The sequence below is a fragment of the Harpia harpyja genome, chromosome 2, assembly GCF_026419915.1.
Source record: "Harpia harpyja isolate bHarHar1 chromosome 2, bHarHar1 primary haplotype, whole genome shotgun sequence".
Lineage (NCBI taxonomy): Eukaryota > Metazoa > Chordata > Aves > Accipitriformes > Accipitridae > Harpia > Harpia harpyja.
In genome coordinates, this window is record NC_068941.1 from 59,508,731 (window position 1) to 59,580,560 (window position 71,830).

Below are 71,830 nucleotides of genomic sequence, written 5' to 3' on the forward strand. Positions count from 1 at the left end.
TCTGATGCTTCCATCTTGTGGCCAACTCGGAAAAGAAAAGGTTGGCTTTTTATTTCAGTAAAAGTATTAACAAATGTAAGGAAACATTGGAATTTTTAAAAGTGTCCCAAATCCTTACTTGCAGTTATATGGATGGGGATGAATTGGGGTTGGAAGTTAGATGAGTTTTCCCTTTGAAAGGCATTGAACATCAATGCTGGCAGAGGAAGGGGCTGTTGCCCCCTCTGCCGCCTGCTATTTTGGTCTCCTGTGGGCTGGCTGTGCCAAGGGGTGCAGGACAGAGATGGGGCCAGGTAGACAAGCCCATGAGTGCTAAGCCCAACCCTTCACTTTGCTGTAGGCATTGGTTGTGGGATTCCCATGGTGTATGGACTTTGCTTCACCTGTCGGCTTCATGCGCCAGCCCAGGTCCATGAGGTGACTTTTTTTGGTTTTGAGCATATGAATGGCTTTCCTTTGCTCTCCTCTGATCTTTCCCGGGGATTATGCCAGCACACAGCTCCTGTACCACACAACCCCCCTCTAATGATGGGGATAAGGTGGTGGGACACAGCTGTCATCCTGACAGCTGCAAGGGCACCATATGCCTCAGGCTCCCAGAGCCACCAGGAGCATCTCGGGGTGGCTGACGAACCTGCTGCTCTCCTTTTGCACCACCCATAGCAATCCAGAAGCTTAGCCAAAGGTCTGTTTACATGCATAAACTGAAGTCTCTTGCATAGGGCCCATGTGGAAAGCCATTCCCTACCTTTGCCTTCCCATCCTGGCCAGGAACCCACCCCTCTCTGCTGCTCCGGGCACAGTGCGCTCTCCCCACAGCTCCTCTCTCCTGGGCAGACCGCCTCTGCCATGTGCCAGTGCGCTCCCTCAGCACAGTTCCAGCCAAACACTTGCACAGGCCTTGCAAGAGGGAGCAAGACAATGAGCAGGCCTGCTGCTGGACACCCGGACTGTGGTTAGCAGTGGAGTGAGGGGCTAGGCTTTTGCCCAAAATGGATCTAGTTTAGCAAGAGGGTGAGACATTCACCATCCATGCTCCCCAGTGTGGACACACGCTCACAGGCGCACACAGCCATACCCTACACATGGGAGATTGCACTCCTGCTCTGCAAAGGGGAAGAAGAGGATGGAGAACTGAATCTGAGCTCTGTACCCAGCTGCAGGTTCTTGCATAGAGAGGAATTTTAGTACCACCACCCTTTACCATGCACAGCAGGAATGATGAGTCCATCAGTCCTCCTGTCTTACACAGCTGCTGAACTTCCAGAAGAGCAGGTGCATGGCTGAGCAGGACAGATGTAAGGACACAAGCGCTGCCGTGACCCTTTTCCGAACCCCTGCGGTGATGGGAATTGTTGTGTGTCCGTGCAGTGTGGTAGAATAAAGACTCCTCTTCGGCAAGGATGCGAAGGAGAGGGAACCTGCTTTAACTCTTATCTAAGGCAAAGGCCCAGGCTGCTGCACCCTGTTTGAAGCAAGGAGGAGTTTTGCTTTGGAGGAAGTGGTGAAGGAGAGGGAGATGTTAGATGGAGAGTTCATCTCCAAGCATGTTTTAACAACAGTGACCACTCCATGGACAGAAGGTTGCTACCCTGCCGTTCACAGGGCTCTCCCACAGCCAGCCTTGCCTGGCTCCTGCTGGCAAACCAGGAGAGGCACCGGTGCAGCAAGTGCAGCTGACAAGTTTAGCTCTGTTTTCAGGTTGAAATCTTCTAATTCTTCTCAAATCCATGTTCAGTTACACTCACTGGGTAAAATTAGTTATTGTGGGAGCACAGAACCATAGGACAAAATCTGGTTTGATTCATAAAGGTGAGTTCAGCATAGGTTTAAAAAAACCCTGCAGCCAGAGGCAGAGAAACAATGGCCATTTCAAGGTGGGGCCATCTAATCCTCTGTAATCATCAAAAGCTTTAGGCTGAAGACTGACACAAGTCACTTTTAGTCCCTTGTTAAAAGCAACCTTTGCATAAAAGCCTTTATTGTACACCTGTGCTAGAAGCAGCCGAGAGTACATATCACAGACAGGCAGTGCAGCATGTCCGTTTGCATCCCGTGTCCCCCCTTTCCTCGGTGTGTGCAGAGCAGCAGGCATCAAACTCCCCCAACACACACGGTGCCCATGTCAAGAAGGGTTTCATCTCATGCGGGGAGCCCAGTGCCCACCTTGGGGCACATGCTCTGCTCCGGACAGCAGTTGCTGGAGCACCGCACCTGCTGTGTCTTGAAGGACAACATGGCTCCCCACAGATGTCATTTGCTGTCCAGGTCATTTGCTGCAGGTACTTCCCAACTATGCCCACTGGAAGGGCTGAGAGACCTGCTTGTCATTGCTGCCTGATGGATTTGCAGAGCACTCAACTAGCCAAAAACCTTTTGGGGGAAAAAAAACCAAGCAAGACTGATTCTATATAATCATCTTTCAATAAGTGAGTATAGACCCCTCACATATCCTTAAATTATATATCATTTATTGAAATATAGAGATCTTAATTTACAGGATTTTTTTCAAAGACAAAATATCAACAGGGGCATTTTTGAAATACATTTTGTGCCTACCATCACTCAGGCCAGTTTGCCCTTCTTCAAACATTTCACAACAGCCACCATTTTGGAAACACTTCCTTTTTTATTATTCTAAAATATAACTTTTGGACATTCAAAGTGCAACAGTTAACGTGCCTGTGGAATATATCACAGTAAAAAAAATATAAACAAAGGCAGTGATATAGCTGTCATAAATGTTTTGGCAGTATTCTAGAAGTCTATATAAAAATACTTATATACATATTGATGTATAACATCATCATATCTCACGTCCTTCATCATGTAATAGGACCATTTTGTACAAGTTGCAGACCACGCTGTAAGGAATTGGTTGGCCATTCCAAATCAAAAGCTGTGTTTCGTAGGCTAATGCTGATTGTCGTTACACAATTACTGTAGCAAAAGGTTTGGGAATATCTCTTCCAGTGGCTTCTCAAAAATTAAGCCATAAAAGAAAAAGTCTGTAATACTGATAATATTGTAAAACTAAACGAATCATCCTCTCGCACTTCTCCCTCTCTTGTAAATCCCCTCTCTTCCTCTGCTTCTCATTCCAGTTTCCAGGCCAGCTTATCTGATTCCAAGCCTGCAGTGAGCTGGGTTTGGCTAGACCCCTGCCATGGATGCAGTGCATCTACACAATACTCATGACAGGATGGAGAATCAACATTACCATGCATCAGAAAGTGAGCCAGCTCTGGTTCACATCCACCATCTGGGTCTAGCCCTGAGATGTGCTGCGAGGTACAGAATGAAACCAGTGAGGGGAAAGGGAGACCGCATGAAAATGTCCTTAGATTCCAGTAGCTGGTATAATAAAACATGCTGGGGCTGATTTTCAAACCCTGAAGAACACTAGGCCATGTGCAAAAATGCAGGTGAAATTGCTTGCCTAATTTGAATGTGTAGTTGTGATGACTACACATGCAAATTAAGGCACATGTGGTCTCAAGTGGCCATTCAGATATCCGGGATATCCAATAGACAATTTGTGTTTCCTCAATTCATAGTTCATAGCTGGAGGGAGACTTCACATCGTCTCATCTGTCCTGGCTTTATCGAGAGTCTTTATGTTTCACAGTTGTCCCCGTACAGAGCTCAGTGACATGTGTTTGGCTAAAGCATGGCTCCCAGGAAGACACTTGGTCTTGATCTGTTGACTGCAAGAAATGGAGGATGCGCCATCACTCACAGTTCCCTCTGATTGTCAGCATCCATCACGTCGAAAATGTGGGTGCCTTGCTGCCGGTCCTGTTTTCACATCTAAGTACGTTTTTACATGGCCTCAGCCAGGTGACATTTTGAAACCCAGACCCAGAATTATTTGCCTGTAACACTGACAACATTACATTTGCTTTCATTTGATTCACAACTGTCCACAACAAGTGAAGTCAAGGGGACTTGTGTAGCTTTTCTTAGGGCCATTTCAAGTTAAACTGTAGTTTAACATGGCTGCATGTTCTGTCGGTCACTGCTGGCCCGTCTTTCACACTTCCTAGGAAAAATACTGCAACACAGGGATGAGTTTGCACTGCATTTGCATTGGTTGTGTCGTGCTGGAGGCTGAGCACGTCCTGCAACGTGCTCATCGCACTGGATTAAGGTTTAGTTTGAAAGTTGAGCACCAGAAAGGATGGGGCCCTTCGCAGTGATGTACCTTTTTTCACATGTAAGTCTTCCAAAGCATCATATCTCAATAACACATTGTACAGTGATAGCAGTAATCGTAATACTTTGTTCACAAAAGTGGTGTCAAAAAACAACTATTGCAGGCTGAGAGCAGGTTCATTTTCATGCACCTTCTTCCAAAAAACACTCTTGGAAGCAATTACCAGTTGTAGTTACAGTCTGCAAAGATAATAGTCAGAGTTTTCTGTTCCTGTTGAAACCTGAAAACTAAGACAAGAAAATTTGATGCAGAATTATTTCTGCTAGTTTAAACTTGAGTTCCAGGCTGGGAGAGATGTCTTTGTTCCTTGAGCAGTTCAAATATCAAATCGATTCTTCACAGCTAACCCCAGGATAGGATTTCTTTTCAGTACCCGTGAAACACTAATAATGGGATATTGCTGGTGGTTTATCATAATCTTCCATTCTCCAGCATCTTGGAGATCTGGCATAACTTTTATTTTTTTTAATTTAAATTTTTAGAACCTCCCTTAATCAGAGGACAATCATTGCTTCTAGTATACCTGATTAGAAAAGCTACTCAGCTCGTGGTAGAAAACAAAATCTTAATTTTTTCTCCATGTTAAAGTAGTTTTAGCTAACCAGAGCAGTTACCATACTGCGTAGAGCCAAAAAAAAGAATTGTTTCATAAACATTTTCAGGTCATAAATTTTTTCCTTGTACTTAAAAAAGTTTCTTGAGACTGTGCTTTTACTGAAGGACAATGAATTGTAAAATATACATTTAGTGTTACTGAAAACAGTAGTAGTATTATCTTGAAAACAGCTATCTTCTATAGTTAATAAAGACTTACTAGGTTTCTAACACCTATCATAGACTGGTTTTTAATTATTATTATTATTATTATTCCCTGTTACTTGCATTAATGGTAAAAAGTAACATGTTTTGTAGTACCGGTCAGTCCCTTGTGGTTTTAGACCTTTTTGGTCCAAAAGTGGTTTTTGCATGTTCTTCAATTCACATGATAGTTCAACAGCAGCTGACATTGAGATTGAGGGAGGAAGTACACAAAATTCATGAGCGATCTCTTCTAAAATCCATGGCATATGTTCAATGTGCACCTCAAAAGATCCTTGAGTAGACAGTTATTTACATAATTACAATGGTGAAGTATTGCTGCAGTGGAAATTCGATCCATCAAAGTCATATGAATGCCCTTGAAACACAAAACTGGTCTGTTTGTGGCCTTTTCCTTCGTCCTCCTACCAGTTCAAATGGCAAACAACACTGAGATGCTACTGAAGTACTGCAAGAAGCAACACTAAAAAAATCCATCTTCAACATGTCTTTTTCATTCTGGGAGATTTTTTCATTCATCTCTGGGAGTTTCTCTGTACAAATCCACCTCCTCCTCACATCCTTGACATTGCAATAAAAAGTGGTTTTCTCTGGGGAGCAGAAGTCTGTAGATGACACGGCAAGCTTGCCCGTGTGCAGAGCTGGAAGCTGTCTGTGGGGTTACAGGAAGCTGTCCTCCACCAGGTCTGAGGAGTCGATCCCAATGTCATCCATCATGTCAATGTCCTCAATGGTCTCATCCTCTCTCTTGATGAAAGTAGAGCTACTGGAACCGGTTTCAATGGCACTTTCTTCAGATGTCTGGGAACTGGAAGATACAAACATCTCAGAGAGAAAATACATGGCAAATGTGGCTGGATGAGTACTCCAGTCTCTAGCAGAACTGAACCCTACCTCCCCACATGCTTTGTGACCCATGGTGCAATCTTAGGTGACTCTGACCGCCCATTTCTTAGGAAATGACACATCTTGTATCTCAAGAGTAATGAACCACCTTGGAATTCAAAGGAGCGGGTTGTTCATATGTTCCTCCAAGCACTTTCCACCGGAGACTCATTAGAGAAATAGCTTTATGACACTGCTGTGACAATAGGTCACTTACTTAGGTAAATCTAGGGAGGCCAGGTGAAAATAAGATAACAGTAACAGACGGTAAGATAAGAATAACAGAGAGAGGTAATAAATCTTACTCTGGATAGTGCTTCTTAGAGACTTCATTCACCCCCTTCTTGAAAATTGCGCAAAAATATCAAAAAAAAGAAGTATCTAGGTTGCTAATTCTATATACTATGAATTAAGTGCTGAATTAAGCCCCCACCTTTCACAGGAAGGGTTGCACAGTGTTGTGCTGTAGTGGAATCAGTCATGCAAACTGACCAGGGAGCAGTAAAAAGTCCTGGATACTCTGCTGTCAATGAAAAGAATACCATGGAAGATACTAAAAACAACTGCTCCCAAATTTTGGAGCTGGCCTTTCGCAGAACAAATCAATCCCTTGAGATCTCATATGCAGCTCCAAGGCATTGAGCTGTAGGCAAGACGTGTTGCAAAATGTGCCCACAGAGCCACCAGACAGCCACTGTGATGCAGCCAAGCTAGCAAGGGAGTTCCAGTGACACACAGGAGCACCCTACCAGAAGTCCCCTTCTGCTGGCCATCACAAAAAAGGCAAAATTAGTTTTTTCCCATTGAAAACACTGTGGCCAGTCATACTACCATATCTATATGGGACCTTCCCAATCAATAGTTTCAACAGAGCTAAGGAAACCATTTGTGGAGTAGGATGCTAAAAAGTGTTAATGCACAATGCCAAACGTGATCCCGAACAGTGACTATGGGCTATATGATCTGTAAACCACACCTACCTGTGCCTGTTCCTTTTGCCAAGCTCATCTTCAGAAACAGGGTCAATGTCAGGCAGGGGGATGATGTATCCACTGTCAGCACTGAGCCTCTGCTCATCAAATCCGCTCTCCCTGTCCTTTAGCTTGTCTTCATTCTTGTAGGTGACACCAATGTAAGCATTGTCACAGTCCCCTCTCATGCGTGTGACAGCTGGGTGATCACTTTTCAGGAAGTCCAGGTGAATCTTCTCGTAGCTCTGAAAATATTCATTTTAAACCCCTCATTAGATACTATTCACTAAGGCTGCCTTTCTTCAGATGGGGAGCTGTGATTCATTAACCCAGCAAATATTCTGCCCTATGAGCCAGCAACACTGGATAGAGAAGCCCAGCATCTTCAAATAATTCAAAGGGAGAAGTGACAGGTAAGTTTTAGATGATGCAGGAGTGAGTGTGGCAGCACAGAGCAGACAAACAGATGTGAAAGAAGGGTAGGGAGAGGGGGAAAGGAGTGAAGGTAGGTGGGAAAATGAAACACTGAATGATGGGGCAGGCAGAGCTTGTCCAGAGGTACCAGAAGTACAAGGGGAAAACTTGCTGGTGTCAGGGTCGAAAGGGATAGGGAGATCATACACATGGGCCAAGTAGTCCCTTGTCTTGAATTCTTTCACTGCCTAGAAAATCCCATGAAAATATACAAAACCCATTCTCCAGTAGAAGAACTGAGCTGGTAGGATTTCGTTAGAAATGGAGAGCCCTGCTTCCCAGCTAACACTGCAGAACTGCTTCTCTCAGTAAGCTTGCATGCAGAAACAGAACATGCAATGTCCCTGTCCAAATCACGTAATTCACGTAGGTTAGGATGTGCCAGTTCAGTGCTCATGGCTCTGATGGCTGGAACAACACTTATAATTACCTCTAAACAGTATCTAGAAAACACAGAGAAAATTTCAAAGAACAAACCTTTTTGTACTCCCCAGGCAACAAGCTCTCCACAATTTCACTCAAATGGTAAAAAGAAGGTCTTTTCTCTGGTTCACTGTTCCAGCACTTCACCATGATCTCATACCTGCAGATAAGATGGAAACCAATTTAACCAACTGGTAAAGGAAAATGACTAACCAAACAGAAACTAAAGCCAAAATTGTCTGGAGACTGGCCAGGTATGGAAAAGCCAAATGCACACATACACTTCATTGGTAGCATGATCGGGTTTGGCCATTCGGTATCCACTCTTGATCTTATTGTAGAAAGTAGAATCGACCATCATGCCAGGATATGGTGTACCACCTGCAGATAAAAGAGAAGAAAACATACTACTCTATACTCGACTATCCATGCAGAGTTCCCAAATACCGTCTTGCTGTTCATGTCAAAAGTGTTAATGCTATAATTTGACATGCCATCAGAATTAATCTTTCCTAGCCAGTGTTTCACATCAGAGCTATTGTCTTGACCACATTAAGCCCTGACGTGAAATGTTGGCTAGGAAAGATTGAAGTAGGTACTACTTAGAAAAAAATACCTTTACAGTATCTATAGAATGTATTGACTGGGCACAGAGGTTGGATGATACCTGGATCAGGTCATCAGCCTGCATTTGGCAGATCTGAGGTCATGGCTCTGATCTGCCACTGACTTTCTGTGTGACCTTAGGCAAGTCACTTGCTCTGTCTGGTTTTATTGCCTTTGGCACCTGCACGACAGCTAAGAGTCTTCCCACCTGGGCAGCTAGCTTTAGACAACAGCTAACATGTCGGGTGCATGGGTTGTCGAAAAGTTTGGACTTGGCCCCTGAGCTGACACAGTTAAGCGATCATTTGGGAGCACAGCATGCAAACATCATTGCACTCATGCTCAGTTGTCGCTGATGTGTAAAAGGATCATTCAAGCTGAAGTCAGTGTTGCAACAAGATGTTAAAGTTGACCTTCTTAACAGACACTGCTGAAGATATGTTTTGCTTCCCAAGAAAGATCATCTTTCTCAGGTGGAGGAGGCATACTATAATAATACTCCAGAAACCTCAGCCCTTTCAAAAGCAGGATTTTCACCTAAAACTGAGCTTCAGTGCCTTCCTTACAGGTAAGGCAATGAAGCACAGGCTTAGTTGTGCCTCTGTTCCTGAGCTATCCAATGGCACTCCCATGCCTCCCAGGGATGCTGGGGAATGGATTTTTACAGGATCCTATGATGCCCAGAGATTACAGTAATCACTACCCTAAATAGTGGTGCAACTGCTGTTTTCTGAGAAGCAGCTATATGACAACTTATTCTAGAAAATAACATTAGGCTTGGGGTTGCCGTGGGGCAGTAGTAGATACAATACAGGCATGATTAATTCTGCTGGAAGTAAATCTGGGCAATGTACGCTTACTGAAGCAGGCCAGCCACCCGCCTGGGAGGCTAATTAATGAGGCTGAGGAAAGAGCCAGGCTGTTCCCAGTTGGGAACTGTACATTGTCTGTAACTGCTATACATTGTCATAACCACTTTACGCTGCCATAAACCAACTGTGTGAACAGTGCTGACCTGGAAATGAGAAATCAGTGTCCCAGAAGATTGACATTTGTTTTCATTCTGTAATGGGAGTAAGACGGGCTCTTTGGAAACACGTATGAAGAGACCGTTTCAAACCAGCCACTGGGCTGGGCTGCAGCCCCAGGCACCCTGTTGCAAGGGGGAAGCATGTTCCTTCTCGTGTTAGCCAGAAAAACCATCCTGGCTCAGCACACCAATACTTTTCCACAAAAGCTTTTTAATCAGTGCTTTCAGTATTCTAGAAAAAAAAAGTATCTTGCAAAAAAAAAAAAAATCTAAAGAGAACTTTGGGAGAGTATGGATATTTCACTTCATGCCTAACGTTGGGATCTGAAACCCAGTATAGAAGAATAACCAACAGTTGATTTCACACATATATTTTTACTGCAGAATTTGAAATACTTTATGGAGAACAGCTTGAACTGACAAAGCTTAATCACTACACATAAGAAAGTGTTCACAGTACGTACCAAGAGAAAATATTTCCCACAGCAGAATGCCATAAGACCAGACATCACTTAAAGTTGTGTACAGATTGTCAAAAATGCTTTCAGGTGCCATCCATTTTACCGGGAGAAAAGTCTGTAGCAAAAAGAAAGAAACCCCAAACCACTCAGATGAGTCATTAAAGAAATGCTTCCCATTACAACTGGTGTTTGATAGCCAGGATTAAGTTCTCTCTAATAAGAAAAGTTGTGTTAACCTGGTTAGTGTTTATTTTTGATTCCATATAACACAGAGGTACCAGGACTATAAGCAATGCTGCTATTTGCTCCCCACAAAAACTAAGCCATAACTGCATTAATTTTATCACTAGAAAATGACCAGGCTGATTGAAGGTATGATACAAAGCTGGCGCTGCTGATCTAGATCTGATATGTCATTGATTGATGTGTCACTACTCTCCATATCATAGTGACAGTTCCTTAATAATTTATCCAGTCACAAAACTTGCCAGTTAAAATGTAAGCCTGTGAAGTACTAAGTGTGGCCAAGTACTTTTTGGCTTTAAAGCAGAATTAGGAAAGTTACAGGAATTAATGAACTGAAGAAAAATTGTTCTCAGGAGCGTTCATCCCAATGGTCAATTAATGTAACCAACACTGAATGGCAAGAACATTAAACAGTATCTAAAACTGACAGTTCTCATTTCAGTTAAAGCAGAGCTCAGGAGATTAAGAAGTACATACGCTGCCCTTGGAGACATAGTTGGAATCATGCATGATGTCTCTAGCCAGCCCAAAGTCACAGATCTTCACGATTTTTCCTTGAGCCAGGAGGACATTACGAGCTGCCAAGTCACGGTGCACACACTGTATAGAGAGAAATTAAGTTGTTCAAGGACATGTTAATTCCACGAGGGCCATTTCCCTTGCAAAGATCCCTGAAAAAGATCTGTTGACTTTCTGGACACAGTCTTAACAAGCCCTTCTACTGAACAGGCACCTGTATTGCCCGGTTAACAGGGGCAGGGAGGCATCAGTCCTCAGAAACAGCAAGGGCTCATGCGGATGCATTGCAGTGGGGGAGAGACAAAAGTGATGCCACCCTTTCCCCTTCTACCCATCATGTACTAATGATATGTCTATGCTTCTGACCATGCTGGTCTGCGGCTGTATGGACCCTCCACCCAGACCCTGCCTAGATCCACCACCATCTCTGGCACCCTGACTCCATGAACATCACAGGCTGCAACAGAAGAGGACTGACTGCTGCTTTGATTTTTCCAACCGTGGGGATCTCAGTTGCCAGGTAAGTGAGAAAGCTGTCTACAACCCCAAAAAGAATATTATATTGTGTCTTGTTTTCAGAATCTAAATTGAAACCCATAGTTGGCAATGAAGACGTTTTTACACTCTCTTCCATTTACTTACATTTTTAGAAGCCAAGAATTCCATTCCCCGTGCAACCTGGTAGGTGAAGCTCAGCAAATCCAGTAGGCTGAGGCCCTCCGAACTGTCATCTGAAAGAAGGTTTTTGACTTCTGATTCTATTGAAAAAGAGAGAAAAATGTGTTTGTGCTGTGGAGTATGAAAGCAGCATCCATTTCCCCCTACTTATCATGATTCTGAGCTGATGATTTTAACAGAGTACTATGACCAAACCAGTCTTTTCATAACAACTAACCACTTTTAATGTCTGCATCAGTCACTGACACATACTGCATTCTTAAAAACGTCCAGTATTAGATATAGGTTTTGGGTTTTGTCCTGTCTGTGTTTTTTCCCCAGAGAACTACAGGGAAAGGCAAAATTAAAAAGGATCACTGAAGTGTTATACAGGTTGTTTACAACACTCAGTGTGTGGTACAAAACCACTTATTTAGAGGTGGTGCCTTCATGAGGTTTTTGTGCACGCACGTACATTCTTATCCGTTTACTTTTGCTGAACGCTGTTATGTTTCCCAGCAAGTATTCACTGGGACTAATCCAATACCAGCAAAAAGGGTCAGGAATTCTATGGCAACAGTTCATATTTTTTTATGAAAGATGTCAGCAAAAAAACAGTCAAAATGCAGTGATTCATCTACCCTGACTGTCCTAGAGCACAATATGAGTACATTAGTCTGCCATGTAAATCTGGGACTGGATATGGTTCAGTTTCTGAGGCCTAAAGGCAGAAGTGATGGTGGCTATTTTTAAAGCAAAGAATATTTGGTTTCTGAGAACAGGGCCAGGGAATGGGATGCATTCATTATCTTCATTACATAATCCAGGAAAGTATTTGGGAGTGTTCTGCATTTGCTAAGTGTCAGTTAATGTGAAATGTAAGTGGAAACAGAGCAATATAAATTACTATTATTATTGTTCATTGCTATTGCTCAAAATCTCGCAAACTACAAGACTGATAAAATCACTGCCTCCGAAGAGTGCCTACAGCCCCGTTGCAGAGCACAGCTGCTCAGCGCTTCAGCATAGAAACAAATACACAACTGGACCCCTTCTGCTCCAGGAGCATGCACTCCTATCCCCAGAGCATAATGAAGAACACAAGCATAAACTTTTAGCTTATAGCTTATACTCACACGCTTGTCGAACACAGCTAAGTAGTTTACTAGGGCAAAAATAAGATACGCATTTATGCAAGAATTATTTGTATCAATGATGTATGCAGAAGGGACAATTCTACATTACCTGACATAGATTTCTTCTTATATGAAGCAGGACGATCATACACAGATCTCTGAATATCAGAGTACTTAGATCCCTCCTTCCTTTCCAGCATTGGCACGTACTGAGTGGTATCAGCTTGTTTCATGTCCATGTATTCTCCAGTGTTTTCAAATGATAATATCACATAACTGAAATTGGAAAAAAATACAGGTGTATCAGCTACTATTGCCCAGGTGATCTCCCTGCCACAGCATCCTGTAGATCTAACAGTTCTCTTATGGGGTACAACTGTATTGCTCTGAAATATAAGAGCTGGCTTCTTGATAGGGAATACATAAAGATCATGTATTATGACATAACCATGTATTATCACATATTAGTACATGTTACCATGTATCACTGTAGTCAAACACAAGTGCTTCAAACTTATCCTTTTGTCAATAGTCAGGTATGTAAACATATATTATCTGACTTCTCCAAATCCCACTGGATTCAAGTATTACTACCTAGGGCTTTTAGTTCAAGGTATTCTGAATGATAGATGTAATTTATTCACCCAGACAGTTTGCATCAAATCCAGTCCTGCTGAACAAACCCATGCTCAGATGAATAGTCCTGTCTGTACTCAGCTACTGAGTCAGTTGATGTATTTGCCTGAGTGATTTTTTGAAGGAATCTCTGTTCACCTTCTAAATCCTGGCTAATTTTATGACATTGCTTTATTGCTGAATATATGACAACAAGCTTCCTCCACCATCATCTGGAAAAAGCTATGGGATGAACCGTAAGGCAACTATTGAGAGTGGCTAAGCCCTTGGTAGATAAAGGAGAGTACTTGAGCTTGGAGAACAAACTCTGCCAGGTTGTCTGAAGGGGAGGTGTTTTGGACAGTGGAAATTCCCCAAGCAGGGAAACAAGGAAACCAGGTAGTTGCACTTTACTTTTAAAACTTAGGTTGGTATAGGCAAAAGGATGTTTTTACAGGAAAGCTTTATTAATGGAAATGTTCTTTGGGACCTCAGGATGTCTATGGAGAACCCACGGTGGTCCTGGGACTGCAGGCATCTCTACACAGGGGGAACATGGATCTAGGACACGTCAGGGACACTGAACAAAAAATGCTGAAACCTTCCCAGATCTATGAAACCTGATAAATAAAACTCTAATGAGAAGAATTAGGGAGGGCTCTAAATCAATGAATGAGAGGAATGGAGTAAGGGTTAATAATGACATTTCCTTAAGTTGCAGGTCATACGTCTTTTTTTCCTTTTTTCCCACCTTCTTGTGCTTTCATCAGCTGGGTTCATCCCAAAGATATCCAAATCTTTCTTTGGCTTCTCTGGGTGTCGGTTCAGGAAATTGTCCCTGTTCTTATGCAGATAGTTCACCAAATCACCATAAAAGCAGTATTCAGTAATGATGTAAATAGGACCTGATAAAGCAAAATCATGCATTGATGAGTGGGGTCTTTGAAAAAAAAAAAACCACCACACTCTAAAAATAGTAGGAAATAGAACATAAAACATAAAAAGTATTGTGGGTTAATATATTTTTATTTACTAAGTTATGCCTGCAACTACTACCAAATATCAAGCAGGTTTGTGAAACCTTTTATTTGTTTATATTTATTGTTAAATCCTTTACTTGAAATTTGTGTGCTTGTTAAATGGTGAGTGATGGCTCCACAGGAAACCTCCATTTTGCCAGCCAAACCCACCTGATTTTGTACAAGCTCCAAGCAGATTCACAATATTCAGGTGAGGGCCAAGATGAGTCATTATCTTCAGTTCAGACATGAGTGCCTGTTTTTCACTTGATCTAGCTGTAGCTGTTGAAAAAAAAAACCACCAGCCACTCAGTAAGAGCAATTGCCTTTTTCACAACAACAAAAAATTTCTCCTTGCTTGCCTCAGCTGAGCATTGCTACCGAGGTTTCTTGAAGAAGACTGTGTCCTTTACTTGATAAGGGGCTTTCTTAAGTCTTGGAGGGGAGTCACAAATCACTAATAAAGGACTTGCTTGATGCAGCTCAATAGCTAACCCAGTCTGTTTGTCCCTCTCCGGGGGTACAGTGGACTGCCCAGGTGGCACAGAGGCACTTTACAAGCTGCTTGTTTCAACACAAGCAAGTCCTTATGGTTCCTCCAGAATCGCTGCATCAGCTTCTCAGCTTTTATGAATGGGGAAATCTTCAGTGAGCTTAAGATTCTCACATGAGACCTGCCTATTTCTCCTTTGTTGTGTAGCTTTCACTTCTTCACAAACATTCATGGTTATTTATCTTTTTCTGATCTTGCTGAGTTATTGTGGCTACTACATTCCATACAGCTAAAACCAAACTTTGGATGTTTTCAGAAGCCTGGATACTTTCAGTCTTGAAATGCCATGAAGCAAGCTAAACTATAATTTTAAACTTCAGTCATTCCACAGCTCATTTTCAACTTCAGATACGGAGAATCTATTTATACATAAGCAGTGCTTAAGTAATCCTGTGGGAACATGCCCTACCTAGCTGGGGAAAGGGAACTGCGACAACTTACGTTTCAGCATTTTCACAGCTACTTTCATCACCGGTTGAGAGCGACTCAATCCATATGCAGTCCCTTCAACTACTTTTCCAAATGCACCAGAACCAAGGATTCGACCTGAACACAGAGGAGAGCATTATTTATTCAGAAAGTAACAGCAATTTGCCTCGTTTCCCGCTGCCATTCCTCTACAGGTTGTGATTCTTGCGCGGAAAGAGCACGCTCACTTAGCCAGACCAGTGGTATTATTGTTATTACTGTTGTTGTTAAGCAGAAAAGGCAAATATGAAATACCGTCATTAAGTACAATTCTTAAATAAAAACAAGCAAGAAAACATCAGGAGCACATCTGCACATGGGAGCTCAACTCATTCAAATTCGTCTTCTACTGTGCCCTGCCACCCTCACTTTATCCTTTCTAATCATTGATTCTCCTATGTTTAAGTTGACCTCTCTGCCTCAGTCAGCACTTGACTACAGTACAGTTGTGTCCTTTACTTAAAAATCTGAATTGGACTCCTTAGTTGTAGTTTCGGGCCATTGCATCAATGCTGGATACATCTAGCAGTAAGATAGACTGAAGCACATCAACAGCACATTTAGAAATAGACAAGCAGGGCCATTAGTGATCTGCAAGAAGCTGAAATACATGTTGGTCACACATGAGGGGAAACTTCTCTGAAGTTTAATGTACAAGTGTGTTTCATATGCTGGAATAAATTTTATTGCAAATTTCCAAGTGCTGGAATGAAACAGCTAATGTTTATACACACTTAACTCTTCCCACAAATCAATTTAGACAAAAATTTTGGATTATCATATCCTGCCTCCTGATATGGATACAGTGTGCAGAAGAATTGTGTGCAGATTGAGTGAGATTTTAGAGAAATATGAACTGCACAAACATACTCCAAAATACTATATTTCATAGTTTCCGTATTGAAGAGCAAGTTCATCAAGGCTACGCTTACTCAGTGAACAAACCTGTATATGAGCTCCAGATGCCAGGATATTTTCATATTCCTGACAAGCTCTCTATTTTATTTTATGTTACTTTTTGACTTCCCGCACAGAAAGAATAAATAGTGACTTTTACTATGGAGATATATGGCATTTTGTCTTTGACGTTCGTTTGCAGTTTGAACTTGCCGCCTTTTATGCTTCTGAAGGTGTTATCTGGCATGCAATGCCATATGTTTCTGTTATCCTCTAGCTACAGCCCCCATTTTTATTGTATACTTGCTTTTAAAAGAAAATTTCAACCAAACGATATCTACATCACTAACAAGCACAAGAAACGGTTAAAGAACGCTTAGCTGAGTTACAACTGAAGAACCTCTCCAAGAGTATGACAGCATAGTTTGTCACGCACACAAAAACTATGCGATTTCTTTTCAAGATTCCTGTGCCCCAAAGGTTATCCTTCCCAATCAGGATGTGAGAAAGCTTCCCACTAAATTTCAGACTAATTCAAACAACCTGAGACTGAAATTTGGCCCCTGAAACTTTTCAGACCGAAGGTCTGGGAGCCATATGGCAGGATGCAGCCCTTCAGAATGCGATGGCATTTGCTGATGCTCCTTGATCTTCTTGTCTTCACGAGCCAATTCCTCCCCAAACCATATTGTCGGCTGAGCACGAGGCGCACATCTCCCTCTCCATCACCTCTGCTGAGCCAGGGTGCATGTGGAGACAGTGAGAGCGCTTCCGGAGCGGCGGGGAGTGATCACTGCTATTTCCCCTTTTCACCCCTCTCCGCAGACGTAGCCCAAACCCCATGTGTTTTACACTTGAAATTTGGAGCCAGGTGGGAGCTGACTGCTCGAGAGCTGGAGGCATCTGTAATGCCATCACATTCTTGATGTCGAGGCCTTCAGTGGAGCCCAAAGTTATAGCGTGTGTGTGCTTTTCTTAGTATAAAGGCACGGCTGTGATCCGCTCACCGGAGGAGCAGCGCTGCTTCACCGCCGCAGAGGGACGGTGAGGACACAGCCACAGCTCAAGGCCCTTCAGACTAATGGAGGAACAGCGCCTGGGGTGAGAGCTATTTCAGCCTCTGTACCTATCCATAAAGCTTATCTGCTGAGCCTGTCGGAGAGGTGCTGTTTTTCTGCTCGGGGGGACACAAATACAAAGGTGAAGTCTGTGAGTTCGTTCCAGACACAGTCTTCTCAGCTGGGTGTTGCTTTGGCTAAAATTGAACTGGGATGATCAGCCCACCCCAAATTAAACCATAACTCTCTTGGTCTATATCAAAAGCCAAACAATCTACATCCAGTTTTTAGCCTCATGAGAAATTAGGTACCACATCCCTAATTGCCGTGCTACTTGAATCTTAACTTGCCTTTTGCAAATGGGGATGGGTCTGATTCCGTGTCAGACCAGCATTTCATTTTATTAAGATCACCAGCACAAATGGGTGGCTTGCTGGGAAGCGATAGGAGCAATTCTGCCCTCTCTTTACAGCCACCCCGAGATCCTGAGAAACAGTAGCATTTGGGCCCCGTTCCTCAAAAGGCCCTGCCCTCTGCCGTCCAGACAAAGGAGGAGGTCCAGGTCCTGCTGGGACCTTGCCACTTCCCAGAGCCAGGAAAAGGCAGTGGCATTCAAACAGCTCACTGCGTTACTGCATTTCTCATCCTGTTACCCATCTCCCAGTCTTGCGCTGGCTGCTGAGTGCTTTAAACAGCAGCACACTACATACATTGTGGAGGCGTGATAGCAAAGGGAAGTTTGCAGTGTAACCCAAATGTATCAATTGAAGCTCCATCCAGCCAACATTCAGAGTTGGCATGTAATGCAGCACTGCACTCCAGGCACTACTAGCTAGAAAAACAAATAAATGCCAGCTGGCTTACACAGCTAGGATGGGAAATGCTCATGTGGCTGAGCCAAAATGGGTTTGTATCCTGCTTCAGAGCCTCCCTGAGCTAAAGGTGTCATTGCTTTGCTGTTATCTCCCACTTCGATAAGAGAAAACCCCACACAAAACAGAATTACCAGCCTCAGAAACAAAAGAGGTCCCCACCAGCAAGCATTTCATATGGCAAAACTGCCAGCGGGTAAATGTTAACCGTGTCAAGAAGAATGCTTGTGCAATCCAGATCACTAAAAGGACATCTAGCATTAGTATTTAAAGCAATGACTGTCCTGAATATACTTGTAAACAGGAAAGCATTGAAGTAGGATGGTGCTCATGAGTCAGAGGGAGACAAAGTCACAGTGGTGGTCTGTTAACAGCTCAGATCTGACAAATCCTATTTAGGCATATAATTGAAGTCTGGGTTGTAATAAACTAATTCCATTAAATATCTACCCTCCTCTAGTTTTCAATTAGCAACATGAATTTAATTAAAGGATATCATTCCTGAACCAGAAATTTTTGTGCTGCTTCTTTCAAGAATTAACATCAATTCTTCCTCTGTGATGGGGAAGGAGAACTACACCAGGGGAGTATGTTTCTTAAAATATATCAAACAAAAAACATATTTCATCTTCTTCTCCTGTATTTTGTGATACAACTTGGTGCACAGATACCTCCAAGAGAGGGAAGCCTTGTATATTTAAAGCACTATCTGGATAGAGCATTAAAATTGTCTATAGTCATTACACTTTCAATTGATATAAGTGACAGATTGGGCCGGCCTTAAAGAAGTAATTACAACTGAATTCTGTATGAACTCCAATGCAGGAATAACAAAGCAAGAAAGCAGAAGGGGAAGAAGGAAGAACAGTAGCCACAAAAATAAGTTATGCAGTTATCAGCACTGATATGTGCACACCATGGATTAATAATTTTAAAAATATTTTTAATAAAACTACATAACTACTTGCAGATTTCCCTTGGCCTCTGCACTTAAGTATATAAATGTCTTGCAAATAAAAAATGCTGATGCACTTCTTACGGGTGCCTTAGCAGAAGTGAGTGTTGTAGAGGGCATTCAATGCTGGGAGCGGCCCCCTAAGCTACGTGGAGGTGGGCACTGCACGCGGGGCATGTGGAGGAGAGCTGGAACAGAGGTGTAATGCAAGGAGCTCAAGGCTGACACCACTGCAGGAGAAGAAGAGGATGCGGAAGGAGAACTGAGGCTCTGGACTTCATGGCCATAACTTACATTGCAAATCCTGGTAGCAGAGACCTCAGAGTTGTCCTTAATCATCCTTCTCCCCAGAGAAGAATGAGATTAGTCCCTTAGAGGAAACTTACCAAGCACTAACCCGTCTCGAGGAAACTCCCATCTGGAGTCATAAGGCAGTTGCATCGGGTCCACATAAATGTATTCGTGGCCATCAGGGCTGATAGACTCAATGACTCTCCATCTTATCTCATACCTCGGCTTCTGTAAAGCACATTGAATGCAAAACCAACCATTAGTCCTGTGCCTGACTTCAGACCAGATCAAAAACCAGCAGGGCTCAGCATCAAAACTGAAATACTTTTCTACATTACCTGTTTCCATATGATGACCAGGACAATCAGTGAAATTATCACAATCACTAACAGCACTAAGACTGCAGCAGCCACTGTTAGTTCTGATCGCAAGGCTGTGGAGTAAAAAGACAGACCACATTTTCCTCCTGAGCTACGAGGAACACGACGCACACATAAGACACCCACCTCCCCTACCATCGCAGTTCCCGTGTCCTGCAGATGCGGCAGGAGCAGATCCTGAGGCTGGTGACTGTGAAGTCTTTCCAAGCCCAGAGCTGCTCTGCCTTCCTGTTTCAAAACCAAATGCAGAGATTGTCTAGAAGAACACCCCATAGCCAGTGGCCATAAAATGATAAAATGAATCATGGAACCACATAGTAAGTGAAAAACAGATGCAACATAAAGACCCGTAGAATGCCTCATTCTCAGATGTTCCAGGGTGGAAAAAAATCCACTTTCATTTATTTTTATCTGCAGCAATTCATATTTTTATCTATTAAGACTGAACTGAGGTGTGTTGGAGAGGGGTCAAACTGGCTGCTGTAATTTCACGGAAATACAAAGCAAACTCACTGGGAGCCACAAGCTTCAGTTCCCGAGTAACAGCACCAAGGTCATTCCTTGCCACACATCGCACAGCCAGGGTTTCCTCTACCTTCTGGAAGGTCACCTGGCTTTCCACCATGTTTTTCTCATCCAGGTGGGCTTCCATGTGTATATCAGAGATATTGTTAGTCAAAAGTGTCCATGAGGTGTCATTGCTGCACCTGCAGAGGAGAATAACAGGGGGAATGGGCGTTGGGCATAGGTATGGATAAAGAAGAGTGAACAGAACAAGAATCACCTTTCCCTACAACTTTCTTCTGACAATGATCCTTTTAAAGACCAGAAATGCTTAAGACCACCTCTGTGAAAAGCCTGCATCTTTCTTCCCTCAGAATAATTTGCCTTCTGATCCTCATTACTGCTGCCACTTTGAGGGCCTGACAATGCAGCCCAGCAGGTCCAGCATAGATAGACCTTGGTGTCACTATATATCCCATAGAGCTACAGTACTGGATGGATCTCTATTTCTCCCTGAATCTTTAGTGCTGTACAAGGCTCGCTGGGGCAGTGCTAGGAGGACAATCATCCCACCAGGCAGTAAGAGGTTTTAGCACAATGAGAGCAGAACACAGCTGGGAGGTGCCCAGGGCTCCTAGCCTTCTTCCATGCATGGTCTCCCTCTCCCTGGTGGATAGATAACCTCTCAGGGAAAAACTAGCCTCCCAGTAGCCACAGAAAGAACCAGTCTAGAACTAGCAAAAATGGGAATAAATAATCCACGTGTCTAAAATACTTTGAAGGAAAAAATTATAATTAGGAGGGAAATAATTACAAATGAAAATTTAGAGGCACAAAAGAGTATTAATGAAGCAGACTGAGCTATCTGTGAAATGATAAGAACTCCCTGAATGGAGGGACAGTTGCTTCTCGAGATCCTGACTCAAACCGGGACTGTGAAATCTGCTGAGTTCACTTATTGAACACAAAGCTTTTATGAGAGAAACCTCCTGAATTGATGCATTGTGTCTTCTCCTGCAGGATGCAATAGGAAGGGTACTGACAACCTCCCTTGAAATATGAGCAACGTGCCTCTAAAAAGGAAAATATTATCTAGAGCTTACTGGCCCTTGATGAGGAAAATGCAGTATGGTAACTAATAGTGTTAAGCTAATCAAGGACTTGATAAGTCATAATTTAGGTAAGAAAGCGCCCGCTCCTCTTACTTTTTAATGTCCTTGCAAACCAGCCATTCCACATCAGGAAGCGGGGTCCCCTCCGCCAAGCACCTCACCGTCTGCCCACCCGCAGAGCCGTGGTGATCGTCCACGAGGTCTAAGATCAGGGCTGGAACTGGGAAGGAGTCAGGAGTTTGTTAAAGTATTCGTCAGGGTCTACAAAAAAACCAGCCTGAAATTTCAAATAAAGCAGGTGTTTTGTCGGTGGTGTTTGGCCAACAGCTTAGCAACAGCTAGAGACCCAGACTTGCCCAGGAGGTCCTTATCTCCCGTAGAATAGAGCGGATCCTAGGCTAGAGCCATGAAAAGGAAGTGCTGCGGTTATGCCACGTCCTCATGTCATACTAAATGAGCTATCGTCCCCGCTGTCAGCTGGAATAACTTAGGCGGGAGGATAAAGTTTCTTTTTGGCTCAAGGCCAGTGCAGAAGTGAAAGCCAGGATCAGGGTAGGAGAGCTCCAAGGACTCGGCAGGCATGCACTCCTCTGGACACCCTGGTTCACACCCTTCTTATCTCCGTACTCCAGGCAATCCAATGTCTAAGTGGATCAAATCTTTGCCATGTGCCATCAGTTCTGGTGGGCAAGGCTTTGGGGCTCCTTACCTTGTATTAGCAAGGAGAAGGTGTATCTTTTAATCTCATCTTCATTTTCAGCAACCAAAGTATAATATCCGCTGTCTTCTTCCTTGGCCCGGATCAATTTTAATATACTCTGAAACCTGCAGAAATGAGAGGTTTTGTTTGTATTTTTAAAGCAGGCATAAAAAAAATTCGCTTTGGTGCAACATGTAATCTGGGTATGTAGCAATTATAATGTAGTGACATTTAGCATTTCTAGCATGCTTTTAACCAAAGTCACTACTCGAGTGGTAAATAACTACCAACATACAGCTGAGAAACAAGTGGGCGTAGTTATATTCTGCAGGGATCTGACGAAGCCCTTAATATTACTGGAAATAGCCAGAAATTATTGGTATGGAGACATGTTGGAGGGACTGAAGAGGCTTAGTGCTCAGAAACCAAGATTTCTATGGTTTGGAGAGGTTGATGTTATGAAGAGAATAAGAAGAGGCAGATTAGGCATCGCCCTTTAGAGTAGAAAACAAAAAAAATGATTTTTAAATGCCACTGAGGAAGAAGCAACAAACTGAGGTGGAAAGAGAGAGAAGGAGCAGTGCCCAGGTTTCTGGGGGAGAAACTCAAGTCAACATGGCAGAGCAAGAGTCAGAAGAATATTTTTACCTTGTTTCCTGGACTCTGTTGGAACTAGTAACAATCTCAGTAAGATTTTCAATCAGAGTTACATTATCCTTCAACCAGTACATTTTTGGTGCTGGGTATGCCTGCACGTCGACGACAAAGTTTTTGACTTCGTGCAGATTGACAGCTTCCAGAGGGCTAAATTGAGGCTCCAGGTGAACAAAGCCTTTGTCTGTAAATGAAAAAGCCTTGTGTAAACAATGCTGTGCAGCACTTTTCCAGAATGGTGTTTTCCAACGTGTTAATAATTTTTGGACACTAAAATCAGACTATACCATGAACTGTAATGACTACTTTCTTATTTTCCTTAACCTCCTTGGTTGCATGCCGAGCAGTACATTCATAATCCCCTGTGTCTTTCACTGATGCCTCAGGAATGGTCAAGGTGTAAACCAGCTTCTGCGATGGGACTTTGATATCATCAAGTTTTATCAGACCTTTTTCTTTCTGTAGTTTGGAGAAGGAAAAAAAAACTTACTTAAGTAACTGAGCTGAAAGCACACCATTGAGGATCTATGATGCCACTGGAGTGAGAGCAACCATCTAAACCCTGTATGGGAGAAGACTTGTTTACTCAGTCAGGGACGTATTTTTCAGCCACAGGCACAAAAAGTGTCTATACAAATACACCCTTTTGGGGGCAGGCACAGAAGGATGAGGAGGTTGAGAGCTCATATTTTGTTCACTCAAAACAAATACCGTTCAAAATTTGGGTGACCAGCCTGAAAGAGCATTTTACTGCTTATGCGCTACCTTCTCCTCAGACACAAAAGCAACTTAACTTTTCCTTGTTCAGTTCCTACCCATGAAGTAGGGTGAATTTTTATCCCCTCCACCAGACAAAAAGTAACCAGTTGCTAGATTCTATGTTCTGCCTGTTCTCAAAACAAGAATAATTTATTGGCAAGGAGAAGACTCCTGCGAGTAGAAGGATGGTGAGAATGGTAGATCATGTTATCTTGAGAGGCTGGAACAAAAACTATGCTGGGGCTAGTTTTGACAGGTGGCATATAGCAGAGATTATGATGTGTAACATGGAAAATAGAACAAAACCTTCTCAAATAATTTTTCTTCTTGTGCTCTTAACTTACTTAAATAAAAAGTGGGATTTGGGGTCACAACTAGGTACACTTCAACTACCCCATTCCTGCAGTGACCAGACTTTTAACATGAGATACTGTGAAATTCTCCATTGACCGGGACTGGCTCTGATCAAGTTTCACTGAATAAAAATTTTCACTGCGGAAGGATGTTACGCCAGTTTGAAAATTTCCAAGGTTCTCCAAAAGTTTTAAGGTTTTCTTACTAGATGGTTCTCATTAGTGAGTAATTACACTGACTGTAAGAGTCATTTTAATTTACAACTGCATAAGGAAAAACAATTAAGACTATGGACTTGATTCTTCATCGTCCTTTATTATGACCAAGAACCCAGGGTTTAAGAAAGCCATTTTAGAAGTTCAGACCTTCAGCAGCAGAGCTCTATGTGTTCAACACATTCCTAGATCTTTCTATTTCCACAACATTTCTTTTTTTGAACCAGCACAAGACTTGAGAGACAGCATTCCTCCCTCAGAGGATGGACTCCCAGTCTACCCCTCCTTCCTCTCATGCTTTGCATACTTACTAACGCAAACTCTAACTTTTGGGACTGACTTTCTTTTGTGGTAACCTAAAAGTAAAAGAAATTACTTTGTTTTCTCTCCTCAGCTGTCCTTATTCAGAGAAGAGAAGAATATTTTACAACCCCACCTTCTTCCCCAATAAGTAACTACCAACATTCAAACAGAACAAAAGAAAATAAAACAACAAAAAAAGAGAGATATTTACCACTTTCCCAGGATAATTCCACTGTAGATTAACCACCTCATTGTCAAAGACCACACAAGTTACTACGATGGTCTCGCCTGTTTTGTAGACAGTTTTAAGAGCTTCAATTTCAACCGGCAGCTGTGAAGTAGCTAAGAGAAGAGAGACAGCAGATTTAGGTTTTAAAAGTATGCAATTTCACATGGTGCAATTTCAGGGGGAGATTTCCATTTCACTTCCTCTACTGAGGAATAACCTGGAAAAGTCAGGGAAAGTGCTGCTGATTTATACTGGTATAAACAATTTGTATTTAAAGCATGAAGTGTATGGGCATTGAGTTCAATCCCACAAAGAAATTATCCATGCATAAAATTTCAGTTAGAAGTTCCTATCTCAAATGCCCCTGTAAAAAGGCACTCGGTATAAAATCAATTTCCCGTTTTGCTAATCAGTGACTGTCTTTGAGAACCCCTCACTGGCCAATAAAAACCTTGCTTTCAAAATATTTGAATCATGCTGTTTTTCAGACTACCCAAAGTCCTGTGATTCAAAGCGACTGGGAAACACCAGTCTTTTAAGTTACATTTCAGCAAACAGGATGAAAATACATGGATTATGGAAGACTTTTCTTGCAACCATTTGGGAGAGGAGATAAAGTTAAGGACACTTTATTCTCATCAAAATTTTACACAACCGCTAAGTAAACTAGCAACTAAGTACCTGGCAATGCTGTCAGAGGAGCAAGGAGCTCATCGTTGGAGAAGTATCTGACATAACCCTGTGATGCTGTGCTAATATGGCTCTTACAGTGTGAGGGAAGAACGGGGCTGAACATTATTACTTTTTTTTTTTTTTTAAATGAACAAAACCAAATACCTCTCAAAATATAGATGAGGAATTCATCGGACTTGAACTCCACGCCTTTAACCATTGTTTTGCATGTATATGAGCCCGCAGGGAAATTCCCTATGAAGCCTTGTTTGCTGTCATAGAAAGCATAGACAGCCTTGTCTAAACTGTTAATTAAAGTCACTTGAGCATTTGGGTCACTTGTCCGACAAGGGATAACGGTGGGATCACCTTCTTCTACTAGGATGAACTGGTCTTCTGGTATAGAAGGAACAAAAGGCATGTCTGGGTCTGTAAAAAACAAGAGTTAATTTTACACTTTCTTGTACAAGAATTGGATATCAACGACCACTTCTAGTACAGTTCATTACCCCACTTTTTCAGAGATTGCAGGTAGGGCATGGTAATTGCATGCGGTATCTCAGTTTTGCTATTTGATCTGACATTGTAGTGAGACATTTGACCTAAGCACAAAATAGGAAAGGGCTTGGGCTCCTTTGTGACAATTCAGGATGCAGATTGAAATATACAAATGATCCCTCCCCCCAAAAAATGCTAAGTATTATTAATCCCCTTAGACCTGGTTCTGACATATCTTTTTGCCCCCACTGTAGGAATATCTAGTGACAAAAAGCAAGAAAATCACTTCTGGGTGTGAAAACATTCATGCAATTGCTGAGGACTAAAGTAAAGCTGAATTTACTTTATCATAGACAACTCTATCAAAATATATGTACAGCAAAGATCTCAGGGAAGAATTTGGACTTAAACATTCTATTTTTATGACACAAGATTTTGCACTTAGGTGCAACATTCACTGCATAAAAACATTATTAAAGATCCTGCCTTTTATTGGCACAAATCACTCGTCTTCTTCAGTTAGATAGTTTTTTTCCCTTTGGTAATAGTAGCTGTCTCCTAACCAATATATAAGCAGAGAATAAAAAAAAAATCCAAACACTTTCCATGTTAAAAAGTAGAAATCAGTTTCATGTTGTTTATGTTGAACACCATTAAAGCCACATTTCATCAAAAATAGTTCAAGGTACTTATCTTCATGCATTTCTAACATGTCCAACACTACAGTTATGAGACACAGTTAATTATGGTCACAGCATGTGGTTTTCAAAATATGGTATTCAACCAGAAAAAAAGCAAACAAACACCTGGTAGTTTTATTTCTTTTGAAGTCAACAAAATATATGCCAACTTTCCAATCCAAAGTCTGAGTTTAAAACACAATTGCATAATATAGCCAATTTAAAAAGCATAGCCCTCAAATTATCTCCATTTGGCCATTTGCAATAAACAAATAATCCCTGCTAGCCTGAAGCTTCTGTGCAAAGCTTTATAATAAAATTTAATAAATAGAAATCCAAATCCCTCCAACAATAGACTTTCTGCTGCACTGGCAGGCTCTTTGTAGCAATATTCCAAACACAGCGCTCCATCCCAAAGATGCTGCCAACTTCATGTATTCATTTTCCCACTGTAATTTAAAACAGAAACAGGATTCACCTAGTTTGGTTTTCTGTGTGCTGTTAGTGAAAATAGGATATTGTGTGAAGTCTCAATGTAATCCTCCTTGGCTAAAGTGGGTTGCTGCCACCCATTGCCCTCCTAATTCATTGCAGGAAAAACAATTGTAAAGACAAAGTTTATAGTGGAAACAGAAACACTCTCTATAATTTGGAGAAAAGGATATGTTTCTGCATTTATGACAGCTTGATGGTTAGTGAGTGGAAAAAATTACAGGGTGTCTCTGCCCTGCAAATCTGGTAGGCTGATGTCTAGAGGCTTTTAAAAACCAAACCAAAAAGCCCTCTTGAAGAAATCTTCCATCTCTTGCCTTTATATTCCTTCACTGAGTGAGTTACAAGACTGCTTAACACCAACAACATCTTCTGGTGATTTGGTTAGAGCTGTTTAGAAATTGAGATACACGTGCCAAAGCCTGCAGCCTCTGCTGAAACATCCTGCTTCAAGAATGAATGTAAACACTTTACATTTGTTGTGGGAAATGGAGAAAAAGCCTTGGAAGAATCACTGTCCTTGAATCACACATCGTGAAGTGCAGAAACTTAATGCCACTGCAAAACAGCCTTTAAAACAAGTCCTGTTATTGCTTCTTGACTTTTTTCCCCTTCCACAGTCTTCCTTGCAGTGGCAGACGTCATCTCCTTCACAACATACTGCAGTTTTGCAGGATGATTTGCAATCTCTTCTTCTCTCTTTTGTTTCCTGTTCAAAATATTTACTGCAAATCTACTGGCTTGATCTTTCCTGGCCCTGTAGTTGTGTCACTCATTCCCTGAGCCCCAGCCAATGCCAAGGAAACATCTAGACAGGGCTTTACAAAGGCAGTCGGTTGTCGCTCAGCTGCTGGTGCCTATCTCAGCTATGACAATAAAGATCTTCATCCCATGGATAGCGTGGAAAGCCTTTAAACAGACTTCCAGTTGGAACAAGGGGGTGGGAGGACAAAGCTGGGGATAGGTACTTCCAAAAAGAAGGGATGCCATTTCTTCTGGGTCCAACAAGTTTTCCACCACTAAAGAGAAAGGCAGCACAGGACCTGGGAAGGCTGTGTTTGCTTTGAAAATTACAGAGCACTGCATGGTAGCACCATATTTTTAATCTTGCATCAGACTGGCCAGCAACAACACTTCTCATTTCACTCTCCCTTGTGACAGCCACCTCCAAGACATCTCTGTTGCTTTATACTTCCCAGGCCCTATGCAAACACAAGCTTTTTCCAGTTCTCAGTTCAAGCCTAATCCTAGTTAAGAACGAGGTACGGCCTTCCTCATCTGGCAACTGCTTTAGTGTCAGACATGGCACTGGTTTGGTCAGTACACGTCCCAAACCACCCACGCAAGTCACCCCTGAAAGGACTGCCATTGACGTTAACGCCCACCTGGGGGCCAGGCAAACCCGAAGGCTGGACATGCTCCCACAGCCAAGCTGACCTGGCCACCAAGGACTACTACCTAGCCCCTGGTGGTCAGAAGACCTCAGCTCTGAAGTTGCAAATTCATCCCTCTTCTTGAGAACTAAAACTCTTACCAAAAAACTGAAAACCGATAGAAAGAAAGAGGAACATATCCGTAGACTCACAGGGGCTGGTCTTGATTTGCACGTTAGGAAATGGCCCTGGGGTCATTTATCTTCTTCTGACAGCAAATTGCCACCAGCAATACTCCTCTTCTGAACATTCAGAGTTCAGCTCTCCCATCCAAACCTCCAGGTACACTGTGGCATCCCCCACTTACCAGGCACATAGATGTAGATGTCCTTCCCTTCCACTTCCCCATCCTCCACTTGAGTGTGATTATAATAGCAAACATATGAGCCCGTATGAGCGGCTGAGGCATTTCCTACTTCGAGCACCGTCACGAAGAGGCCACTGTTGTTTTCTTCATGTCTAATGTCTATCCTGTGGCTTCCCTCGGTCACTGGGTACTGCCAGCTCACTTCGCTGTCTCCAGAGCATTTGAGCGTGAAATTGGAATTCAGCTGTACCACCATTTCATTCCTATTGGGAACAATAGTCGGCAGAGGAAGCTGGCAGAATGTTAGGAACGGTCCTGCAAAAAGACATGAATAAATAGCATGTGAACACACAGAACAGCCTTAGCATGGAGATGTGAAAGCAAGCAGAGTGGATCCAGAGCAGCTATTTTTCTGATCATTTCAGACATGCTGATGTCCCAGGAAATCTGCCCTTGTTAAAAGCCAGAGCTTTGCCCAATGGATGGCAAACGGCTTCCCTTTGAAATGCAAAGTGTTTGCTTGCCGACTTCTGTTTGTCAAATCAAGAGGTGAAAGACAGATGTGAAGTTAGAGATGGCTCCCAGCGCACACCTCAGCTTCCCAGCCCCAAATGTGGGCTCGGCTCTGCTGCAGACCAGTGGATCCCACACCCTGGCTGCTGGGTCATGGGCATCTTACAGCTCCTTCCAGCAATGGTCAGGAAACCAGCAGTTCTGTCAGCCTTCGAGTAAGCTCATAACCGAAAGTTAGAAACCACTTCCCAAAACCAACACCTGTGTTTTACATCTGGCTTCTATTTCTGCAAAAGGCCGGAGCAGGGGCTTACACCGAAAATTTGTGCATCTACCTCTAGCCAAAATGTACAGAAGGTTTATAGCCAAATAAAACTGTAATTCACTGAACTAGATGTTGTAGATGGCACTGGTTTTCAGATGCAATCTCCACTTACAGGCTCAGATTTGCAAGCCTAGGTAATTTGTAGGTGGGCTGGTGCAGGTCCAACTCCCAGAAGCAAAATTAGCGGAGCCACACCCTAAAAAAATAGGGAATTCACCAGGGAAACAGACATGTTGTTTCAGTCTATCGAATGACCCGTACAAAACAGATAGGGTAGTCCACGATAAACAAGCACTTAGGCCCACGGCGTGAAAGTGGGCTCTGTGCAATAAACCGGCAGCAGGAATCCAGACTCTCTTTGAAACCAGTTTCTCACTCCTGCACGTGTTATCTCAGTTTACAGGCCCTTTCTATATTTGGCGCCCTGTGGCAAACCCTGCCCTCCCCTCCCAGCACCATTCTCTCGGCAGATGTCGGGAGGCTCGGCAGGCAGCCCCGGCGAGGGCGGTTTGGTGGTGCGGCGTGGGAGGATGCGGGGAGCCCACACAGGCAGCCTCGCCTGCACCACACTGCTGGAGAAACCCCAGTGGGGCAGGGCTGGGACAGCTGGAGGTAGGCAGGCTCACTTTCCCTGCGCAAGGCAGAGAAACCGGGGAGGGGGGGGAGGTTATAGCAGCTGTAGGGGTGCCAAAGTGGCTGGCACAGGCTAGCAAAAGTACTGCCTTCTCCGTAGGTCTGGTCTTAGCCTACCGAAGGGAAGGGCAGAAAAATAGTCTGTAGCCAGCTGGCAACAATTTGGCATTTGTTATTGTGGGCACAATGAAAGCAAGATTAAATACAAATTTACAAAGGAATAGGGGCGGAGAGGCTTAGAGAACTGAGGAACATTACCTGTGAGAAAACATCCCAGGATCAGGAACGTCCGTGGGGAAGTACCCATAGCTACCAACAACTGAAACAGAAAGGAGAAGGCAAGAGAGAGCCAGTTAATGGACTGACAACAGTATGAGAGGTTGCAGGACCCCTCTCCTGCAGTGCCCTAGCTCAGCTTCCCAGCACTCTGCACGATGCCATGGAGAGAAACAGCCTGGGGACCCCGGCTCCCACCCGCAGCCCATTGAGGGTCAGGCCACTACCTCCCACAAGGTACGTGGGGCCACAGACACATCACCGGCATGGGGAATGCAGCTAAGGCACCATAACCCCTTCTCTCTACTGACAGCGTAAGGAGCCAAGTCCTGGCGCGTCGCCCTTGCAAACAGCCTGCAAGCAGCTCCGATGCCCACTGCAGCACCCAGGACTGAGCCCACAGGAACACCCCTGCACAGAGGCAGTACCCTCACAGGCATCCCTGAGGATGCAATGGCTTTATGCAGTAAGCTCTGACCTTATAGCTGCAAGCAGCTTTTATGGGAGAAAAAGCATATTTTGAAGCTACTTTTATTACAACTAGTACAATCCTGAGTGGTATTTTTGTTTTGCCATTGTACATATGTATATATATAGCTTAGTGAATACAATGTAATACAATAGTGTTTATTGCTTATTTAGCAAGAATTCCCTTGATCGAGAGGCATGCTATTTAAAACATATGCTGAAATCTTCTAATGGAGTAAATCCATGACAGACTGCAGGCCAGCACTGCCACTCGCAGAGCATCTCTTCTCCCCAACACTGTGGAGAATCATAGATCATATGCGATAATTTCCGCTTTCAAACACATAATCCTAAGGCATCAGTCCTGAAGAGGCAACAATAGCAATAAGCATCTATGTAATTTTTGTGCCATCTAACGACATTTCTACTTAAAACCCTCAAGCAGCCTGCTAGGTAATTTCCAGAGGAGAAGCTCCTACAACCCCTGCTCCCATTGAAATCAATGGACATTTTGTTGGTGACTTTAATAGTAACTGGATTTGGCCCAAAGCCAATTTAGATTTAAAAAAGACTGCATGGAAGAGCCTTTAATCTGAAACACAGACCGAGGAGTAAAATAAAAGATGATGTGCCAAGATAGGGACTACTTTTCAAAGGTTCTGGAGAGTTTCTATTCACCCTCTGGTATCCAGTTCCTGATGCTGAGATAGGAAAGCCCATAGGTCCATCTAGTTACTACAACTATGCCAGTGCCATATGAGAGTTAAATGCTTATATCATGCCAAGGAGTGTTTCTGAACTAGTCCTGCTTTCCTCCTACAACGTGTGGAGCAGATAGCATGCCTTTGCAATGCAAAAAGTATTTGATACTCGAATCAAACCTAAGGGTCTCAGAAGCAGGATTAGAAGACTTACAGACTACCAGCCTCAAAAACATGTACGAACTACTTCGGAAATTCAGCTGACAACGTTCCAGCAAAGACAAGGCATTTTGCCTGATTCTTCAATTAGCAATAATTGCCATGTGTTTATGTATCTGTCTCCCACTGATAACAGACTCTTGGATATCAAAGAAGTCCCTCGGTTTCAGCCTCCTTACTCATTTTTATCACATTTATATCCTGAAATTTTTTCTGATAAAGTAACTCGCTGTAAATCTTTAAAGACTTACCATGGTCTGCCTTATTGATCTGACTTCTAGCCTCCCAAGATCCACAAGACAATGTTACCCCACTGTCTGCCAAGTTTCCTTCTGCTTTTTCTCTCTGAAAAGACAGATCTCTCCCCCTTTTGTGTTGTTTTTCCAGACTATTCAGTGCAAGTGATGCAGCACAGAAGGAGAAAAAAAACAAAGCTAGCTCATCTCTTGTACACCAGTCTGTAGAAGCTCTGCTGAAGTGGACTTGCACTGTTGCAGAGCTGTGTGTGTAAGTGAGAACTGAAGCCCCACGGCTATACTGGTGTAAGTACAAGTGATGGCATTTCCAAAGTGCTACTTTGAATTTGCTGTCTTGGTTGGGCTGCCACAGAAATCAGTAAGAGCTGAGTGCCTCAATCTACTGTTGCAGTTTAAAAACACAAGGACTTAACTAAATTTGCATTTTTCATTTGGCTATTCTTTCAAAACCCAGAGCTTTGATCTTTCCTCAGTGATCCGTTAATCTCATCAAGACCCAGAGCAACACTTCCTTGCTGTGAAAGATAGAATAATGTACCAAGGATTCACCATCATCCGTACTCAAAATCTATTTGAACTGGATTTAGTTGCATCATGCATCTGACTTAAGCATGCTAGAGTCCCATCACCAGCATATCCTCACACGTCAGTGCTGGAAGCAAGGTTTCACACAAGTACAATTTCACGCTTCTGGGCAAGAGAACGTTTACTCATTCCCACAACACCAAGCAGGTACACTTATCGTGTTTTTCTTTATTTACAATCACCTAATTTTTTGTATGCATTTATTTGGCTTTTTTGCCTTCCTTACGGCAGAGCAGCCCTCGTTGTCCTAAATCACCCAGATCTCAGCTCTGAATAAATACATCAGGTTCAGTTCCTAACACCATTCAATCAAATGACAAATTGGTGTAACCTCACTGAAGCCAGTAGATTTATGCAAGCTGAAGTCCAGTATTGACAGCACACATACAACGTAAGTTTGAGCCAACCTTAATTCCTTGCATACTTTGAACATTGCTAGCTAAAATAGAAACATGGATGTATATAGTGAAAGCTTGATGACGCCACGAGGGGTTTGCCAAACTCTCTGCAGGGGAGGCTGATTGCCCAGGGTAAAATAGTCATTGCATCTACTTTAACCACTGAGTTTTGAAAGGATCTGACTAAAATCCTGGTATCTCTCTTGTGTGCTTTAGTGATAAAAAGTCAGGAAAATAACATCTGAAGAACTGTTATCAGCGAGGAGCCAATCTTCCAAACACTCACTGCCAAGCGCTGGCTTCCTACCAAGAAGGGTTTCATTGACTGCACCACAGAAGACAAAGTAAAATCAATATCCAGAAAGCCAATGGAAATATGTCTGTAGAAAATGGTGGTTTTCCTAGGTGATTGCTTTACATGTCCTAGAGAGAAAGCACAGTGGTGGACCAGGACGAGCGAACAGTATTTATTTTTTCATACTGCTGTAAATCAAACAAAGACCTCTTTCTTTCAAGACAGAAAACTAGCCCATCTACCAGAAGACTAGAGATTACCACACTGATTTCCTGCCAGCTACCCAGTCACGACAGTTCATCCTCTTGGCCACAGGATGGCAATGTTGATCCACATTAATGAACCAAATGTCTTGCCGAGCAGAAGGCAATGCTGGTCTCCAACGTAGCAGATGGAATCTAAACTGGGTCTCCTAGATCAGTTTAAAATTCAAATTTTGTATATTTTAATTTCATGCAAGTTCACCAACCTAAAAAAAAAAATAGATAAATAAAACCAAACTGGTCCCTATTGCTCTGTATTTACATAAGTGATAGGACAGTAGTTGGATTGCAAATCTTGGCATGTAATGATGTGATTATCCTTGTTATGAGAGGGCTGGATAATTTCAGTGGTGATTTTGTCAGAGTGGCATTCTGTCCTTCTGGGAAGACTGATCTTTTCCAGGAAGAGCTAAGGCCAGCCCAAGAAAAGAGGGGAACATTTCCTCCTTGTGGTATATGTCACTAGCTGAATGCAAATGTTCAGACAGGAACTCCCGAAATATGTCTTGGTTCCCAATTCCCAAATTGCAAACTTAGTTCTCCACAGGAGCAGAGCTGCCCTGCAGTGCTCACAGGTGGGTCTGAAGGTTTCACTGGGGGAAGGCTCAAACAATAAATGAAAATTTCTTCAATGAAGACGACTGGCATATTCTCCTAAAATGAGGCTTGTTCCACATCCAAGTTATTTGCATCCAGCATAGCCTGTACGCAGGAATAACTACGCACCAAGACTAGCCCAGTGCTGGGCTCCTGCAGAGAGCTTCAGGCTCTGCAGGACACACAGTGATGGCTGCTACCCAATGTGCCTTCAAGCCAGCCTCAATTCTTCAGCCTAACCCTCAAGGACAGACTCCACATGCAGCCTAGGAGCTAAAGTGGGGAGAAATTCGCAAAGTTTAAATTTCCCCACTCGGTCCAGAGAGGATTTTCCAGACTGTCTCAGCAAACAGCCAAAAGACTGGCACTTCCAAGGAATACATCTCACTTAGATTCTCGGGATCAAATCAAAGAACACCTCAGATCGCAACTCAAGTGCTCAGAAGCATTGCATGGAAAAACCAATCCATCTCTGTTGACCACAAGAGCTAAGAAGCCTAGCTGTTGCAAACTTTTCCCCTGGGTGCCCATGCAAAGCTTTATTGGCTTGAAAGAGATGAGTCAAGCAGGAGAGCAAGGCAAGAGGGAGAGAAAGGATTGTTTGCTTACTTGCTTGCTTTTTTTAAATTATCATCAGTTTTTGCCACCACCAGGAAAAAAAACCTCTCAGGAGTCATTCCCTGGTCTTTAAAACAAGTGGAGCAAATGTCTTCTATTAAAATTTTCAGCGTTCACATGCAGAAGTAGTGCCATTGTGGCCATGATGATCTAAGGATGCAAGTGAGGCGAGGACTGTATAAAGTTATACATTTCACCCTCACTTTTAGACCAACTGGAAATAACCAGCAAGGTCTAGGGTATGCAAGACTTTTTCTGTCTATATACATTGTACTCGAATCCTAGCTTGATACTGTAGTACTGTGGAGAGGCTTTTTATTAAAATATTTATTACTTCCTGCTTTCTTGAAACCTAATACCTATATATTACTCTCACAGCCACATGAAGATTTCCCATATATCAACTAGCAAATAACAGCGAAGATGGCCCCAGTGCCTGATGGCAGCTGGACTGGCACACCTCCTGCCCCTTGGTGCCTGGAAAGGAGTACCAGAACAAGGGGTCTCATTTTAAAGCAGCGGGAGAGCGCCTGCAGGCTGGGAGAGCTGGTGTGCTTGTGGACTGCTAAATCCCAGTGCTTTGTGCGGTCTCATTTTTCTTCAAACTTTTTTTTTCAAGCTTTGAGGTTGGCTAAACCGCTGTTTAGCTGAGGGCCTTTCTAAAATGCTCTTTGTTAACTAGAAGCTAAAACTGAAATCCCTTGCTGGGAGATCTTTCCCTAGTGCTTCTAGACCCAGAGTTAAAAGTGGGATCTCCACAGTTCAGATTTTGATCCGCCAATGACAGAGGAACCTTTGATGCCTGTCTCCTTGCTTTGATCCCGTCTCTTGCCCCATCCAGGGACACGGAGTTAAGGCAGCCGAGCTGGAACTCCAGCTGGGCTCTGCATCGGCCCTGGGAGGGCATAACAAGCCGCCCCCCTTCCCCCGGTGCGCCCCGTTGGGGAGACAGCGGGCTGCCTACAGCCAGCCGGGACTGGGGTGGAGATGGGGGGGGGGGTACGTTGACACTCTCCAGCCCCCATCAGGCTGCAGGCGCTTGCCAGAGCCTGCGTGCCCGCAGGGAGCCCGAGCGGCAGCCCCCAGGGAGCGGGGAAGGGCCGCGGCTGCCCCTCGGTCCGTGGCCCCTCGGCGGAGCCCGAAGGCTAGAGCCGCTGCGGATCAAAGGCTGCCCGGGGCACCGAGCAAACCTAGCAGGGATGGCAACTCCCAGCCACTTCGCTGTTTGTCTGGGAAACAATAGGAAAGCCTTTGCCAAGCTGGAGCGATTTTTTTTTTTCTTTAATGCGAGGTAGCCAGGAAAAAGAAAAGCGGGGTAGGGGAGATGGAGGGGGGCAGAGCAAAGCCGTGTTTCCCTCTGGGGCTGGCTAATTCTGTTGGCTCTGCGACCCGGGGCTTCTTCTCCAGCCCCCTCCATCGGGCGAGGCACGGACCCTGAGGGCGCGGGGTCCGGAGAGGGGGCGGGCGTCTCGGCGAGGGACAGACATCGTGCCCCGGCTCGGAGCTGCGGGACCAAGGGAGAGCGACGTGCCCGGAGCCTTGGGGACGGGTCCGCCGGTCCCCACGCGGGTCGAGGCGATGCCCTGTCCGCCCCAGGCGTGCAGCCTCGGGCCCCGGAGGAGCGCCAGGGAGCTGGAACATTTGCAAGAGACGCGCCGAAAATGCCGTCGAGGGGCGCTGGAAACGTGCCCCCCGACGCGGGCGGGGGCCAGGGCATCGCCCCCGCCTCTGCCCCGCAGCCGCCTCCCCGCCGGGATGCGGGCAAGCCCCGGGGGCTGGCGGCTGCGCCCCGGGGCTGCTGCTGCCGCCTCGCTAGATCTGTCGCTGCTGGCTCCAGAAAAAGCTGTCCAAGTCCTGTTCTCTGGAACGGCTCCTGGGCCGCGGGATCCGCGTCCAAAAATGTTGAGCAATGCCGCGGACAGCCAAAAAGCCATTTCCTACTTGCGCCTAGGACTTTTCCAGGGGACTCCAGCCTGGCAGAGGCTGGCAAGTTTGCAGCCTCCGCTCTTGACAAAATCCAAACGGTGGCCGCGAAGACCGTGCCCTCCCTCGGGAGAGGAGGCGGTGGGCTCCAGCAGTCCGGCGGGGCGTGCGGCAGGGCTGGCGTTCCCGTTGCGAGAGGGGGCTGTAAGCTGGAAAAGCTCCAGGTACCAGTCCTGCCTAAATTCAGCATCTTCCCTTCGGCTGAGACGTGTAAAAAAAAGACGGGGCGCGCAGGGACGGACATCGGTTTGCCTTGGGGGGGGGGGGGGTTGCGTGCGTGCCCCCGCCCGGGATCTCGGGGCATTTTAGGCTAGCCGGTCAGGGGGAGAGAGGTGGGAAGGGGGATCTGAAGAGGGGAAGGTGGTGAAAAACAAAGGGTGGGGGAAGGGACGGGAGAGCAGCGGCGTGAAGCAAGCAAAGGATGCGAGAACAGAGGGAGCCGCTTACTTTGCCGGTGCGCGGCCCCCCGTCCCCCCGGGCGGGCACCGCCGCTGCCCGCGGAGCCCCGGCGGGTCGCTCCCGCCCCCGCGGCAGGAATGCGGCGCGGTGGCCCCCGCCGTCCCAATGTGTTTGTCATTAGCCCTGCCCGCGCTGCTCGCCGCCGCGCCCCGACGGCCCGCGGAGCGCCGGCTCCCCGCTCCCCTCCGCGGGGGCCGCCAGCGCCCGCCGCCCCCCGCCGCCTGCGCCCCGCGGGAAGGAGCCCCCCGCCCGGCTCAGAGCATCGGGGAAAAAAGGGGGGGAAAAAAAGAAAAAAGGGAAAAAAAAGCCCCAAACCAACAACAATAAATGAAGGGGGGGAAAGAGAAGAGAAGAAAAAAACAAAACAAAACAAAACAAAAAAGTGGGAGAAAAGGTGAAAAAAAGGAAAAGGTGGGGAAACTGCCCCTCACCTCTTACCTTCTCCTTTATAATCCGCAGCCCCACTCCTGCAGATTGTAAAATATCCAAAATATGTCCACGTCTTTTGTGACTTTCCCCGCTCAGCCGCGCTCTTTCCCTCCCGCTCGCCCTCCCTCCCAATCCGACTGTAATGGTCTCACAAACCGCGTCCCGTAATTGATTCAATGTTATAGTCCATCCTTCCAAAACTAATCATTTGCTTTAAGTAAATAGCTGTCAGGAAATGAAGCCCCCCTCCGGCCCCTTCAGAATAAGAGCCGCCCTGGCTCGCCCGGCGCCCCCAGCCCCGCGGCCGGAGGCGGGCGCGCCGGAGGGAGGCTCTTACGCAGGCAGGGGGGCCAGTCTCTGCCTCCAGATTTCACCAGCCTTGCAGGGGAGGGGGGAGGTTAGCCATATGGCAGGGGCGAGGGGGAGGAAAGGGGGAAGCGGAGAGTTTTGCACTGCAGGGGGAGAAAATAAAAAAACTAAAAAAACCCACCAAACAACAAAAAAACACCCGACCTAAAAAACTTTCATGAAAACTCCGAGTGCTCCCAATTTCATGAATGAGCCTTCCCTTCACAGACCCTCCAGGACGGTGGGTCGGGCGCCGGGCTCGGTGTCCACGGTCACAGTGTGAGTTTATGGATAGGGAGTTTGAGCTGGAAACGAATTTGCGGCTTCCTCGCATCCTTTGTACACCGCTGAACTCGGGCTTGGGCTAGAGAGCGGGACGGACGGCCGTGAGCCAGCCAGGAGCAGGCGGCGCTGAGAGAGAGGGGAGAGAGGCATCACTAACTTTTATGAATGAAAGACACAACGAAAGGTAACCTTCGCCAGGAGCCGGCCCCCGCAAACCCCGCTGCTCCGACGGGACCGGGAAAGCTCTTCTCTTCCTCTCCGCCTTGCTTTGCCCAGCGCGAGCAAACCCCAGTAACAACCGAGCCAGGGGGCACGGCGAGGGCCGGAGGTGCCTGCGGAGGCGAGGGCAGCGCACGTCCGAGCCCGTCCTGTTTGAACACGCTCCAGACGGAGCTTTGATCCCCGCCGGGGAGCCAGCACCGGGTATCTCTGCTTTGTTGGCCGTCGCTATCTGCTGGCGATAAGGGGCGGCCGGGGGAGCTGCCGGGGAGCTGCCCTCGCAGCCCTTCTGCTGCAGGCTCCGTGCGGGAAGAGGCGAGCGGGGCCGGCGGGGCGATGCGGCGGCCGCGGGAGAGGGGGCAGTGCAGCCCCAGGAAAGGAGCGGCGCGGGAGGCCCCTGCCTGCCCGCCCGCCCGCCTGCCTGCCTACCCGCCTGCCCGCCTCCTGGAGAGGGCACGGGCCCGAGAGCTGCGCCCCGGGGCTTCTCCCGCTTCCTCCCCTCCCCGGTCTGGCCCTCCCGCCGCCCGCACCTCTTTTTTCCTCTTAGAATTTAACAAAAGAAAAGTTTGTTCTCGAAGTCAAGCGCCAGGATCCGGTCTTTTTTCTCTGTCCTAAGCGAAGGGGAATTAAACCTCTGAAGCGAAGATGCCCCGAAGGGAATGGGGGCAGAAAGGAGACCCGGCTCCCGTGACAAGCGCGCTCAGGCTGAGGTGCCCCGGGCTGGGCTCGCAGGGTCCCCGGCGGCGCTCCCGGCCCTTTGCACGCCCCTCCACTAGGGCATCCTCGGCTCGGGTGAGTGCACAACCCCGCTATTGCTTCCACATGTTCCTCCAGGAAATCATCGGAGTCAGAGCTGTGAGGAGCCCCTGGTCGGAATGCTAACAGGATACCGTAATGCTTGTGAATAAACAACAGGCTCCCAGTGAGTCAAAAGCATGGCAAAAAAACAAAACAAAACAAAACAAAAACAACCCAGGAAAAAAAAACACACCCTGGAACTCTCTACCTGGGGGGGAGGGCGGCGAGCGCACCCAGCAGCCCGAACCCCTTAATTTGTGGAGGGAAAAGTCCTGTCATCACTTAGGTCGGAGCTGCGGGCTCCCGCAGGCTTAAGCCCCACGAAGATGTGCGGTTCAGGCCGACGGCAGCAACTGCCTGTGAGCTCCGAGGCGATCCTGCCGGGCTCGGGCCGTGATTTACCGGCGTGAACGTATCTGGTTGAACGTGCGGGGAGGTTGAGGTGATTCCTGGCCAAGTACCGTCAGGGTGGGACGTGATGCGAGAGCTGCTCTTGCAAACAGAAAGGAGCAAAAGGAAAGGGGAGGAGGCGCCTTCTGGTTGCCATTACCTGCCTTATTTGAATAATGCCTTTGTCATGATCATTATCGAGCGGTCGTTAACGGCTTCCACGTGGGATCTCACAAGACCCAGCGAAAAATCAAAATTGCAGAGTGGGGGGGACCGGCAAAGCTGCTTGCCAGGCCAGACCGGCGCTGCGGGCGGGGAGCCCGACGGCCCCAGCGGGGACAGGGACGGCAGGGTCCCGTCGCCCCGGGCCCCTCCGGGGGAGCGGCGACACTTTCCCCGACGTGGCTTTCCCCCTTCCCCACGCTAAGGGCCAGGCCGCGCCGGCCCCACGCCCGCCGCCGCGGGGAGGAACCGGCCGGCGGGAGCCGGGCCGGGCTCTGCCCGCACGGCCAGGGCCGGGCAGCCGCGGGGCCGATCCCCCCCGGGAAGTGCCGGCGGTGCCTGTGGATTGATGCCGCGCAGAGGAGGTGGCAGTTAAAATAAACCCACCAGGACGGCTGCTGAGCTCTACCGTGTGGCGCAGGGGGGGTCCCGTCCAGGGGGGCGCGGGGGAGTTGGGGTTAGCGAGAGGACAGGCTGGGGGTGGGGGGATTTTTTTACCACTGCGGCCCCCTCTCCTCTCCCCTGCCCCTCCCCCGAAGGGCTGGATCATAAGGCATCCCGCTAGCCTGTGTTTATGCGGCAACAGATGCAAGATGCACATCTTCAACAAAACGGCGGCGCCCGGCCTCTGCCTGTTTATGCTCCCAACCTGCACCCCTCCGGGGCGGGGGGGGGTCCCTCCCCGGGCCCGCAGCGCCGGCAAGCTCCGGGCAGCGGGCACCGACGGGACGGGTTTTTGCAGGGCGGCCCTCTCCGCTCTCGGGGGCTTCCAGGGGGGGCTGGGAGGCTGCCAGCCGCCCCGCTCAGCATCCCCCCCCCCGCCCCGAAGGAGTCCCAATTTGCTGCAAGTAATGAGCCCTTTCCTGCCGCTGGGTCCCAAGGGTGAGCCGGGCAGCGTTTAGCTGGCTGAGGCTATTAGACAGCCTAATAGGTGGCTCATGTGGGGTCCGGGCGGCCTCCTGTGGGGCGGGGGCGGGCGAGAGGGAGTGCCCCGGCTCGGGCCCCGCGGGAAGCCCCGCCGTGGGGCCGCAGCCTTTTGTCTCGGTTTGATTATGGTTACCAACGTTGCAGCGATGCACTGTGCGGGGGTCAGCCGCAGCCTGCTCACCCTTTTCACCTTTTGGAGCAGGAACCCCTGCGTGGTGAAGAGCAGCTACGGCCTGGAGCAGAGACCCCTCAAGCCCCTGAGAGAGGGAGAAAGCGGAGCGGCCTCTCATCGCTTGTCGCTATAAATCTGTGCTCGCATCTGTCTCGGAGGGAGGAGAACACAGCAGTGAGGGCTTCCTGAGACAGAAGGGGAGCAAGTTAGGGGACCGCCAAGCCCCCCGGGAGATGTGCGCTGCCCGCAGGAGGGCCCTGTGTGCATTTACAGTCCTACCAGGGGTGGGTTTTTTTCTTTCTTTCCCTCTTTCCACAACACTAGATTCCCTCATTTTGTTTGTTCAACAGAATTTGGCTCTGAATAGCAGGGATCCCGTGTCACCGAGAGAACAGGGAGCCAGACAAAAGAAATTAACGTTGCACAGCCTGCCCTCCCCAACCTTTATTTTGATTCCCCACATGGTTGGTTAAGGTAGTTCCCCATGCCCGTCGTTTTCCCACTGAGGCCGCTGCTGCCACAACGTCGAGCTGTTTTGCTTTCGTTGTTGCGTTTGGCTTTTGACATTAAAAGATGCCAAAACAGCCGTGGAAGCCTTATTCTTTAAAAAACAGGCTTTGTTTTTCCTTCTGCTCCCGCCCTGACTTTTTGACTGGGGCAGGACAAACAGGCGGCTCTGGCCCAGAAGCGGCCCGAGCCCAGTTGAGGGCTGAGGTAAGGCAGCCCAGAAGGCAAAGGCCAAGCGGGTTGTTCCTCCGGCTAGCCCTCCACCGGCGCCCTGCTCCGCGCTTCGCTTTGCCCCGGCCCCCCCCAGCCCCCGGGGCGGGGAGCCCCGGGCCCCGCCACCGCACCGACGGGGCGGGGGGGGGGAGCAGACCCGCCCTGCCTGCCGGCACTGCCGGAGCTGCCCTTGGCCCTGCAGCTGCCCTTCGCCGCTGGCCGGCCGACCGAGGGTTCCCGGGGCAGCCCCGCCGCCGCCCGCGACACTAGAGGGCACCGGAGCCCGCAGCGAGCCCAGCCCAGCCGGGGCACCGCACGCCCCGCCAGCCTTTGGTGTCCCTGTTGTTAATTAAGGGATCGACCGGGTTTGGAGAGGATGGTGAAGCGGGGCCGGCCTCCCGTCCCGGAGAATCCGAGGGCTTCATCCCTGCAGGTCCAGCCCTGCAGCAGCTCGGGGGATGTGGCATGCTGCAAGTAAAGCAGAGAGCACAATTCCTCCCGTGCCACAAATGAGAAGTTTTCCCTCTGAAATCAAAGGACCTCCTCTGCTGATTCAGCCCAGGTTTGATTTCGGTTCATAACTCCCGAGACCATTATCTCTGCCTTTGTTCTTCCAAGCTGCAGCAATTAATGGCTTACAGCAGGACGAAAATACAGCCAGACTAGGCTGCTTTGGTTCTGCGTCTATTTATTATTAGTACCAGCTTTGCCCCCTCGGGCTGCTGTGCTCGGGACCCAGCCCTGAGTTCTGCACGGGGGAGCTGGCTGCTGTGGAGGCCACCCTGGCCATAGTGGTCACGGCCACCCTGGCCATAGTGGTCACAGTCATCCTTGACGCGACGGGCATGGGCCAGCCCTGGTCTGTGTCAGTGTCAGTCCCCGTGCGTGCCTGGGCTGACCATGTCCACCGTACATCCCTCCCACGGGCACGGAAGAGCCAAGCTAGGCTGAGCACCACAAAGTGCCAAACTCGGGAGAGACCCAACATGTCTGTTTACTGACTACCCTGAACTGCCCATGCTCCAGACATGGGATGTCATTTTTCTGCTTCATCCCACAACAGATTTTCTTCTGATGCTTAGTGATTAACGATACATCCCTTCGGGATGATTTGCTGTAGAATAACTTGAGCCATGGCCAAGGTTTCTGAATTGTAATTGGCTTTCTAAAAGGATCCCTCTCCTCCCTGGATGTTTCATGCTCCAAAATACCATCACAAACAAAACACTATCCCTCTCTTTCTGTGGCATTGAGAGATTCTGAGCATGCGTCTCCCCCATCCCAAGGATAAAGAGGAGGGAAAGCTGTCAATGCCTCCTAAGAGCTTGCAGAATTGGGGTTTGTGTGGAGACAATGGAGGTTACAGGTTTCACCCAATACTTTCCAAAACAGGTCGACCTCTAATCCACCATTAGGAATTGCAAGAATCAGCATCCATGTTGACACAGTCAGCAAAAAGCTCCAGACCTGGAAACAAATTTAGTTATTCCTCTTAGTCATTGAATTCAGTCATTCATTTTACTTTTATTTACCAAGATTATGCTGGAGGCGCGTTGGCAGGAGGTGTGAATTACGTTGTCTTTCTTCGTGCAGCACTGTGTGTTTCCTGTACTCAAACACAAGATTGAGGTTAGTTCTGTAACCCTAATCTGTGATGGAAGAAATCAAGCAGGCGCCATTCGCACCTAGAGCCATTCCAAGAGTGCCAATGACTGAAGCCTGCACGTTCAGTTTGCTTTCTTTAGTTGGGAGACAGGAGGGACTGACACACTGAAAAGCCAGGGGAAAATGTTCCTCTCTTTTCTGTCACTTCTACAAAAGACTGTTTGGGCTTTTCCTTTTGTCTGAGGTCACCAGGTTTCAGTCTGTACCACCTCTAATTCTGCAGGGAGCACTTTCTGCTTCAGCTACATGTTTATTTGCCTGGCTGTTGTTGGCAGTCTTTTAGAGTACTCAGTTACATGCACTTCGCTTGGGCAAGGTGGTTGCAGAGGGAGAAATGCGAGAGTGAGATGAGAGGAAAACGCAGGTACGGGTCCCTTCCCTGCAGATGCGAAGCTACAGCTCAGGCTTAGCTCAGACAGGGGAGCTCTGGCATGGCTCAAGAACAGGGGTACGGCAGCATGTAGGTAGGTTTTGATCCTTGGACTGCTGGCTGTTTTAGTCAGATACTCTGGTTTTTAACCTAAATTATCTTTTGAGAAAGAGTCTAATGTGGAAACTGGGCCAGATTCTGCTTTGTGTAAATGTGGTGTAACTCTAACTTCAAGGGAAATATTCCAGATTGAATCTGGTATAATTAAGATTAAAAATTGGCTCTGGAAGTCTTTTCTTTGGCAATAAACTTAGAGAAGTACTGTGAAGAAAAATAATTCAAACCAGAACAATGTTTCAGTGCTCTTTTAAATAACATATGCTATAGGCACTTAGAAGGCATTTGTTCTCCATGGCAGCAGTATTTTAAAACTTTCACTTTGGTTCCACTAACCAAGTTAACCCTTGATAACCAACTGTGTTTAAAATAAGTTATGTACAGAGACTTATCACTTTGCAGGACATTGTCCAAATAACAAATAAACAAAAAAATGCCATTAAAATGATACAATTACTGCTGGAGCAGTAGCAAGCTTCCTCTTGCTGGTGAAGTAATGAATTTCATTGTTCTAGCCACAAGACAGGCATTGCAGTAAATCTGAATTTATACCTTACTTGTCAACAGTTGTTTTTCATGGTGCAAACTTTGTTATTTGACTGCTAAACTCAACACACTGAGAAGGAGCAATTTTCAGAAGGCAGTTGCTTAGTATCCCTGGGAAGCAAACTCTGAAAGGAGTCCCTAAAGGAATGCTGAAATACTGAAGACCCGTAAATTACTAGGCATTTTTCTAGCTCCCATGAATCAGACAACAAGATGTCCATTAATAGTTTCCATGTCCGATATCACTTCATTTGTTAGGCCCGTGTCCCTAATAGAAACTGTTTCACCATCATTTGTTTGCAATTGGTGAGAAGATGCTGGCCAATTTTTTCCAGGTCTGGCATTCAACACCAACAAAATCACAAGGATTTTTGTCATTCTCTTGAGTGGTCCCAGACTTTCACCACAGGTTAATCAGATCTTTCTTTAGGGTGTGTAGGAAAAGGGGGTGGGGGGGGAGAATCAGCTGTCTTTGATTCCTTGTAGCGTATGAAGAATACGGATTTGGAAAATGTGTTTTGCTCTTTTTAGGTGGAGTTGGGATGTAGGAGGAGTCAAATCTTGTTATTTCAAAAATACAGGTATATCAAGCTTTCCCCCCCCTTCTTTTTGCTAGAGGACTCCTTGCTGAATCAGTGAACAAAGGCATCACGGTGAAACTGACTCTTTCACAGAGCAATCTTTTAAGCTGTTTGTTGAGCAGGTTTGTAGAGTTAGGGAGCAGTGAGACAACCTCCTGCTGCGATGAGCTTATCCACCATCTTTCCTCCGCCCTGCTTGGGTACCTCAAGAGGGATGCAGGAAGCAAACGAGGGAGAGCCCAGACTGCAGCACTGAAAGGACCCATACTGCAAAAGCCACGAAGATGGGGCCCATTCTGATTTTACCCATTTGAGGTTTCTTTCAGAGAAAGGGAATCGTGGGATAATCCCTCACCTTCCTGCCCCCTATTCCCATCCATGTTTTTCTTCCTTTGTCCCACGTTAACAGGCTAAGTGCTGAAGGAATAACAGTAAGGATACGAAAAATGCCCAAATCAGAACAGTGCTCTTTGCTGGCTCTCTTTGTCCATCAGTCAAAGACACTGCAAAGAAGGAATAGAGTAGGAACAGGCCGTTTCACCCCTATTTTGTATTTTCATAGTCAAAGGGAATAGAAACATGCTCTCCTCATTGTCAAGAGAATACAGAATTTCCTTTCCCTCTGTCTTTGTGATGGGAAAAAACATTTGTAGAGCCAAAGTAAATCAAAATAAATTCTTGCAATTCCTATCCATCACTAAACTGACATTTTCTCTTCTCAGTTATTTTTCTCCCAGTGTGCTTTATACTACTATAAGAAAAATGTATTCTTTAAATCCATGCCTCTACGAAACTTTGTTGGGAAGCTCTCGTTAAGAAAGCTGCAAGCAGAGTCTCTGGTGGTCTGAATGAATCTATGAAGCCTGCTCTGATTATCCTTTTCCAAAACATAGTAGGATTTAGTCAACTTGACAAGATGAAGGATTTGAGGAAATGTTTTACTCCAGAAACATCAGCAGCTGTACAGCTGGGGGCTGATCAAAACAGCGCTCGGAAGTATAACTGTAGCCTCCGCTGTTAACAGGGAAGTCAGAGGCACGCAGTTCTGCTTACAGGAGGTTAAAATATATAGGTAGTTAAACTGTTTGAGTGGACAGAAGCCATTGTAAATATCTGAAGAGTCGAGTGCTTTTTTTTACTGGGAGACAAATGGTCCCGCAGCCCACTTAGCACCTGCCAGTGCCTCTCTGCTGCCCTTTGCCCTGTGGGGCTGCTTCCTCTGACAGCTTCTGAAGCTCTCCCGGCTTCAAATTCCTTCTCCGTATGTTGGCTTTTTTCTTTGCTGCCTATCCCAATATTGACTTAGGAAAGAAGGAGAGTTAAAAATAGCTAGCTCCCGTACAGTCTACAGACCTTCTGCCTAGCTTTGCTTTAGGCCTGTGAATCACAAACATTGGTTTAAACCATCATTAGCATCTGAATGGAGATAAGGGGGACAAGAGGAGCTAGGGTAGGCAGTCACCTTGTGTAAGTATCACCCCTCAATTATTTTGAAGAGTAGGAGAGAAGCAGGATCACAGCTGAGGATGTTTGCATCCCATTTCAGCAGCGGGGGTTATTTGGAATTAAGGATGTAACAAATTTGCTTTCAAAAAACCATCTTGGATCTCTCAAAGAGTCCACTGGAGCCTGAGTGAAGCCTGCTGTCATTCATGGGTAGCTTCGTTTCCTTCCTTCTCCTCACTGCCATCCTTGCCTCTAAACTGCTCTGCCTGCCCAAACCCAGGAGAAGCAAGTGTGAAGTCCCAGGTCACCGGGGTACGCAGTGTGAAGGGGGGGGGGGGGGGTCTGGAGGGGGGGCTTACTGTAGTGGGTGGCACAGCTTTAAGAAGGTCAGCAAACCTGGGCTCCATCAGACCACCAGAGAGAGTGGGTTTCCCAGCTGGAATCACTCAAACATGTGGCCCTGCACGGAAAAACACCCTCGCTCCAGTCTCCAGGAATGCATCTCTGCCATGGTTAGTAAAAGTGTCCCAGAATATCTCAGCGTCACAATGTTACACAAGAAGAAAGCCAAACTCTGAGAGACACATTCGAATTGGGATTAAAACCAACTGCTGGCTTCCCACCCAGAAGCAAAAATAAACCAAGTGGCAGCGGTAAGCGCAGGCACCATGGGCTCCCTCCGCCCAGCTCCACGGCTTCGCCAGCTCTGCAACTCCTGCAGCATCTCCAGGAGCCGCAAGCAGAAAGGAGACACCACAAAAGTCAAACCCAAAGTAGGCTGTGGTGAGGTGTCCTTCACGGAGAAAAGCTTTCAGATGTCTATAGCGGTTAAAACATGCCGGGAGTGACTGTTTTGACCCTGGGTGGATTCTGAGAGCAGGTGGTGAATCCAAAATATCCCAGCAGTGTGGTTTTCTTTGGAAAGGAGTCAGCGGTGAGAAATCTGATGTCATCCTGATGTCAGAGCTTGAATTGACACATTGATATGGCAACGTAAGGACTAACCCATGTGGACTTGGGTCTCTACCCTTTGCTGGGGAGGCCCGAGGACGAGTCCCACCACACAACGAGCCTGCAGATGTGGCCAGAGGGGCAGGATGGTAACACGCTCGAGGGGATGCTTGCTGGATGCCCTGGCAGCAACCTGGCAGTCCTTGAGGCAGAATGTAGATGGAAGGCATGCAGCCACCAACCACACAGGCCATGGGCTGCTCGCGAGGCTGCTCTTCCCTCGTCATATCTTTGTGGCTTTGGAGCCTGGAAAAGAGCATCCCTGTAGCTCCAGCCATGGAGCATCAGGAGGGTTCAGCTCTGGGACCCACAGGAAGGGGGAAGGAAGAAAGAGGGATTGTACAGAAGCTCTAAAATAGCCAAGAAGCAATTTTATATTTATGCTTTATTTCATTCTTCAGTTTAACAGTGGAGGCAGAGCTGAGACAGGGTAAGATTGGGTGGTGTTACACATCTATGATCCCTCCACAGCAGGGTACAATGCTACTGTTTGACATCTGCAGGAAGAGGGACTGAGTTTCCTCTGTGTGGTTAAGTAAAACAGAAGCACTAATGATAAAATGGTAAAAATCCACCCTCCCTCGCTCCTGTGTTCATTACCACCTGAAGCTTTGCCCACTGCCAAAACCTGGTGGAGCGCCCTTGATGCCAGAGGTGTCCTCCGGCCTGACAGGCATCTTCAAAACTGAGCTCTGTTGGGAAAGATCCTGGCACAGTCCGTGGTCTCCTGAATGCAGGGATTACGCTGAGACCTGGAACCTGAACCAGACCACAGTGCAAGAAATGCCGCATGCAGAGGGTACAGGTAGAGCTTGCATCCTCCTAGTTTTTACAGTGGTGGTGACAGGTCTCCAGGCTTATTGAAATGCATTGATGCCAGCCCTTAAATTCTCCATCTGGGTGGGGAGTGGTTTTGCTGATGATTAGAGCAGACATAGTGGTTAGGTCCACATTAGGAGCATGAGTTTGTCTGGAGCAGGGAAAATTCGGGGTAGAAAGAACAGCTAAGCCTGTGGAGAAAGCATAGGCAGAGGCTTGTGTCCTCTTGGTGGGATTTAAGTTAATTATGCACTTAGCAATTCACTAAAGCAGCTACAAGGCTACAAAGGTGCAAGTTTAGACTGCCTAGCATTTCTGTTCATATTAGCTTGGAAACCTTTGGGCCCATGTATATCACACATGAAATACCTGTCGGAGTTACAGTCCAGGAGACTGGGTTTGACCAAGTAAATAAAACGAATCAGCTTGTGTTTAGTGCTAGTTGTAAAGAAAAAAAGACGAGTCACTTCACAGATACAGTGACTTTACTGGTGTGAATGGTAACTGTTGAAATCCACAAAGTTACAGTGAGAAAAGAACCGGACCAAGAGGATGAGCCTGCTTTCTTTGAAGTCACAGTGATCACCCATTATGTTTTTCACTTTTGGAAAACTGAAATGGTAAAACAGAAAATCTGTGAGGACAATATTATATGTAACATGCTGTATCTACAGGGGTCAGTTAGACATCTCTCAGAAAAATCAGCGTTCTAAAGGTGGGGTTCTAAGAAAAGCTTCTAGCGTTTTTGTTTCACTCAATCTATGTTAAGAACACCACTGAAAGGACTTTGTTTTGGAAACACATAAAAACCAGAGCCAACTTTCCACTTCCAGCATCTTCCATTCAGAAGGAATGTGCAGAAGACCTTGATATGATATGAATTAAAAGGATTCTGTCTTTGCCAGCCCTAAATTCCAGGAAGTGGAACACAGCATCCTCATCTGCTCTTGCAGGGAACATTTGTTTTTACTCTAGCCTAAATACCAGACTGTTTCCTAAATCTCAAGAAGTTGACTGTTTGCTTAGATTCCTCAACCTCTCACAACAGAGCAGCAGGCTCTACGCAGGCATTTCAGGCGCTCTTGCATGCCGTCCAAAATTGACTCCTGCCCCTAGGGATTTAGAGGCGCCTCTGGAAGAAACACAATGGGACTCCACTGTGAGCAGAGCTGGTGGGACAGAGCTGATGGGACACACAGCCTGCCCGGAGGCCCCTTGGTGGCAACGCGCAGAGTGATGGGGCCAGGAGATCCTTTGCTATCCGAAACCAGGCTAACACACCAGCTTGTGACCTGCAGGGGAGTAGATTTCGTAAAGTAGATTCAGACCTTCATGAAAACCTTCCATAGCCCTGCAAGGGCTGCTTTTGGTTATTGCTTCTTTCCTTCCTTTCTGTAGTGTCTTCCATTATTCTACTTTCTGTGCACAGGCAGTGGGCATCCTACCCATCTAGCACACATAGTCCCATAGCAGAAATTTTCTGGCCCCAGCTTCTGAACTGGCGGATATTACCGAGCCAGTCCCTCGCTCCCTGCAGAGCAACTGGGCTGATACTCTCCGAGTGCAAAGTGCATCACTCTAGCAACATCTGACACTCTTCAAAGAGGTTGTATACTGCATCTGGTGGAGACCCTGGATTTGCTGCTATCATGGAGAGGAAGGATGCAGATAAAGAGGCTTCTGCAATCACCAGACAGCTATTAAAATTTAGAAGCCCTGATCCTGAGGACAATTGGGTCAATAAAAATCTTAAATTTGTCAGGATGCCTATGCCTGCTGTCAGCTGGTAAACCACCACCCTGCCTGCTTGCCCTTTCTCTCACCAAATTCTGCTGATGCTGGCATACCAGAAGCACAGGACTAGGGCAGCAGAGCAAATAGTCAAGCATGACGAAGTGTGTGGGGTTTCTCCTGGTTTAAAAAACCTCACAAAAAAGCAGTAACATACTAAATATTTTACTAAATATTTTCTGAAGTTGCTGAGGGATTTAAGTAGCGGGCAACATTACTCAGAGGTAGTATAGTAGCTTTTAATCTTGAAAAATAATTAATTAGACACAATAGCATATTTTGGCAAGCATTGCTCTTTCCCAAACATTTAAAAAAAATTATCATTGTAATAACTACATAAGAATTAATCAGGGACTCCGTAAGCATTTGGTCAAAACTCATACCTCTGGATATCATATATAAAAAGTCTTTCTGCTTGGCCATGCTACCTGGGGCCTGGGTTAACATCAGCATTCCCAAAACTCACTATAAGGTGGTTAAAAAACTTCATTGTGCTATACCCATATATACATCACCTCCTGTCAGAGGTTCTCTTTCAGCATCACTGTGGAAGAAACTTGGGACAGTGAGTGTAGCTCAGTAGGACATCTCCCATCCAAAATCCCTCTATAGCTAACAGTGTAAAAATCACTGCTCCACATGGGCTTCTGGCTGCTGCTAACATAAATGAAAAAGCTTCAACTAGCCAAAAGAGGTTACTGCTTTTTGCTGGAAATTTTTCACAGACGCTGGTGGGAGTTTTTTAAATTTTCTCCAAGAAATCTTTTCTTTTTTGACAAAATTAAGAAAACCCAAATTGTAAACTAGAAAAATCTATTTAAAACACTGTGAGGTTCTCATTTTCCACATTTCTTTATGAGTTTCCTTTTTCCCTTTTTTTTCCCAAAGCATATAGAAAAAAAAGGGAAAAAAAAAAGAAAGAGAGAAGAATACAAACATCCCTGCTGCATGGTGACTCTCTCCAGCTCGAGAGCTAACACTGAACACCCGGGTTATCTCAACTTCATACTCCAGTTGGGCTTGTTTACTACTTTGTGCAACGATGCAGGCGTGCTGGCTCGCTTTCAAGCTGTTGCAACAGCCAGCCACATCCTGAGATTCTTCCTCCATCTGTCTGTTGTCAGACTGAAGCACGTTCCCATTTACTGGACCGGGGACAGAGAAAAATTGGGTCAAGAGAAAGACAGGTCGATGCTCACTCCTTTGTGGCAAAACCAGCGCTGAAGCTCTGAGCTGTGCTGGTGGCACAGGCAGAGCAGATGCTTGCTGCAGTTCTGGACTGAGTCAGGAGATACATGCCCGAGAGAGAAGGAGATTGTGATGGGTTTGGTCTATCTAGGGATCCAAGACTTCTCTAAGCAATTTTGAGAACAGGGAGCGGTGAAAAACAGGGACAGGAACAAAGAAATGCAAACAGTTCCTTTCCAGCTCCTTCTCCTTCTGCCACCAATATCATCTGGTTAGAGCTGATGTGGCTGAGTATGGGTTTAACAGGCAGAGTGACTGTAATCCTAAGTGTTCCGATAGTACATCAAAAGACAGGATAGTGAAAAAATACATATTTTTATGAAAATATTGACAAGTGTATGGTATGCTGCCTTAAGAAAATGAGATATGCAGTATTTTTAGTAACACGGATGACAGTTATACAAGAAAAACTTAGAAGAATGTGACTACACACAATATTTAGGCTGATTTTTACTTTATTTGACAACTGCTTTGAACAGAAAATAGCATTTTAGAAAGATTTTTCGTTTCCTATACTCATATCAAAAGGATTTTGAGGTGCAAAGGTCACTCATTTTTCTAAAGGGTGTGGTGATGTAGATCAAAAAGTTGTATCACGGCATGAAATTTGCTTCATTACAAACTTTGATCACTATCAGATTGTTATGATTCCTATTGGAGAAAAACTTTGAAAAAATCAAGTCCCAATAGCACAGTTCTGAAATGCTATCTCTAGCATTTCTTTTGAAATCCCTTTGAAATCTTTTTGTCACACTATTTGTTCTTACTAGTTTGTTTTTCTAATCTTTGAGTTTAATCTTTTTAGCAAAAAAATCTGAATAGCTCCCTCACAAGAGAGAAAAAATATGCCAGGTTTGTTTAGTATATTATATATTACTTGCCACTTTGATAATTACCTAATTTGCAGGCATGGGCATAATTTCAAGTTGGCAGTGTCACCTTAAACTATTATTTCAAGAACGCTGTTTTATTAACATGACCTGACAGATTCCCATAAACCAGCAAAGTTGTGCAATGCTTCTCCTGTGTTTTCATCCTTTAGCACAGATCTTTTTTCTCAGAAAAGAAGGGCATTGCAGCATTTCTGGAGCAATGTAGATAACTTCACAAGACACCTTTTCTAGAGAAAGATTACCATAATTCATTATTTCCTCCTCTAACTAATCCAGGAACTGTCAAAACCAGCTTGATTTACTGTCTAGAATAAATGAATGGAAAAACGAAACATAGGGAACCATAGGAGTAAGCTACATGCAGAAGCAATTTATTATTGTATTTTTCTATGCACTTATATATGCAAGCATACTTTTCTTCTGGCAACTTTCTTGATTTCTCCACATTTTCCCTTCACACTTGGGTTTGTTTCCAACAATTGTTTGTTTGCTTTTAGCATTTTGTCATTTATTTTTTATTGCAGTAAGTACCAGTCAAGATCAGGGTTCTGCTGCGATAGATGCTTTGTATACACACATAGTACATATATATGGATATATAAAAACATATACAGCCTGTCGTCACATGAGTGTGACAGATCAAGTCAGAGGCTGCGTGACAGTCCTTGTCGCCAGCTCCTGTCTCAGACCTCGGTCACAGGGGCAGTCAGCAGAGCTCAGCTCTGGCTCAGTCGCCGTGCGGAGGTGAAGCTGCTCTGGCCCTGGTTTCACCTGAGATGGAGGAGCTACCGAGCAGTGAGTGCCGCTGGACCACGATGGGCTCTATGCACGAAGCGATGCCTGTTCTGCACCAGGCAACGCTCCAAGCAAACACGCCAGGTTTCACAAGGGGACATTTCACTTAAACAAGAAGCTTCTCAAAATGTTAAAGTTAAAAGGAAATCAGAAAAGGAAGAATCCAGGATTTGTGGCCAAGATAAGACTGTAACAACAGCTGTACCAAGTCAGATCACAGGCCCATCTTGTCCCTGACCATGGCCAGCAGTGAGCAACACAGAAATAGAGGCAAATGCATAATGTTACTTTCCTAGAGTACCAGTCTAGCCTGCAACAATTTATATCTCAGAAGGAGTTCCTTCATCTTTAATAGTTCCCAATGTCCATGAATTTTTTCAGTTGCACTTTGTATCCCAGCAGATTTTTAGCCTCTGCACATCCAGCATCAAGGAGTTCCTTGGAAAGAAGTGTCAGCAGAGCCTCAGGAGAGATGAGTACCACTGACAACAGTATGGACACTGGCAAGGTCGGACAGACTCAAAGACAAAGTCAAAATGGGGAAATCAGATTTTGGGGATGCCAATAAAGAAAACATAAATTACAGCAGGCAAATAAGAGGAAGGAAACTAATAGGAAGCGTCATCATAAATTTCATAAAGAAAAGTACAAAAAGTTTAAAACAAACAGTAAGGGATTCTTTACCTATATCGGAAAGAGGATCTCATGGGAAGAACCCGGGGACTCACTGGGTTGCAGAGGATAAAAGGAAAAACTCAAAATAAGCACATTGCTAAGAAGATAAGTAACCACCCTTTGTTTATGTTTATCATCAGAAATATGGAAAGATGCCTGCTCTGAACTTGGTCACTTCCTTTAAGAAACATGAGGCCATCTTGGAGACAAAGAAGTCAGAAGAAACCAGAGTTTACAGAGCAGTAAGTTGCCAGTTCCAGAGGTTGTGTATCTAAAAGCTGTGATGAAGCTTAAGGCTGGAAGAGCTGAGCAGCCTGGGACAACATGCAGTCTCCATGGTGGCTCTTCCAGGAGGCCAAAGGACTGTGAAGACCATGGCTGCTCTCCAAAAGCCTCTCCAGAGCAGCACAGCAAGGAAGAGTCTGCCAATAAAGTCTATTGAGATCAAGTTGGGAAGCATCACTGGTAAACAAGAGGACCGGGACAGTAGGAAAAAAGAACTTAAGGACTGAAGTGAGAGAAATGAGATGAAATCTGGCTTGAGAATGTGCAAGATCATGTACCAATGGGCTATGAACGGGTTTTGCTGTGGAATAAGAAAGACTGTAGACTGATGGGAAAATTTTGAGCTCCTAGACGAGTAATGGCCAAAATAAAAAATTTTTAAAAGCAAACAGGTAACAGGATGTATCAGGATAAGAATTGACATCAGAGAGATGGAAGAATAAATGCCGCTCTAAAGGCACTGGGTAAGATCTCAACCGAAATAGCCTGTGCAGCTGTATTCAAGCACACCCAGGCAAGGTAAATCCTAGGTACAGGAGAAGGGCTACCTTGAAAATGGAAGGATAAGAGGACACGTAAGGAGCTTGGGTATGTCAGCCTGGCAAACTGAAAACTGAAGAAGTATAAATGTCCTGTAAATGTATCAGCAAGAGTAAATACCAGAAGGGAGAAGATCCCTTTAAGAAAAAAGCAAAAGAATAAATGCATTAACAGGTATTGGTAAATAAAATAACAGTAAAGAAGTAAATATTGATCATGTCCATATTTAGGCTGGTAATCAAAATGTTTCCAAGCACCAGACTGATGAGGTTAGAAATGGTCCACTAAAATGGTGGGCTAGTGACCTGGAGCCCTGCAGCAGCCTGAGAGCAGTGAGGACAGAGCTGTGCCTAGCTTCACCTGGGAGGTGAAAGGCCTCTCATGGCCCTAGTCTTGGAGGACCAGGCTCCATATAATCCTGAAGAGCATTTATTTTGCCAGAAGGATGGGACAGCAAAGGCAAGCGTGGCATCAAAACTGCCGTATCCCATCCCCAGTATGGGGAACCAAGCTATGAGGCAATGGCTCCTGTTATGGGGAGGAGGCATCTCCCCCACCAGTAACCTCTGTTATATACACGCCAGTTCTTCCCTTGCTGGTGGCCGCAGTAATGGCAGTCTGATTTTTCAGAGCTTTTAGATATGTAGAAGAGGCAGAGGTTTGCCCATGCTGAGAATTAGTGCTGAATTATGACACTCCACAAACCACTGCGGTGCAGAGAGGAATAAATCTCTTTATCATTATGTTTAAAGGTCCTAAATAAAAGGAAACCATTAATTGCACCGATATTAACTGGCTTGTTAGAAGCTCAGTGTTTGCTCAGGATTTCCTAGGTTACTGGGCAGGTCATCAGAAAGATTACACTTTTCTGAAGCTTGCAGTAACTGGCTGGTAGCTACGGCTTCTCCCCAGTATCGAATTAAAATGGTGGGGGAGGAGACAGAAAAAAGACCGGGAATGGAACCAAGACTGCAACCTGTTAACTTCACTGAGACCTGGCACGCTCCTCTGAGAGCAGCTCAGCACGTTGTTAGTGCATCAGTTTGTGAAGTCTCCCTTCTCACCACACAACCCTTCAGAAGTTGGCTGAAGATGACAGCATAGCGCAAAATACCTTGGCGATGTGCTGGATTGTCTTATTACACTACCATGAGTAAAGGAACGCTATTAAGTCAGGCATAGCTGGAAGCTGTATTTGCAGAGTGGTCTGGACCTCATGTTATTTATATCTGTAAAACGATTAACCCTTGCACTCTTCTTTCAACACGTCGATTCTATTTTCTTTTTGAAATGATAAAGGGAATGAAGTTTGTGAGTATTTCTTAAGTAACTCTGCACACAGCTGCCATCGTTGCTTGCTCTCGAGGGTTTCTCTCTCTTCAGCACTCAAATCTAAGTTTCTTCAAATAATTGTATATAGGGGCTGGTACTGTGCCAGCCTCCTCTCACTTGGATATACATGTTGCCTCTTGGTTGCTGAGAGACACAGAATGGAGATTTCCCCAAGGTGGAAGGAAATATTTCCTTCTGCTTGCTCAGGCTCACAGGGCAAATGCCACCCTTGCTTTGTGAGTTTACCTTGTCAGCTCTCTCTCCCCTTCTTCTCTGCTGCTTCCAGAAACAAAAACATTTTGCCTTGAACCAAACTTCCTGCTTTCCACTTGTTATTTTTGTGACTGGTATAAGGGAAATGCCTCCTATTCTTTACTCTAGCAATCAGCCAGATATTTTTGCACAAAGCTTTGGGACTATGTAGCTGGACAGGGATGCTCCTTCACCTCTGCGGGTGTATGACTCACCCTCCACCTCTGGGGACACCATCTGTGACTCAGGGGGCAGAGATCTGTATTTTGAAGCTGAAGGACGATACTTCTGTTTCTATGCTCACAGCTCATTAAGTTTTAGAAACAATTTATGTCAACTGCGTCCTGAGTCTGTGCCACATGGCTCCACTAACATACGCACAAAATCTGTTAGAAAAATACACTGGCTGACTGCATCGATTTAAAATGTTGCATGTTTCCTGCAGAGTGACAAATTCCAGCATTAACCAATGGAAAATGAGGTCTCTGTATCAGCACACATGGAAGCAGGAGGGGATTAGAGTCCTTTCAATAATCAAAAATGTATAAAGTTAAGGCTTGATTCAAAGCCTGAATCAGAACCCATTGAATTTCCTGGAGTAAGTCCAGAGGCTGCAGTAGGCTTTGGATCTGTTCCAGCCTGCAAAAAATAAATAGGTGAAATTTAATATCCTGAGATATATGGGAGCCCACATTAGATGAGCTAATAATTTCATTTCAGATTTCAACGGTGTGCATCTTGTCAAGTCTGAGGCTTTTTTAGCCTCTTAAAAACAGTTATAGCATGAATGGTCTGAAGAAAACACAAAGTAGATGTCTACACTACGCAGCAGGGCATGTTACAGAGATCCCAGAGCCACTGCTGACTGCGCGCTGTCCCCTCAGCTGCATGGCACCATGCCCAGTCTAATAAGACCTGCTGAGCGACGGAGTTTGTTAGCATCATAGCAGCTTGGCTTTTAGAGCTTCTCATCTCCTCTGCTTCTTGCATGCATCCCCGTGTGGAAACTCCACCAGTTTCTGTCCTATCTGCTCAGCTGCTCATGGGATTGCTCCCTGATATGTTTCTCACAAAATGGGTCAGGTTAGCAAAAATCCCCTCTTTAAACCAATTAAGTTAACCTGGTCCGTCTCTGTTGACTATAAAAAGGGAAGGGCTTTATGGGAGCCGCTCCACAGGCAGATGCAAGCAGTAGGGAGCTAGCAGGCGGGTAAGGACAAAGAGCTGCACCAGGCCATCTTCCGCCACCCAGCTGCCACCAAAGAATTTACCCCAAAGAGTTTACTGCAGAAATATTACCATGGTCTGTCATCTAAAAATGCTTATGCCTTTTTCTCTCTTAAAAACAGTGCACCAAGTCCTGAACATCTTATTCTAGGCAATGCTTGCAGCCTTCTGTAACCCAGACTTTCGGACACTGACACAACTGTTTTGTGTTTGAGCAAAGCTGCAGCTCAGCTCACAGTGAGGAATTTAGGATTCAGCATGATATTGATAAGCAGGCATCAAACAGCATGTGGAACAAACACAAAGAAAAACAGAAAAATCCTTTACTGATTTGTTTCATCACACTTCAATTCTTACAGGAGAGAAAGCAAATGTAGAAGGAGAATGGTATTGCTCCACCTGCTATTAGTTTCAAAGCAGAAAAACTTTCCCATCATCATAAACACACAAACACCAACATGGTGGGATAATGTTTTTCCCAGACTTCGGTTTCATCAAGTCTTATTCCCTCTTGAGACAGTTGATTATGTTTCTATGCAAGAAGAAAGACTATGATTGCAGGATTCTTGCTAATGTTGCGCATTCTAAACTTTAAAAGGCAGCAGTGGCAATTTCGCTGAAAGGAGATGTGGTATGTAACATTTTCCCATCATGCTTTAAAGCTGCTTTTAAGGTGGAGCGAATCAGTGCTGTTTTCCAAATTATGCCAGGAAGAAGCTATAACTCTTAAGAACTCTGGAGGAATGGAAATAACAGTTGGTTGTTTTACTGTAAAAAACAGTATTACTCTAATAATGAATCATTTCAAACCTTCACACAGCCCATTATAACAATATTTTAAATCAAACTGTAAGGGAGTTAACCCCATAAATCTGAAAATGGGCTAAGCCCTCTGGGAACAACAGTACTTTCTTGATAGGCCAGATTCTGCACCGCTGAAATCAAGAAAGATTTTTACTTTCCTGTGAAAAAGCATGAGGAATTTATGTTGTCAAAGTTCAGCCCACTGTTTTAAATGACAGCAATGCCAACTGAACATACTGAGTGCTCTATTACAGGCATTTTCTCTCATCAGTCAAAATATTTTCCTGAGCAGTTTAACAAAACATTCATTAGCTCAGCATAAAGGGGTCCCACTCTTGCCTACATACATCCAAATCAGGAGGAGTCCCATTGGACTAACACCACATCACTGCATGCCTGATATATGAAAGGAGAATCAGGTAAGAGAACGAAGAAGTTGTATGTTACCTGCCATTTAATATAAACTACTCCAGGAAATGTCTATTCACGTGAGAGACTTCTCGAACTAAACACCTGTTCACATTAATTTTATTCAGCTATATTGTACGTAGTTGAAAAAAATCTGTATACATATATGTGTTTGGCATTTTAAAATATAGTTTCTTTTCCATTTAAAAAGGCATCAGTCTTTCTCACCCATCACAAGAAAGGCTCTTGCACCATCCCAGCCCCAATTTCTGGTGTACAGTATGGGTTTCCCAACCTTGTGGTACTGCAGAAGTGCTCTGTGAATTAGCAGTGTTTAGGAAGAGGAAGTAAGAATGCCAAGAAACCCCAGTCCCAGTCCCAGTTTGGACAATATACCAGCAGAGTAAATCTGGGGCCCGATACGGAAACTTATAAAGATTACTTGAAACTGAGGTCAACATTAATGTAAAGAAGTAATGTCATTAATAAAAGTGCATTTAACATTTTATGCTGTGTGTGCTACCCCCATCTGGAACTACTCTATATCATGTGCAAAGGTGCTTCTAGATAAAAGCTCACAGAAGTTAATGTGTAGTTACTGATATCATATCATTCTGGTACGACTGTCTTTTTTTCCTTATAAAGCTGTCAAAATAATATAGTAGATATAAATCAGAACTCTTTGGTTTTGGCCCAGTCTTTGCCTCTTTGCCAAGGCTGCATGAGCAGCATTCCCTCAACAGCTCTCAACTTAATGACGGGGAGAGCAGAAAATCCCATCTAATATTCTTTCATCACATACCTGCCGTACAGCAACCAAGTGTGAGCTGCTCTATGAGCTCACTCTGAAGTACACCCCGCTCTCTGACAGCCATAGTATAGGTTGGATGGGGATGGAGGAGCTGGGAGGAACAAGGGTCTTGACCCCACTTATTCCACGTTTGCTCGCCAGTGAGTTTCATTTCTTGCCTACCAAAGGAGTAATGGTGAGTTACTAGCCCAGACTGCCTATGCATCTACACGTAATTGCTATTCCTAAATCAAAGGTATTTCAGATTTCCTCTGTTAGATCTCCTTGTTCAAAATAAAGCCCCTTTGAAAGGCTACTACTCACTCTAAGGAATAAGCTTCCCCAGGAAGAACCGTAAAAGGTTCACAAGCAGAAGTGAAGATAAAGGTATGGAGTGAGGAACAGGCACGACTAGAAATTAGACCTCCCACCCACATAAAAAAAAAACCAAACTGAAAATCCTTCCACCTCTTACTACACCACCACCCTGTGCTCAAGTAAAGCAGGAAAATGTAGGAAAATCTAAGAAAATGTAGGAAAATCTAGGAAAATGTAGGAAAATCTCATCTTTGCCTTTGTATGTCCCTCTCAAAGACAGGAAAGTTTCTGAACTGGCAGGGAATACATCCACAATTGTTTTTCTCTCAAATGTTAAGGGTTAACATATAGTAGTAAGAAAACAAACAGGGGGGCAGACAAACTTGTAAGCAGAAGGCACCTCCCGAAGAAGCCTGCTGCAACCTTCAGAGCTATAACATAAAGAGCAGCAGAACTTGCCCAAGAGAGTCTAATGCCAGTTTAAATGACATTTTTACGCTGCGAGCCAGACCTGGAGAGGAAGACACTGGCTGATGGAGCTTGACATAAGGGATCTGGAAATGGGAAACTGTCCAACGTTATTTTAGAGCTATATCCACAGAGAAGGAACTTAGAGCAGCCAGCTCTAGCCATCTACATGCAGGTACCCAGGCTGAGTTGGTTGCCTCTGTATTCATGGAAAGAGAGAGGTGTCTCCAGTGATTCAGGAAAACACTTAATCGCATACTTAACCTTTGAAGTGTACTTAAACAATATTGAATTCTCTAATTAAAAGCCTGGGTACATTTCCAGTGTACAGCCATAGTGATGAGAGACGATTCAATGGACATGAAATACTAAGAGCATCAATGTACTGTTCCCTCCTATTATAAACTATTTGCAAGATTTCTTTTTTGCCTGCAATGCCTTTAGCTAATCTGGCCTCCTGCAGAAGTGGAAGCAGGATCAGGTCTGTAAAGAAGTCATCAAATAAGAAAGTCTTCTGATTCAAAGGCTTGTTGGACTTGGTTCCCAAGGGGAAATCCCTCTACACTGATGAGTGGGATTAACAATAGCACTGTCAACTCTTCTTGTAAATCCACTACAGTACCTCTAAAATGGTTCACTTGAAACACTATAAACAAGACGGCTCTTTGTGCTGCAAGCAAGATAAGTGCTTATGGTGAAGTGTGTGTGTGCATGTCTTTCTCTGATGCTCTTTTGAGTATTTCAAGTTGAAATCGTCTATGCAGTATAATAATTATGTTTCTCAAAGAATTTGAACACACTGTTGGGTATTCTAGGCACCTTAAAAAGTAAAATATTCCCTTGACAATGTTGTATCGCAAATGCCAAGGCATACTTACAACAATTTATAATCATTATTTAGAGCAGAGGGTGGGAGGTTGTCTTGTCTTTGACAGTTCTCACATTTCTGCAGTCTGAGTAAATGTGAAACAACAGGAAGCTCTGATACCCTGTAAAATATATAGCATAGCAAATTCTTGTGCTTTCATTTTCTTCCATCCAGTGAGGGTTCATTTTGCCTTGCTTCAGGCATCCAATCTAAGAATTTATTTAAGCAGGCTGGCATACAATCCATGGAGGAAAGTAAGGGTGCTGAAGTGACCCGAGCCTGTATATCTGCATGTCATTTTATTTTTCCTTGGGTTGTCCTGCTTACAGTAAAATTGTTTTCAAATGTGTGCTTCAATTATTACCATTCAGTGCTAACAGAAAATAATTTGTGTACACATATCAGCTTGAAAACAAAACCAAACCAAACCAGATAACAATGAAATTTCTGCCCAAGGTGCCTTACAATCTAAAAGTGCATTTGTATTTCCTTTTTTTTGAATAAATGGTCACTTGTTATAGTGCCTCACCATCTTCAGAGTGCAGACTGCAAGTTTTCACATCGAATACCAGAAATATGTTTATCTTTCTGAATTTACAGTAAGGCTTTAGTAGTGCTCCTGGACCTCAAAGCCAACGGTCTGATGGCGACAAAATGACAGTAAAACCTGGCGTGCACAGTAATTCAATGTAAAAATTCTCTCACTGAGAATTTAATAAAAAGACATTCATTTCTGTTGTTTGAAAATGTAGGTGTTTTTGAGGAATAATGTATGATTGACTGCATAGAAGAGTATCATAGGAATAGCTGTCTTGTGTTATACTACAGTCTAGGTTTTAAATGTTGAAAGTTCTTATGTCAGTCAATATTACCTTAGGAGCTGATCCTGCAGTCAATGAAATCAGAGAGTACTTTGTCACTGATTTCAGAAAACCATACTCTAAAAGAGTAGGCATTTCTCAAAGTGAAACACCTTCTTCTTCCGAAGCTTTTAGGTGACCTATAGGAAGATATGGAAGACTGGAATAGCAATCTGTTGAATGTGAAAGTGGAGATGGCTTAAGGGTATAGACAAATGCACCAGCAGTCCTTCATATTGGGCTGATCTTGAGCGGTGAGTATTATAGCCAACAGCATTTCCAAAATTTGGTCTTTGTCCAACAATCTGTACTCAGTGGTCCATTACTTTCATCCTCCTCGCTCAGCGTAAGAACGAGGAATGTCAGTAATTGTTCCCTAAGAAACAGATCAGGGAAAACTCTGACAAACAGTACTTTCTGCTATTGTAAAAAAATGAGAAACTTAATAAATAAAATCAGCTAAAGCAGTGTAAAGGCAGTGATAGCTTTCCATTCATTTTCAGCAGAGAACTATTTTGAATCAAGGTGCAGTAATGCCTAAGGGTTTGCTCTGCATTGTGAAGGCAGCAAAGTAGTTTGGTTCCTTGAGGCTTAAGGTTGGGCTAATAAAACCTTAGAAGAATAGAAAACGAAAGCTGATGGAAAGTGTCCTGCATTGCTTTTACTTTTGGGTTGCCCACAGCATTGTTGATGACACACTGCAATGGCTCTATAAAAGCATTAGCTCCTTTTTCCGCAGGTATCTAAAAGCAATACAAACATCAGTCTCTTCAGATTTGCATCTGAATATAAACCTTCAGAGAGAATCCGTTTCATTTAGACAACAAATTAGCACCTCCTGCCATTTTATAACCTGTATATCTGGAAAATTATTTTGCCTTAATGTTGCTGAGATGCATGAATGCATTATGATCCATTCAAATAAACAGTTGCGTTTATTTCAGTGCATAACACTTCGAGTCTATTCCTTTTGTTGAAAATCTATTCCTTTTACTCAGAATACTGATAATAAATTTAAGATGAGATCACTGACTATACATACATAGTGGGTGCTTTCCAAATACCACAATAGCAGAAGGACAATAGGGTCCTAAAAAAGACAGCATTTTTAGATTATTAAGTCCCAGAAAGTATTGAAAAATGCAAATGAGCTAAAATAGCTAATTCCTCTGGCATGGATAATTAAAACAGAATTATACGAATTTTTGTGTGTGTGTTAGATGGAAAACCTAATTAAGCCCTAAATGGGAAGCAATGACCCCTCCCATTTCCTATCTGTACTATGAATCTTTTATTAAAAACAATGTAAAGTACATTATAAACTTAGCCTGGGTGTATTTTCCTCCATAAGTACCTCTCAAAGTTGTCATTTATTTGCTAAACAACACATAATACTGGGACTTCCTGAGTGTTCTGATAAGGTGCCAAGTGTGCATATATATAGGAGTCACACATCTTTTAATCAGGTTTTAACAAATTCTGTTAACAAATTCAAATCTTCTACAAAAAATATACCATGAAGAGTTAGAGGATCACCTAACTGGAGAGACTTGGCTTTCATCCTGGCCCATACTTACCCTCAGTCCTGCTCCAGCCCTACTCTGACTTTGGCTTTAAGACTTAGCAGCTCTCTAGCAGTCCCCAGGAGGTTTTTCTGTAAGGACTTGTTTGACCCTTGCTGTCATTCACTCCTAAATTCCTGTCCCGCTTCTCTTCTAGCTGGATACAAACCCAGCAAGCTGTACTTACAAACCAGCAAAGTCTTCCCAGTGCTTTCCCAGGAGAGTGGGAAATGGCTAACAGCATGAAGTGGCCCAGGTAAATATCACCATCCTGCTTCACTTTCTAAAACAATTAAAGCAATGCTTTCATGCTGTTTTCTGCTCCAGCTAGTTAGCGTGTGTGAGCAAACTCCCATTTATATATACACCCTGCTTTGCATGGGCAAACACATGCCTGCTCAGACACCTCAAGGTCTGTTTGTGGGTCCAGTTGTGTTTGCACTATCGGAGCCAGGCACACGGTTTGAAATATTTGTCCCTTGACCTTTTCTGCTGAGAATAAGCAGAACTCATCTCAGACAAAAAAATCTACTTTTCTGAGTGCTCTAAGTGGCTGGAATAGGCTGATACAGCAAGTATAGCCTTAGTCACTGTAACATCACTTCCATGATGCTATAGAACAGTTCAAAGATGTTTACAGATTAGCATTAATGTAATCAAAGTGGAAACCTCTGTTCTTCAAAGATGAAAAAGTATTTGCTAATGCACTGCTCCAGGGCTATGAGCATGCAGTCATTCTAGCAAAGAAACTGGTGGATTGCACAAAATAAAGAACCAAAGAGTGTTAGGACCACACAAGTGTACCTTGTTAGGACTGGAACGGGTTACCTTTATGCCGTTCCCATTCTCATTTACAATCATTGCCCCTAGAATGGATTCATGTTGTGCCATTTTCTCCTCTGGCTACAGTAAGAATGAAGTTTTCAAATCCGCATCCCCTCTTTGATTTGATGGTCATTGCTGTTCCCCCTTTTTATGCAGTCTGGCAGCTCGAACAGTAAAATCGCCAGTGAATCAAAATACTCCTTTTCGTAGGGAAACCTTTTGTTCTCCACTTTCTCTTTTCAACTTTCACCTTTTGCCTTCACCACACCTTCCAAAGAGGGCCCAGGGGGGAACCACGACCCAGCTCCCCTGAACTGACCCCAAACTTCCACCCTCTCTTCTGCTGCAGTGGTTCCCACTCTCCATCAGGTGGCATTAGTTCAAATTCCCTCTTGGAGCAAATTACTCCAAGGACTGTGCTCCCCCCCACCAAAGTCCCCTCCCGGAGTTGGCTGGACCCTGTCTTCTTTCACTCCTTGTCTCAGGCCTGGATGTCGCCCATCCCCAGAGCTGTTAATTCTGTAGGCTTGCCAGCGTCCTCTGCCAAAAACAGGCCTTTTGCAAATGTGTACCTTTTTTATGCGTAAATAATCTTTTAAAACACACAATTTCCTATGAGTTTCTATAGCTCCTTTCAGTGTGTAGAAAGAACTGTGCATGCACTTACGTGTTTAATAGAAAGCATGTGTATAAAACGAACAAATGAACTATAAACTGGTATCCAATATTATTCTGCTTGCTTCCAAAGGGTAAAGATGTTAGAAGGTGAAAGAGAAGCAAGTGCTTTCTTAACTCATTCCTAAATGACCTCCAAAACAGAAAAAGGGAATAACACAGATCCAGCAAAACAAGTTGTTAGTTCTGTGAAAGGCAGTGTTACATAGTAAAAAGACTGGGGTATAGTACACCCTGCTTTCCTATGCAAAAAAAAAAAAAAAAAATTCTTTCCTCAAAAGATGACCCAGGAGATTCCCAAGTTCCCTCAAGATAAACTGAAGCCTGAATAATATGAAATGGTAAGGCCAAGGTGAAGACGCAGAGGGGGACATGCTGGCCAAGGACTGCGGCTTGCTGCAGAGCCTGGGGAAGCTGAAGCTCGCGGTTCTAAATTAAGGTAAAACAGAAATAGTTTTCAAATATTTTTATCTCCTGTTTACTTTTTACACAGAATTTACTCTTTAATTTCAAATGTCAAATTTCTTCAAATGCCCTGGAGCTTGCCTCAGGGGGGAAAACACTAACATAAGGAAAAAAACAGTAGAACTCTTCCACTTCCCTTCAGAGTTATGGGAAGAACTAAACACAAGACTAACAAGGGAAAAAACAGTTATGAAAACAACAGAACTGTGCTGTCCTTTGCTCTAAACATGCACTATGTTTACTCTCTCCTCTTCCTGCAGTTTTATGCAAGTCTTCTCTTTGCAGGTCAGAACCGCCTAGACTTTAGGCGCAAAGGACGCCCAAAGTATGTCTGCTTTATGGCTTCAGGCATGGCATGTTCCTGCTGATATTCCTGTACCTCAAGCATGGTAGAAGCCTCCCTCTGGAAAAACCTCTTTCAAAGGCTGCATTTACACTGAAGATTTTTTAAACCATCTCAACTTTGACCTAGCAACTATGGGAGTGCAGTTGCTGCCAGCAGCTGATATTGTAAACCTCATTTTCTAGAAAGATTAAATTTGTGAGAGCAATCTGCCTGTCCTTCCCTCTGCCCGTCTCTCAAGCTTGTCCCACCCACTCAGCTCCCCTGTAATTTTGGGATCTGTTAGCCAATGTCAATTAGAAAGGAGTAGAAGCCTTAAAGATATACTGATGCTCTCTCCTCCCATGTAGGTGCAGGGCTGTAAACAGGATGACCCGATCACATCCTCTGGCTTTGTGTACTAGTCAAGAAACGGGATGAAGGCAAGGGCAGAAGTTTCCATAGGAAAGAAACAAGTGCAAAGGATGGGACAGCCCACAGAACAAGAGGCAGGGAACAACAGGAGGCAAAGGCCATCTTTCCCCGCAACAACACTGGCTTCTTTCATGAGACTCCAGCATAAACAAGGCTGATATACACATCAACCTGGCAGCCTGTGCTTCTGAGGAGTCACTTTCATTTACTTTCACAGGGTTTCCCTCCATGCAAAAAGTAGCATTGTCCCCTTTGCTTTTCTGATGGGCACAATGGCTGGTGCCCTCAGGATGGTGAGCTCCAGCACTGCTGCTCCAATCTCAGCAGCATCAGTGCAGCTGCTGAGGTTGGCACAGTGGCAGGGGACACATGCCCTCCTACCCCTTGGAGTCGTGCATCTGCTGCCCCTATTACCCATACTGATAGTATATGCAATAAAGAAGCCCTCCAAGAATCAAGGTAATGATCTCAGTCTTGTTCCCAAATGTTTCCAAAAGCATCAAGTCCTGAATCAAGGTGTTTGAAGGACTTGGTGCCTGTTTTGTAAGAGGTCTGCAACTAACTGGGGTTTTCTTTCTTCTCATGGTCACCTATAACGGCAGCTATCCCGCAAAGTCTGAGTTGTTTCCCTAAAACAAATTCCTAGCTTAAACTCATTCTGAAAGTTAGTTCTGAAGATAAAAAGATCTGCTCATTTTATCACAAAGTGGGAGATTGCCTTGAGAGGCAATCCATTGCTGAGGCAGCCTAGTGTAGATGGACACACATTTGGAACCCACTGGATTTTACCTTTGCCTAAGAAAAAAACAAAAACTTGAGAGCTACTTTCTGTGCATGCAATCACTTACTCACATTTAATAGCAATTGGGAAAGAGAAGAAAACTTTGACCACTTTACTGCAATTCAACAACTTTTGCTGAAAACCCAGTGGACTGAACTGCCACAATCTATTAAACTGTACATTGCTTAAGCCCACTCAGTCTTGCATTAATTACAAAAGACAAATCGGATCTTGAAAAATGGTTTTATCAAGAGAAAACAGGCAATACCAACCCCTCCCCCCCAAAAAACAGCCCTCTGCCTTGTGATCTTTTCTTCATGGCAGAAGCATTTTAATATAATGATTTTAGAGCTGGTATCTTTTGCCTGTGAAAAATTGGCAGGTCCTGCTAAAAAAAAAAAAAAAAGGAACTCCTGATGGCTGTTCGTTAACTCATTAAAGTCCATCTTTCATTTGACTGAATTAAAAAAAAAATGCAATCTCAAAACTATGGGAGCAGGTGAAAATGATGACAGCAACATGAAAATTATTGCTGTTGGCATCAAGTAGCAATTTCTTCCACTACTACCCCAGTTTCCCCTCAGAGGTATTGCAGTTTTTACACAAGCAAGACTGACTCACCAACACAGTTCTGTATTCAGCTGAGACACTTACGTGTCTAAAGACTTTGTGGTGTCTTTACTATTACTAGTTTAATGAAAGTCAGCATAGGATCCCTGTCTGTCCACTCCACAATATGCATCAGAACCCAGGACTGGTCTTTCAGGGGAGCTGAAACAAAAAGCAATATATTCCCCCTTTGCGGTACCTAAACTGGGGGTGTCTACTTGGTCTTCTGTAGCAACACTGAGAATATGAGGCCATGACTGCCCTGACAACTGTTCTAGAAGAATAGGATAATGGTGGTAGGTTAGTTAAAATCTAAGCATACTGGAGAAAAATTAGAATACCAAGGTTTTGTTCAAATGCATTGCACATGTCTTATGCCAAGTATACTTCTTGGCTCAATGGTGTTTGCATCTTCTGCATGTATGGTTGACCACATTCTGGCCTAAACTTCATGCCATTTTGAGAAGACTGGGAGCACTCATAGCATAAGACCAGCTTGAATTTTCTCTATCATTGTATACTGCTACAGAAGAAAAGGGAAAGATCCGTAGTCACGTCCATGCATTTGTGGTCAGGGTTGAAGTCTGCGTGATCCCAAGCACAGTTCTGCATGCAATGGTACATAGTTCTGAACTAAAACTCATCTGCTATAATGAGAGTTGGATTATTTCGAGTAAGATGACTATGTCATGCAAGATATTTCTCAGACACGTTGGATTTTGGAGTCTGAAATTGTGTTTTACATACCGACTATAGCCATGCATGTATTATGGCCTGTTGGCTTGGGAAGGTAAAGCTGAAAAGCAAATGGAGAGTCTGGGTCAATCGTAACGTTAGGTCTCTAGCATTTTCTCTTCTTTGGCTGGCCGTCAGCCTGCCCTGGGGTTTCACGCCCCTCAGCCTGTGAGAGCCCTTTGGCAGGCTCACAGTTGACCCCTGTTGAGTGGCAATTAAAAAATAAAGAGAATTCTTAGAGAAACCCGACAGCTTTGCTAGTAGTATATTAACCGCCAGTTTTAGCAAAGCCGTAGCCCTCTCCCGCAGCCTGGCGGGCAGCCTCCCTTGCTCCTCTTTGCAAAGACCCCGAGGCCGGCGGGGGATGCTCCTGCGGCTGGGAGCGGGACCTGTCCCCCCCCCGACCGGGGGGCTCCGCGGCCGGCAGCGCCCAGGCGGGCCCGGGGCCGGGGCTTGCGCCCCCCGGGCAGCTCCCCAGCCCGCCCCTCCGCCTCCCACCGCCCCTGCCACCAAATACATACATAAATAACGGGGCTGACACATAAAAAACCAAACATACCCAACACCCAACCCAGAACAGCGGTTGTTGGTATTTTTCACCGCCCCTTCGCATAATTAATATATTCGCGTTTCCTCCCACTCTCCCAATGGGCTACCAGCTGCAGAGGTCCTGAATAGCGAGCTTAATTGGGCTTTGTCATGCAGAATACCTCCTTTTTCTATAGCAGGTTACAAAGGGGCCCTTGGCAGACGTGGCCGGCTCCCCTGGCCGCGGGCCCTGCCCGCCTGCGCCCATCACCTCTCCGCAGGCCGCGCAGGTAGCGCCCGCCGCCACCGGTGCCCGGTGCGGGGTCACCGCCGACCCACCCATCCACCCACAGCGCCCACACCCCGGGTGCCCGGTGCGGGGTCACCTCCGACATGTCGTTTCCCCGGTGCCCGGTGCTGGGTCATCCCCGCCCGTCGCTCCCCGGAGCTGCCCGGTGCAGGGTCACGGCTCCCGTCCCGCTGCTCCCCGGGATGCTCCCAAACGCTCCCGGGACACTCCGACCCGGCTGGGGCCCTTTCCCTTGCGAACATGGCAAGAGTCGCTCAGCCAGGTTTTACTTCCGACACGACCTAATCTTTTATTAAAACTCGGACCTTATGAACAAATGTTCCCGTTTCATAGCAAATCGGGGTGATTAGGGTTAATTGGCAAACCCCCGACTCAAAAGAGATTTGCCATTATAGGCTAATCATACATTCTCTATATGACATAAATAGCGTAGAGTGTGGAGTGTAGATATTCGCCGCGAATTACAGCTAATTATTATTTGGATACCAAGCTACTCCTTCTGCCCGCTGATTGGCACCGTTGCCTTCAGAGTATCTTTTTTCCCCCTCTTGTTTCTTGTTTTGACAGTTTAAATCCAGGTCTATGTGACATAGAAAGCTAATAAAATTCTCATTTCATTGTTAATCTGATTTCATCGCAGCATAGGTTTTTACCCTCACACCTGCGTAGCAGGGTGTAATTCCATTAATAATAATAAAAAAAAAATCAACATATTCATTGCATGTCTTTTCCCTGATGATATATTGTGAGCAGTGTGAGTTGAAAAAGAGCCATTTATTCTCACCGTGAATGAGTCTGCCTGGAACTGAAGACTTCACCTGCCTCCTCAGTCAATTAGGAATGTATCGAAAATTCTACCAGAAAACGAGTTAAATTAACCGTTAGCTAATTTCCTTGTGTCCCTCCTACATAATCCCCCCTTTTCAGCTTGCCCCAGAAATTACCACATGTTGCAAGGTTCAAATAGTGCCTAATGAAACAGTGACTAAATGGTTCGCTCAACCCCACAGTGAAGCCCTTTCGCTGTGCCTTCAAAGCCTGGGGGGCTGCAGCGGTCGGGGGTCCCCATCTTAAAAAAAAATATATATATATCTATAAAAATATAGATATATATATATAAAATCCTCGGGTTTGGCAGAATAATCTCCCCCGGCAGGGCTGCGGCACCACGCCTTCCCCCCCCACCTCCCCGGGTAGAGGAAAGGTGTCCTCCCACCCGCGGCAAGGCGCCCGGGGGACGGGAAGGACCTGGGACCTGGGGGGACGAGACCCGGCGGAGGCCGTGCCTACGGGCGGGACCGCGGCCGCGCGTGGAAGCCCGCCCCGCGCGGGTGAGAACACGCGTGAGCTGCCTGGGGGATTACGCACAACCTTATTTTCACACACGCACCCCCTCCGTGTTGGTGCTTTCTCCCAGGGTGTAGAAAGGGATTTAGAAAGGACCGCCCCCGTACCGCCGGGGTCTGCCGGGAGGCAGCGTTTCTCCCCGGCGTTTCGGGATCTCCCCGCCGCTTTCTTTACATTCATACGGAGCCGGAGCGTTTTCTCGCTTTTGCACAGCGGTTCCACGTAAATTGTAAACCTTGATCAAACTGAGGTTCCTTAGTCTGAGGACAGAAAGGAAAACCAGCCCCGGGTCGGCAATCTTCTTCGCCAAACCCGTCGGAAGAGGAGTTTTGCCCCGCAGCTCCTAGCTCTTGTTCCTGTCCAAAGCGGCTTCACTGAAGTGTCATCGCCTAAAACTCGGTGAATTCTGCAAAGAGAGTCGAGTCACTTATTTGAAGCGGTGAGGCTAATACAAAGTCATCAAAGCACTATGGTTCTTGTCTTTAAGTGACAACCCTCTTTATTGAACTGTTTGAAATACGCCTCCTGCTTTTCAATGTCTCTCTATCCATCTTTGTCTGCTCTTCAGAAAAGTAGACAATATAAAGCAAAGCCTGGCGAGCTCCCCACGCTCTGGCTCGGGCAGTGCCAACGTTAGCCTTGAAATTGTCACTCCTTCATTAATCTGAAACTAGTTATTTTTCCAGAGCACACAGCACACGCTTCCGATCTCTTTGGGTTCGCTTCCAACAGCTTAAATCCCCCCCCCCGCCGGACACGCCGGATGGGGTCGGGGCAGGGGGGAGGCGCGGAGGGGCCGGCGCATCGCCCGGAGCGGGGCCGGCTGGAAGGCGCGCAGGGGGGCGGAGAGGGGCGCGGAGCAGATCCTGCGTGAAATCAGCGCTTTCACGGCGAGGGCCGAGCGCGCTGCGGCGCGGACACACGCCCCGAGGTTTCCCGAGTGGCACGTCGGGTTCGGGCTGTTTGTTATTCCGCTGTTATGCGGGACCCCCCGGCAGCTGCCCGGCGGACGGCTTTCCGCCCCGCGGAGCGGCCCGGCCGCCGGCGGGGTGGCCCGGCGGGACGGGGGCGGCTCCCCAGGGCCGGGGTCCCGCCGGGCACGCCCGGACCCGGGCAGCAAACCCGCCCCGGGGTTTCTCCCCCAGACCGAAACCCAGTTCAGCCGGCGGAGGTGCGCGGAGGCTGCGGGGTGCGATTCCCGCGCTCGTACTGAGAACCTTCACAGGCACCCCGGATCCTTTTCGAGCAGCCGCGAAGACTTAAAAAAAAAATAAATAAAAAAATACTCCTGGCTTTTTTTGGCCGGGTTTCTTTCCCGAAGGACTGCGTGCTGTCATCTTCAGGCCCCGGATCCAGGAGGGGAGCGCTCCCCACCCTGCCCGCGTCCTCCGGGCTGGTGGCAGGATGCTCGCCGGGTTCCCGGGGCGGCGGCAACGGGACCCGTCCCTTCCCGGCCGTCTTATCCGTGCGGGCACGACAGAAACTCCCGAGAGGGCCTGATCCTTCCGGCCGTGGCCTCGTCCCGGGGCTGAACCGCGCAAGAGAGGAAGGGAACCGGGCGCTG

At 45.5% G+C, this 71,830-nt stretch overlaps 1 protein-coding gene across 1 annotated transcript; it reads right to left on the reverse strand.

Annotated features, from left to right (window-relative positions):
• Positions 1-2,449: 2,449 nt before the first annotated feature.
• PDGFRA (platelet derived growth factor receptor alpha) lies at positions 2,450-37,833 on the reverse strand. The gene is made up of 23 exons (XM_052780050.1): positions 37,492-37,833; positions 30,193-30,253; positions 28,464-28,778; positions 25,219-25,482; positions 24,364-24,494; positions 22,809-22,980; positions 22,516-22,705; positions 21,877-21,992; positions 21,261-21,387; positions 20,065-20,258; positions 19,510-19,604; positions 19,267-19,399; positions 15,072-15,176; positions 14,249-14,359; positions 13,810-13,963; positions 12,553-12,719; positions 11,293-11,408; positions 10,609-10,731; positions 9,889-10,000; positions 8,070-8,169; positions 7,843-7,948; positions 6,901-7,136; positions 2,450-5,843 (listed from the first exon to the last, which is right to left on the reverse strand). Exons 2-23 carry the CDS (start codon positions 30,239-30,241, stop codon positions 5,696-5,698), a joined length of 3,264 nt encoding a protein of 1,087 aa, XP_052636010.1. The 5' UTR covers positions 30,242-30,253; positions 37,492-37,833; the 3' UTR covers positions 2,450-5,695.
• Between the last annotated feature and the right edge of the window lie 33,997 nt (positions 37,834-71,830).

Excerpts from the sequence above, each read along its gene's own strand:
- PDGFRA (XM_052780050.1), bottom strand. The coding sequence starts at position 30,241 with ATGGGTACTTCCCCACGGACGTTCCTGATCCTGGGATGTTTTCTCACA. Across the intron at positions 22,981-24,363 it reads GGAATTATCCTGGGAAAGTG|AAAGAAAAAGGTCTGATAAA; the intron begins GTAAATATCTCT and ends TCCAAACTACAG. Across the intron at positions 12,720-13,809 it reads GCTGATGAAAGCACAAGAAG|TTATGTGATATTATCATTTG; the intron begins GTGGGAAAAAAG and ends TTCCAATTTCAG.